Source organism: Photinus pyralis, unplaced genomic scaffold (assembly GCF_008802855.1).
Source record: "Photinus pyralis isolate 1611_PpyrPB1 unplaced genomic scaffold, Ppyr1.3 Ppyr1.4_LG7, whole genome shotgun sequence".
Lineage (NCBI taxonomy): Eukaryota > Metazoa > Arthropoda > Insecta > Coleoptera > Lampyridae > Photinus > Photinus pyralis.
In genome coordinates this window covers 5054559-5125032 of record NW_022170738.1, presented here as the reverse complement: position 1 = coordinate 5125032, position 70474 = coordinate 5054559, and the positions used below count along the sequence as shown (strand labels likewise).

General features: G+C 36.2%; 8 protein-coding genes across 15 annotated transcripts in view; 5 read left to right on the top strand and 3 right to left on the bottom strand.

Annotated features, from left to right (window-relative positions):
• Window positions 1-4641: 4641 nt before the first annotated feature.
• LOC116176757 (GATOR complex protein WDR24) lies at window positions 4642-8614 on the top strand. Its single transcript, XM_031495517.1, has 10 exons — window positions 4642-4997; window positions 5046-5162; window positions 5210-5432; window positions 5481-5694; window positions 6387-6635; window positions 6962-7119; window positions 7169-7367; window positions 7417-7753; window positions 7798-8228; window positions 8277-8614. The coding sequence occupies exons 1-10, from the start codon at window positions 4907-4909 to the stop codon at window positions 8565-8567; spliced, it is 2310 nt and encodes a 769-aa protein (XP_031351377.1). The 5' UTR covers window positions 4642-4906; the 3' UTR covers window positions 8568-8614.
• Window positions 8615-11070: 2456 nt separating this feature from the next.
• On the bottom strand, window positions 11071-19268 carry LOC116175706 (ras-related protein Ral-a). The gene is made up of 4 exons (XM_031493950.1): window positions 19085-19268; window positions 18645-18963; window positions 11461-11635; window positions 11071-11411 (listed from the first exon to the last, which is right to left on the bottom strand). Exons 2-4 carry the CDS (start codon window positions 18956-18958, stop codon window positions 11295-11297), a joined length of 606 nt encoding a protein of 201 aa, XP_031349810.1. The 5' UTR covers window positions 18959-18963; window positions 19085-19268; the 3' UTR covers window positions 11071-11294.
• A 54-nt stretch (window positions 19269-19322) lies between these two features.
• Window positions 19323-28209, top strand: LOC116175705 (GATOR complex protein MIOS-B). Of its 2 annotated transcripts, XM_031493949.1 has the most exons (11): window positions 19327-19570; window positions 19626-19823; window positions 25513-25830; window positions 25878-26452; window positions 26498-26736; window positions 26811-27165; window positions 27215-27353; window positions 27405-27540; window positions 27590-27800; window positions 27846-28036; window positions 28089-28209. In XM_031493949.1, the coding sequence occupies exons 1-11, from the start codon at window positions 19459-19461 to the stop codon at window positions 28168-28170; spliced, it is 2556 nt and encodes an 851-aa protein (XP_031349809.1). In that variant the 5' UTR covers window positions 19327-19458; the 3' UTR covers window positions 28171-28209. The 2 variants fall into 2 exon arrangements, with proteins under 2 accessions (XP_031349808.1, XP_031349809.1); XM_031493948.1 differs by having other exon boundaries at window positions 19323-19570; window positions 27590-28036.
• Window positions 28210-30380: 2171 nt separating this feature from the next.
• On the top strand, window positions 30381-31788 carry LOC116176992 (ubiquinone biosynthesis O-methyltransferase-like). The gene is made up of 4 exons (XM_031495846.1): window positions 30381-30439; window positions 30613-31029; window positions 31077-31493; window positions 31589-31788. Exons 2-4 carry the CDS (start codon window positions 30789-30791, stop codon window positions 31702-31704), a joined length of 774 nt encoding a protein of 257 aa, XP_031351706.1. The 5' UTR covers window positions 30381-30439; window positions 30613-30788; the 3' UTR covers window positions 31705-31788.
• Window positions 31789-33317: 1529 nt separating this feature from the next.
• On the top strand, window positions 33318-36711 carry LOC116176560 (ras-related protein M-Ras-like). Of its 2 annotated transcripts, none has more exons than XM_031495184.1 (5): window positions 33318-33473; window positions 33537-33811; window positions 33864-34017; window positions 34081-34243; window positions 35412-36711. In XM_031495184.1, the coding sequence occupies exons 2-5, from the start codon at window positions 33625-33627 to the stop codon at window positions 35502-35504; spliced, it is 597 nt and encodes a 198-aa protein (XP_031351044.1). In that variant the 5' UTR covers window positions 33318-33473; window positions 33537-33624; the 3' UTR covers window positions 35505-36711. The 2 variants fall into 2 exon arrangements, with proteins under 2 accessions (XP_031351044.1, XP_031351045.1); XM_031495185.1 differs by having other exon boundaries at window positions 33414-33473; window positions 33518-33811.
• A 2557-nt stretch (window positions 36712-39268) lies between these two features.
• Window positions 39269-56246, top strand: LOC116176665. 4 transcript variants are annotated; one of them, XM_031495388.1, is made up of 7 exons: window positions 39269-39526; window positions 39605-39643; window positions 46824-47037; window positions 47483-47674; window positions 50467-50589; window positions 50644-50955; window positions 52285-56246. In XM_031495388.1, the coding sequence occupies exons 3-7, from the start codon at window positions 46887-46889 to the stop codon at window positions 53850-53852; spliced, it is 2346 nt and encodes a 781-aa protein (XP_031351248.1). In that variant the 5' UTR covers window positions 39269-39526; window positions 39605-39643; window positions 46824-46886; the 3' UTR covers window positions 53853-56246. The 4 variants fall into 4 exon arrangements, with proteins under 4 accessions (XP_031351248.1, XP_031351250.1, XP_031351251.1 ...); XM_031495390.1 differs by lacking the exon at window positions 39605-39643; XM_031495391.1 differs by lacking the exons at window positions 39269-39526; window positions 39605-39643 and adding an exon at window positions 41898-42480.
• A 5016-nt stretch (window positions 56247-61262) lies between these two features.
• Window positions 61263-62911, bottom strand: LOC116176958. 2 transcript variants are annotated; one of them, XM_031495808.1, is made up of 3 exons: window positions 62622-62911; window positions 62167-62572; window positions 61263-62115 (listed from the first exon to the last, which is right to left on the bottom strand). In XM_031495808.1, exons 2-3 carry the CDS (start codon window positions 62569-62571, stop codon window positions 61417-61419), a joined length of 1104 nt encoding a protein of 367 aa, XP_031351668.1. In that variant the 5' UTR covers window position 62572; window positions 62622-62911; the 3' UTR covers window positions 61263-61416. The 2 variants fall into 2 exon arrangements, with proteins under 2 accessions (XP_031351668.1, XP_031351669.1); XM_031495809.1 differs by having other exon boundaries at window positions 62167-62911.
• A 5644-nt stretch (window positions 62912-68555) lies between these two features.
• The window catches only part of LOC116176630 (calcitonin gene-related peptide type 1 receptor-like), a gene marked incomplete at its 5' end in the record, with an annotated part of 7885 nt that continues 5966 nt past the window's right edge, over window positions 68556-70474 (bottom strand). The window contains 2 exon segments of one of the 2 annotated variants that reach the window (XM_031495282.1): window positions 68556-69051; window positions 69294-69383. In XM_031495282.1, coding sequence (XP_031351142.1) covers window positions 69004-69051; window positions 69294-69383 — 138 coding nt within the window. 2 annotated transcript variants of the gene reach the window in all.

Genomic DNA, 70474 nt, shown 5'->3' with positions numbered 1-70474 from the left:
TGCACATCCGGCAGCAAACTAAATCGTGCTGCACCTTCATTAGTCAAAACGGCCAACCGATGAGAGCGTAGCGTCCATGGCTGAAAACGTTTAAAAGCAAACCCCGAACACTGCAACGCAATTCCTGCTTCGACTGCGAATGGTTAAACGTAAAAAAAAATAGTTTTACTTTAAATGATAAAATACATGCAGGATATATATGTGACGCTTTACAAGCCTTAATTTTCAGTGGGCTCCAAAATGGCGGGCGAGCTTACGGACTAAGCTTACGGACGAGTCAGCATGGTATAACAATATATTAGCTATAGGTTGGCCTATAATGCAACTATTAAAATTCTGAATTATACGCCTACATTTTGACGTAGAGTGGTACCTCAGCTCTTATGCGAAATTTTTATAAGAAACCTATTTGTAGACCTACCTACGTTTTATTTCAAATTAAGTTATAAAGAAACCGATTTAATAATGCATATAGGTAAGCTTTAATTAAAAGTTGGATAGGACTAAGAAACAGCAATCTGTACTGCGTCATGCGAAGCCCACTCACCATTCCTTAATGCTCATAATAAACAGCTTGACCGTACCCTTTAATTAATATTCAAACTCTGTAAACTTTGGGATGAAAATTTAAGACATATTTAGTGGTAGGCATAGTGTCCGTTCATCGAGTTAGTGTATTCATATTGTTATGAGTAGGTATAGCATAAGTTCTCACCACACTGGTAGTTTCTTGAAAGTTAGTTGGAGTGGTTGAGAAACTATATTTTGGGACGGGCTATGAGACTTGTAAATTTATAAAGTGCTTTTGGTTGACTTGCACGCGTCGGTTATCATACTTCGTTTATGTAAATTCTTATTCCTAGTTTTGTTGAGAAGTAGGGACCTATACACATTTATTAGACCAACGTGCAAGTTTAATCAAACTTGAAAGCTGATATGTCGTCGTTTTTCAATACAGAAGGATATGAACTTACCAAAAAGTACACTCTTAGTACAAACTTTAGATGCATCTGTCGGCAGACAGAATATCATCTTTGAATTCATGCAAGCAACAAATATCTACGCCCGAACGCGGATTCGAACGAGAAACCCGTAATACCTCAGTCGAACTTCACCTATACTGACCAAATTATTACATACATTAAAAACTAAACACAGACAAACCAAAGTGCATTAACTGTGGAGGTGAACACGCAGCGAGCTACGGGGGATGCAGCCATCACATTGAGCTTCAACAAAAGCGCATGATAAACAGACCCATCTCAAACAACCCATATGTTAACCCAGCACAAACCTATGCCATAGAGTAAATAATACTCTATGCCTATGCTAATCGAACCTGAAACGTCCTAAACTCTAATTCCACTTCACCAAATCCAACAACCCATCCCACCGAACAAACCCAATCAGCAAGTCATATCAGTACTCTCCTAAACCTAATTACCCCCTTTCTTCCTCTAATCAAAGATTCAATTTTACCTTTATTGCAAAATGGACCTATACCTACATTAAAACCAATAGAAAAATTAACAATCCTTAATTGGAACGCTGATGGAATCATCAGACAACGCTCACTTTTCATAGCATTCCTGGCCAGATATAACATTGACGTAGCTTGTATCACCGAAATCCACTTAACTGAAAATGATGTTCTCAAAATATCAGGATATCATAATTACCGCAAAGATAGAAACGCAATTATTGCATCAGGGGGTGTTGCCATTATCGTCAAAAGAAAACTTGAACATACCAAACTTCCTGATCTACACAATATCAGTCTGGAAACCACCAGCATCAAACTACAACTCAGCAATCACAGCCATCTCACAATCCGGAGCACTTACAGACAACCTAACAAGAAACTTATCGAGGACGATCTAAAACAGCTACAAGAGAACAAACATTAATCATAGGAGACCTAAATTCAAAGCATAAACTATGGGGCTGCGGAGCAACCAATACGGAAGGCATCAAGCTAGAGCAATATTCTACTGAATAGACCTTCCAGATCATGCCTCCCGAAGAGTATACATATTATCCGTATCGTACCGATCACAAACCAGACATCCTGGATATTGTATTACAAACAAATTTCCCAAAACAACTAAGCCAAAGAGTAATACCCGAACTAAACTTGGACCACCTACCCGTCATAGTGTCCTTCCTAAGCATACCCCAACTAAGACAGCCTCCTCTTAAACTAATCAATGGGCCAATAAACTGGAAAGTTTTTCAAGATCAATTAGATGCAAATCTAAAGAAGCCTATAATAATCTAAACACTAACGAGGATATAAATTCTACGGTATCAGACATTACGAACTCAATAACTGAAACAGTAAAATCATCCATCTTAACCATCACCAGACGCTCATGGACGGACCACAATCGTCCTCCAAATTATATAATCAGTATGATTAAAGAGAAGAGCCAAGCAAGAAGACAATGGCAACGAACACGAAACCCTGAAATCAAGCGACAGCTAAACTATCTAACGCATCGTATTAAAAATGAACTGGACGCATACAAAATCGAATCATACAAAAAATACATCGCAGACATCGGCCCCGGAGATCCAGGGATGTGGAAAACCACTAAACGAATACTAAAACAGAACGACGAACTGCCAACCCTTACCTCTGGAACACACATACTTAGCACAGATGCCGAAAAATCCGAAGCGTTCGCTACTCACCTAGAAAAGGTATTCTCACCATTAAATATCTGCAACCTCACGCAAGCACTTCATATAACTAACCACATCGAAAGAAATCTTCCCATCCCCAAAAACATTGAACCCACATCACCCAAAGAAATAGTCCAACTCATAGCAGCTTTACCCAAACGAAAAGCACCTGGATATGACCTTATACCCAACATTGTACTTCAACACTTAACCAAGAAATGCCTAGCATATCTAGCCTCCCATGTTCAATAGATGTCTGCGAAAAGGCCAATTCCCCAGTAAATGGAAGCACGCACATATCCTCATGTTCACCAAGCCGGGCAAAAACAAACACGACATCAATAACTACAGACCTATAAGCCTACTAAACACTCTCTCCAAGGTCCTCGAAAAAATTATTTACACTCGATTATTGAAAGACATTGAAACACTACATTCCCTGCCACCTTCTCAATTTGGTTTTAGGAGAGGGCACTCAACATGTCACCAGCTCCAACGTGTCAGCGAAATTATATCAACTGGATTTGAAAATAAGTGTTACACCACAATGGTCCTTCTCGACGTAGCACAGGCCTTTGATAAAGTTTGGATCGAAGGTCTGAAGAAAAAGATCCTGGATCTGAGCATTCCTAGCTACCTGCAAACAATAATCTTCTCCTTCCTTGAACATCGAACATTTGCAGTTAAAGTAAATTCTTACACGTCACAAATCAAAGCAATTCACGCTGGCGTTCCACAAGGAATCATCTTTGGGGCGGGGGGCCACTTCTCTTTAATATCTTTACAGCAGACATACCAACAGTAACAGCATCCCTAGCCATATTTGCCGACGATACTGCCATCATTACACAGAGACCAATATTGGAAGAAGCAGTTCACGAATTACAGGATGCCGTAAATAAAATTATTAAGTGGTACAACAACTGAAACATCAGAATCAACCCAGCAAATTGCAAGGTAAGATATTCGCTCTGAGAAGAATTATTGACCCACCCAACATCGAAATAAGCGGAGTTATCATACCATGGAACCCAAAGGACAGTGCCGTCAAATATGTTGGAGTTCATTTAGATACACGTCTCACCTGGAGTTACCATATACTTAAACCAAAAACTCTCCCAAGGCAACAATCGACTAAGACAGCTTTATCCGTTAACAAATCGAAAGTTCTCACTCAAACCCGAATCCACTACGTTGCTATACAAGACCTTATTACGACCATTAATACTCTACGCTAGATCGATTTGGCTCAACACCTCCAAAACCAACATTCAGAAATTTCAGCGATTTCAAAACAAAATCCTTAGGACTGCTGTAAACGCCCCTTGGTACATTCGCAACAATCAGCTCCACTACGAATTCGAATGTGCAAAGAAGTGCAAGTGCGTGCGACGGTGCAGTGTTTATCAATCTTTGCCAAAAAAACTTATTCATTAGATTAAAACGAAAAATGCCGCAAGATCTTATAGCTTCCGAAGACGATAGTGATTAAGCCAATCCTTTAAATGTTATACATTCAATTTTTATAAATTCGCTAGATCCGTCAGAGACATTACAATAAGTCTTGTCATTATTCTCGTCATTTTCTGTCTTTACTGTCATAAATGTCATGTATAACACTTGTATGTTGATCTGACAATACACGATTTAATTTAAAAAAAAACATATTTAATACATGCAGAATGCTGTAGAATTCAATTGGAAGTGGCAGTAATAACCTCTGGAATACCTAAACACTCGTTAATAACAGAGGCGTTGAGGTCATAAGAGGCTTTGTCTATGGCTGAAGTAGTTTCTTTTAATATTTATTTAAAATGTTACTTTTTAATTGTCCAAAAAGTGAGCTAATATGGAAGGCCAGTGATTAGTTGAGCATAGGCAACCAACATATCACCAAAGTACATTGCGTCTTGCGATGCTTTGACTACTATTTTGCGTAAGAGTGTAACGTAGCATTTTATTTACGTGCTCTAATAATTCGCATGTTCGTATGGAAATAAATTACTTTTTCAAAATAAGTAACACTGGGGGCGGGCGACGTCTTTTTTCTCACCCTGTATTGAAATGGCAATTCACCGCGTATGTCAATAAGATATAACCTTACTTTCACTGTCATTGTGTTTGTAAACAATCAAGTTAAAAGCCTAAAAAATTTGATTATTTTTAATAAGGTCACTTTGCCCGTAAATATGTTGTCCGTAGATTGATAACATTTTGAAAAATGGCAACATTCAACGTTATACAAGAAGGTCCAGTAAACGCATTGGCCCTAAATCGAGATAATACGCAGGTTGCAATAGGAGGCAGAAATGGCAAGTATGCAAACAGGAGTACGTTGGTACTTACAATGCACTTTGCAGTTTTTAAAGTATACTCCATCGAAGAAGATCAGTTTAAGGAGATTTACAATTTACGGTCTTCTAAGCATCTGAACTTGAGCTTTTCGTGCAACGATATTTCCTGGAGCTCCACTGATGGTCGGCCTCTTGTATTATAGCAATCTGTAATTATTTGAAAGTTGTAGATAATTACTTAGCAACGGCAGCTACAAACGGTCATGTTTGTGTGTGGAATTTAACAAAAATGGGAAAGGCAATGCAAGAGCAAGACTACCAAGAGCATACGCGAACCGTTAACAAGGTCAATTTTCATTCATCTGAACCAAATCGGTTGATATCGGGCTCTCAAGATGGTACAATGAAGTACTTCGATATTCGTTGCAAGACGTCGGTCGCCACATTTGTAAGGTTTGGAGAAAGTCTTGGTTGTACGAAAATGCTTTGAGGTTCTTGTAGCAATACCGAAAGCGTAAGGGATGTTCAGTTTAGTCCTCATACGCCGCATACGTTTGCTGCCGTTTCAGAAAACGGTAGTATACAGTTGTGGGATATTCGTAGACCGGAGAAATGCCAACATCAATTTACTGCACACAGCGGGCCTGTTTTTGCATGTGATTGGCATCCAGAGATGACATGGTTGGCAACTGCAAGTCGGGATAAAACAATTAAGGTCGGTATTGAAATGTCCAGGTAGGTACATATAATTGAAGTCACGAAAGGTGGACACTGTGCTGACATGTAATAGAGAATAAAGAACTCGTTTGAAATTCATTGACAAACTAGTGATGTGGGGCTCCTCTTTCATGAATTCTACTGTAGTAGTCATTTTTGTGGTGTTTTGACTTGATTGTAAACTACAAATTATTATTATAATTACAATTATAATTTGACAAAATCAACAAATAACGCTGTAAAAAAGAAAGGCGCTCAGAACCTACAAAGTACCACGCACATGCGATCGATTGAAAGAAATTAAATTTAAAAGAAAATTCTAATTACCTTGAAGAGTTAATTAATCCTAACATCCGGTCATAACTGTAATTTTCTTTAACATACTGCAAAAACACAAACACCAACTAATGTTGCTTCTGAATCTTCATTTCTTCAATTTCCCTTGATTTAAACAAACTGTCTTTGTTGTAATTTCAAATGAATAGTGACCTTTTGGTGGTGGATAACTTCACTTTATAGGATACTTGGAAAAACCTTGAAGAAAGGTCCCACTTATGTGATTACTACTCAATAGACACTACTTCTCCGTATACATGACACTACGCTTGACCTGTTCCCATAACCTCTTACCAATATTTTGCGCAAAAAGTATGTGCAGTATAAAATTGTAAGTATTCATTTTCGCTTCAGGTATGGGATTTGGGCAGCAAACCAAGCCTAGAATCCACAATCCACACAATAGCGTCAATAGGGCATGTAAAATGGCGACCACAAAGAAAGTTTCATATAGCTAGTTGCGCTTTAGTTGTCGATTGTAGCATTAACGTGTGGGATATTCGAAGACCATTTATACCGTTTGCGTCTTTTAATGAGCATAAAGATGTAGCAACGGGCGTTGTTTGGCGAGGGGATCCAAAAGTATTTTTGAGCAGTAGTCGAGTAAGTGGTTATTAGCAGCTCTTTCCTTTTACTTCGGAAGCAAATACAAATTGCATTAGCTCTAAATACTAAAATTTACACTCGATATTGTTGTGGACTTATTATCAATAATGTTTGTATGATTTCTGTGTAATGAAACTTTGTACTTATATTCCAATATGCATTGTTTATTTGGTCACTTTGTTTGCTTTTCAATGCAGTTATGCGGAGATTTATTGTTTAAGAATTGGTTTGGGAAAATACCAGACTTGTTTCCGAAAAGTATATTGGAAAAACACAACTTTTATTTAATTGACTTAGTTTGACACTAATGAATAATAATCTAGGATTGTACAGTATTTCAACACGCGTTTAAAGACGCAAGCAGGCCGGCAAGTAAAGCCAACCCGCAAGGAATGTGTTTAAATAATAGTTCCGAAATTTTGTACGCGTGTCGAGTCAGTGCTAACGCGAATCTTATTTATAAAATGACAGGATTCATAAGGTTTTTGTCTACGTTTGGACGTACCGTATTATGTATTCAAATATTTTAGAAAGTCATCATCAACCAACTTGACCACTAGTGACCAGTTTCACCAGGCGTCTAGTACTGTGCATCAATTTAAAACTCATCTTACTCAGGAAACGAAATGCTTCTATTCGTTAGCTTCGAATTATATGATGAGTGGCAAAAGTGTGTCGGAAATGTGTGAGCATAACGCAACAGTTGCGCAAGAACACGGTAAAAATTATGTAAGCCACCAGGATCCAATTCTTGTTTGAGTCAAATCAACGGTTGTAGGTATCAACAGTGTGGCGCATTTTGAAAACAATTTACGGCGACGAATACAATCGCAACTCCAGCTTATATCTATCAAAAAATAACGACGATTCAATATCACACAATAATATAGTGTTAGATCCTAGTACTGATACGGATAAACAATCAAAAGGGGGCGACACTCCTGGTGCACAATTTAGTGGCGGAGACGACACTGAAGCCGAAGATCAAGTCGATCATTCAGCGCCATACGGTAGCGCTTTTACTTCGTACTCAAACTTTAGGCTAGGATTACCCAGAGGTGATTTCTTTTTCGGCGATAATGAGTTAGATGTGGAACTTGATGGACTCAATTCTAGTAAGTATATAAGCAAATCGGCCACAAAAGTAATCTTTGAAAAGTTCCAGATATACGAAATGGCATTCGCAGTACTCCTCAAATTATAGACCAACAAGACTGGACCTTGCCCAATGAGGCATTTAATATCAGACATGAAATTCAAAATCATTCTCCTCCACCGGAACAGTTCCCAAATCAAAATTCACCAGACACCAATGACGAAACACCACTACACGCCGAAGACGGAAGTGCAGCATTTTTAACCATTCCCAAAGCTCCAATGCGTTTTGAATGGAACCCTAGTAATATTTTAATATCTGCTCTTAAATACCATGCAACATTAGGCGATGTGCAGACAGCAGCTGTTATATTAATAGTTATGGGTGATCATAGAAGGCTTTTAAAGGATCTCGACGAAAGCACCCAAGAACACTGGTTATTGGGGTACATAGAATTGTTGGGTAGATATCGGTTATGGAATATTGCTGCACAGGTAAATTTGGATTTCAACCACAGCAGTCTGTACTTATGTGTATTTTAGGTTATCAAATTGTCATGGCTACCAAGTGTCACTCAGCTAAACCAACAGTCCACAAGAATCAATACTAACTGCGGAAATTGCAGCAAACCGCTGCAAAGGGCTGGATGGGTTTGCGATCGTTGTCACACTTCTGAATATGCCTTGTGTAGCATCTGTCATCAGGTTGTAAAGGGCCTATATGCTTGGTGTCAAGGTTGCTCCCATGGCGGCCATCTGGCTCATATACAACAGTGGATGAGTAAACATAAAGCTTGCCCTACAGGATGTGGGCATTTGTGTGAATATAGTTAAGGATGAATAATTATTTATTTTTTCCAATAAAGTGTTCCTATTGTGTATTTATTTATTTAGTGATTGATGACATGTAGAAATTCACCTGAACACCAATTTGAAGAATTTAAAATATTATTGTACCTGTTAAATTTTAGTATTTAAGCCAAAAGTGAAGGCAATCTTAATCGTTGTATACTCTCATAGGGAGTGAAAACATTGTATATAGCAATGTTCCTTTGGGAATGGAAAACCAACAATCTAGGTACCCATGTCAGTGACTGATATCGCAGATATACCATTGAGTAACTAACCCTTCACTCAACGGATATACCCAACAACAGGTTGCTAACCTTATGCATTTCCCGAGTAACGCATTTAGATACAGTTAAAAACGCCCTTTAGTGAGCAGTAGTGTAAACATGTACTGTTTAAAACTAAAATGACGCTTGTGGATTTATGCTTTAGATGTCGCTGCAAAAAATTAAAGCGAATGAATAGTTCCATTGTTCAATAAAACAATGGTGACTCATCTTACCACCTGTCCAACAATATCAATGTAATAATAATAATACGAGTACCAATAATAAGGAATTCGAATTGTGCTAACTTTTCACTTTAAATTTCTAACATCTAATGCATAAGTGTCATTTTATGGTTTACCAGTTTACCAATCAAATATTAGACACTGTTGTACCTATACCCTCAGATGGTATAATTATATTCCATTGATAGGTATAGCCACCTATTTACTTGCAATAAGGAGCATCTGAGCCAGCATACCTAACACAGCCAGATATATGTTTGGCACCGTAAGTAGAAGACTGCACATGCGCAATAGCATCCCAATGTAAACAGCTGAAACTATAGGCGGCGCAAAACAGGAGCACTTGATATAAATTTATGAAGCACATATTTTGTTAAGTTACCCATGGACTGAAATTGCATTTTTTGTACTACGTTCACCACAAATTAAACACAGCATGTGAATTGTTACTTTCGCAAACACTACTTGTATTTCTACTGTAATACCGTAAAGGAATAAGGAACCGCATGCAGCCCGACTTACCACTGTATATGTTTATTTTGCGTCCTGTGCAGGTTGCAGAACTTGCATCCTAGTAATACGAGAAATTAAGGGGCCCTCTAATTAACATTTCCTCTATATGTTTTTCTTGAGCGATAATAGACTCTCACATGAATCCTTGCTACTGGCATTCGCAAATATACTTTTTGAGGTAAATTAATTTATGTTAACCGAGATTGGAATAGGACAACGCCATTTTGATGTTTCTTATGTACATGCAATTTATTATTTTACGAGTTTTATCTCAATTGGTCGTACATGTATTTTAATGTGTTTTTATACTAAATTGATTTATCATGTTTTCCACTTGCATTTATATGGTGTCTTGTTTTTATGCCCTTTAACGTACGATTCTGGAAATTGTGGATCTTAACATGCACATGGAACAGATTCAATAAATTGATATTAATTTAAAGGTAAATCCTTAAAAGTTTGCCGTGTGTGAAGCACCTTGCAATCTGTTCAAGTCTGAGTTAACCCAAAAAGGCACCATTGTACAGTGAATTAGTCTTTACCTTGAAACTAACGGAAAGTTTCAAAAATTCCGTAAAAACTAGCTGATTCCATTTTATAATTTAGAAGATGGAAGTAACATCAACAGTTTTACATAGACCCAAGTGGTTTTGCAAAAGATTGTTTATTTATTTAGTATGAAGCTTTTATACAGATATTTTAAAATGCAAAAAATACAACTTTGAATTGCTTAACAATAACACAAAAATTTATGTCAAGACATTTCACATGACAAAAATGAGTAAAAATGTACGAGTATTTTGTACAAATTAAACGGTATTACATTTGAATGCAAGTTTTGTAACATAAAGTGCGTTAATAACTACTAATATCTAATTAAATTATATATCTCTACTACATAAATAAATATATTATCAACAAAGTACTTAAGTAATTTATTTCAGTACTGGAGGAAATGATACAAAATAGTGATGTACTAACAGAAACCAAATAAATCGGTACATATTTCATGTATGATAATTGTTACACTTCAACTCCATCGTCCTATATAAATGTCTCAATTATAATTGAATTTATCTTAACCGCAGTCAAATATTTTTAAAGTAATCTAATGATTTTAGATATGATGTATAAATACTAAGAAATGAAGATTCTTTGTGGTAAAGGCACTGGTTTTTTAATGAACACGTGCTAATTCTAGCGGTACCCAGTTTTCTTAATGAGAGTATGCATTTACCGATTTCTTTGGTTTCCTCGTTACGGTTCTACAAAATGCATCAACAATACATAAACACTACATTCACATCTCGGTTACCTACACGGTAAGTGCAACCACGATCATACAAAAAAAGCGTCAGTCATGGAAAAATAATTTAAATCCATAGCTCTTGATTTTTTATGTGGGTAAGTAGAAATTAAACAAAAACGTGGAAAAGCTTCACAAGCTAATTCACACCCTGACAATTTTTTGTAAAACGGTTTAAGCACTTTTGAGGAAAGTACAATTTCGACATTTACAAATAAAAGATAAAACATTTATGAAAATATAAGCTGTCCCGATCATACATTGGTGGACATCATGAACAATCGTGCCTCACAGGGTTATACATCAAGCACTATTGTTTCCCATTGACATAATTTTTGTTTAACTTATTTAAAGCAAAAAGGAAAATTGATTTAGCACTTAACTACAGAATTACACATTTTATTTTCTTCCGCTTATTTTTATCCTTTCCCCTGCCGTTGTTGGTTTTGTTCTCTTCCATCTTTCGAGCGCGAATTTCCCTCATTAAATCGAAAAATACCTAGCGAGTAATGTCATTAGAATCAAGATATTTCGTGTTTAAATCGTACTTTGTCAACATGTTCCCTGGTTTTCGCAGAAGTTTCGACGTATGTCACTCCCCACTGCTTGGCTCGATCGCTGGCTTCTTGGTAAGTTACTTTTCTACGTTCTTCGAGATCACATTTATTACCGACTAATAAAAATGGAATGTTTTCATCATTTTTTACTCTCAAAATTTGTTCCCTAAAATAAAAGACACGCAATTAAGTTTTTTTTATTTTACCCAGTAAGAGATTTATTTAATACTCAAATATGATGTAGATTGTAAATATGTGATTAAAATAAAATTAAAAAATTCTTTTATTTTTAATGTGTGGGTCGGGTTTCAGACGAAGGTACTTAACAACGCCACCCACTACACACTTAAATTTCAATTTGAACCTCGAAACTTCTTGATCATAGCTGAACTCCCACTCACTTCGCCAAGCTGACTGGCAACATTTTTATATATTTTGTACTATTTATTCAACAATGCAGTATAATAGCTCCATATAATGCAATGCAAACAGTATTCTAATAGGTAAACCATATTAGCCAGTAGATTCTGTTTATTTCACCCCTTGCTTGAGTGCGATGATTTCACCACATCATTTAATTAGGTAGGTACGTCTTCTTTACAAGTCAATGTTTCTTTTAAGAGGTATGTCCCCAAAGTTTCATCACTTCCTTAATTTTCTTCTCCAAAAACCACAAAATTTAGAAGCATGGAACAGCTTTGTCCACGTTCTTTGGTGTGCTCTAGACTTTATAAACATTTGTCCTAAATTCCCACATTCATATCGTGGGGCCACGATAAAAACCCCCATCTCAAAAAAATTAGGTATATCTGGGAATCCTTAAACATAAAACACTTGATTTCAATGACAAAATATGTATATGTTACCGGCAAACGGTAATCTGTACAATTCAAGTTGCCATACAATCACTTTCCCTCCTCCGAGAACTAAACCTTTCTACAAACCATCTCCAGAATATCACCCCTAATATTACCATCAAACCATCAAACTATGGCAGTCAAAACTCGTGAATATTGATCTATCCTTGAACAAATACAAGAAAAGTGACATTTTCCTAATATCTTAGCGTACATTATTTTCAAATCATTTGTTTTTTTTGTATATTGTTTGTTTCTACTGAGAATGTTTTTCTCTCTTTCTTTTTGTTCTCACTTTTAGCGTTTATTACTATTTTAGAATTAACCAACTTTTCTTTATGTATTTTTGCGTTTGTCCTGTAAATGGGTTTTCTGTTGGGCAAATAAAGCATTATTATTATAACTAATGTCTATCAACAATTATTTAATGAAAAACTGAGCACCGCATATTCAAATCACTCGCATATATACCTACACAGAGCGCTCCAAAAATGACCATTCTACATCAGCAGCCATTCTTCTAACTAATCAAGAACTCTTATACCAACTACACAAAGCAAACTCCATCTTCACAGCAGAAGCCGAGGAGCCTTTGCAATAGAGAAAGCACTTGATCACATAAATGAAACACATCAAAACACTGGTCAAAACTATCTAATTGTATCAGACTCCATGAGCGTGCTAAAAGCGGTCAGCAACCTAGGAAACAAAGCGCCCATTATAAGAACAATTCAGAAAGATCCTTATCAGCTGCAATAAAAAAGAACAAATATAACTCTAATGTGGGTACCATCGCACGTTGGTATTCTCGGCAATACACGGCCCATGAAGATGGCTTCAAAGTAGGTATTATAACAGGAACAGATTTCATAAGACATACAATCTTTGAAATGTTCCTTCAGCTCAATAACAATTTGAAACTTATAAACAATAACAAACTCTTAAGGATAAAACACGAATTCGTAGAATGGAGCACTTCAAACCAACGAAATCAAACGCATGAAATTGCAGTGAAACTTCATAGTGGACATACAAAGTTAATAAAGAAATTAGCATTGAAATCCCTATGGTGCGTAAACCGTTTTCTGTGGTACCCAAAATTACAAAATATTGCTACCAATCCACCTAATTTGTGGCCAGTGGCTACTTCTGCATGTGGTCAAGGGGAGCATTTTTTAAATTTGTTTTGAAAATACAGGGTATTTCCATGATTCTTGAACAAAATTTGATTCCCTACAACCATCCCCACAGGTAACGAGCTAGAGAAAAAGTTCTAGCGAAAACGAGAGTTTCTTGAAAATTGCTCAACTTCAAGAAACCGTGGCCCGTATGAATAAAAGTAAGCAAATGCTTATACTTACAAAATTCAAAGTAAATACAAATAAATGTACAAAAACAAAATTCTAGAAAACTTTATGAGCTTTCGATTTTGATGAGAAATTTTTTTCCTACGACCCCCCGTTTTCAGGATATAGCCGAAAAACTGCAAAACTATACCTTCAAACCCCAACCCCACTCTCCGGTGGCACCGAAATCGCTCGAGACTCTATTACACAATCATCAGAGGACCCTCAACCAAAAAAAAATTGGAACTACACAAATTATTTTTTCTATTTGCCGTTTTTGGCATAGAATGACTGGACTAATAAGTAATCTAATATGTAACACATTTAAATAATTAAATGTTTTTTTTTGTTGTTTTTTTTTAAACAATTTTATTTGTAATACATATTTTAATGTTGTAACCTTTTCTTAAATACATAATATTGTCTGTCATTTAAAAAAAAATAATAATTTAATATGAAACACAACTTGCAATTTAACATTTATTTTATCTATATTTATGAATTAGATCAAGTAGGAGAGGGAGGGGGAGAGGAGAGCTTGTCACCAGATGTCTTTATTCTGATTTTGATCCTCTAGTTCACAGTACACCCACCAGGATCCGCCAAAATACCATACAAACGTCATACAAATTTGTAACATTGCTGTTGCAATTTTGAGAAGGCGTTATTCTGGGGATTGACCAATATACATTGTCAAATTGTGACCGTATAATAGTAAATGTCCGTTTAATTTAAAGATTCGCGTACAAATCTACGGCGCAACGGTATAATAAGTATAAAATATAACGTACAACAGTATTCTAGGGTTAATCATTAAATTGAGTATGACATTTCAGTGTGTACCTACCGTCACTTTTTGTCTCGCGTCGCTTTTTCTCCCGTGACACTTTACTCCCTTATATGAATGAGAAAACACGTTGAGTTAATCAACGGAGTAAAATAAATATGTTTTTACCTGTGAGCTACTCTGATGAAATAGCGCGAACTATTCGTTACACTCGTTGGTTTACTGGCAATCAAAGACCAGAAAAGCAACTGCTAATTACTTAACCCACTCAGTAACTAATATACAGATGGATCTAAAACTGCAAACGGAGTTGGTAGCGTTGTAGTCACTGAGGGAATAGCACATCAATGGAGTTTAGACCCTAAGTCGTCGGCTACCTTTGCTGAGCAATACGCCATGCTGCAAGCGATGCTGTACTGTTACATGAGTGATACCAGAATGTTCTTAATCGTGACAGACTGTAACAATGTACTAAATGGTATATCTCAAATATACCCTTCAGATCCGATGAACATAAAATGCCAATCCGCATTAAATGTAGTACGCGAGGGAAGTCAATTAAATTTGTATGGGTCCCCAGCCATGTTGGCATTCCAGGAAATGAGCAGGCAGATCAAGCTGCATACCAAGCTACATTTAATGAGCAAATTGATGTCGAATTTGTGGTGGCAAGTGATATCACGAAATATCTGAAAGAGAGGTACACTATGGAATGGCAGGAAAAATGGGCACGCATCAATACACATCTTTCTCAAATAAAACCCGCAGTAAAGGATTTATTTACATTGCAACATCCATCAAGGGAGGAGAATGTAAAGATGCACCGCCTGAGGATAGGGCACACCAAAATAACTCACCAACATTTACTTAAAGGTAGACCTCCTCGGTACTGTAACCACTGCAACATAGCCCTTACAGTGATGCACATATAGCTATTTGCGAGGCTATTTGTGTATTAAGAGCGCAAAATGATATATTGTCGATTGAAAGAGACAGTTGACGCGCGACGAAGGAGCGCGGCAATCTCTTGAAATCGACAATCAATTTGCGCTCGAATTACACACAAGATTTTTTCTACAATCGAGCAGTTCACATATTTCCAGAAATTTAAATTTTTCACTCAAATCATATTAATCTTATGCCCAAATGAAAGATGTCATTTACTCGTTGTCATTGGATACTCTGAGCAATGCATATTTGATTTATAGTTAATAATTGGGAGAGCGAGCGTTTTTTTCTATTTTGTCGCTTATAAGCGAAAAAGATGACGTTTGCGTTGTCAAATACGAGCGCAAATGCCTACTTTGGATATCGATTGTAGAAAAATAAATGATTGCCCACTATATGTCGTTGAACGCGTACGTCATAACATTATGCCAAACTACGTTACAAACTTCAATTCACAAAATGCAAATAATACCCTCGCCTTCTTAAAAGGAATTGGTATATATATCGACATATAGCACTGTGCATATATGTACCTGTACTCTATAGCGTGCAATAAAGGGGATATGTCCTTGGCAGTCAAACCCTTAAAAAAAAAATAAAAAAAAAATAAAATAAAATAAAAGCAAGTTAAATAGTCATTATACAAAAATAATGACGAGAGCATATTTTCCTAGTAGTAGTAGTAGTACTACAATGTCAGTTTTTCATATAGTGTGTGTGGCGTAGTTCAGTTGAAACTGGCTGTGGTGCCGAGGGTCCCTGGTTCGAATCAGGGTTCGGGCATGGATATTTGTAAATGTATAGTGGGTTGGGTTGGTAGAGCAGCCTTGGATGAAGCCCCGCCCACTCAAAAATGAAGGCAAATAAATAAATAAAGTATCAACAAATACATTGTCAATTGTAAAATACCTTATTTTACTACATATAATATCCAGTTTTGAAATAGTTTTCTCAAACTTGAAATATTACCTAATAGTGGAACGCTCGGTGGAGCGTATACAAATATAAAAATTTTTCAAAACCCACTTATGGATGTTGCCGCGTAACACAACCGTAAATGATGATTAACGGTTAAGTATAGGCTATAGCAGTTAGAAGCCGATGGAACAGACAGACGAACAGACAACGGAAAATCGAGCACATAAGTGTTACTTCAACTTCGTTGTGTTACGCTAAAAAATTTGATTTAAATGCTTTCATAAATAAGAAACTTGGGAATACGCCCGCACAAAATCAAATTTTGAAAGTGGTGTTAGATTTACTTTTTTTCCAAGTGCCTATGTATCAAATTTCATTTAAATGCTTTTGTAGATGAGAGGGTTGACACTACGCAATACGCATGCGCAAAACAATATTTTGAAAACGTCGTTAATGCACTTATATTCGTAGTGTTTATATATAATAGTTATTTAGGTATTAACGGCATAAAAGTGATGTTTATATCCTCGAGGGCGACGAGTTAAAAAGCTCGAGGTCCGATAGGCCCAAGAGTTTTTTAGTCGCCCGAGTAGTTTACGCCTGTGGTACATACAAAATGGTATGTCTTACAAATAGTTTTCTTCGTCAAAGTAAATATTTGTTTACAAAACAATTCATTATGTTTGATCAAGTATGCGTGGTTCGAATTTGTTAATGTGATTGAAATCATCCAAACGTCAAACGTAATTTTAAATAATTCAATTCTTCATGAATGAGGAAGAACATCCAAAAACTATTCGAAATAAGGCCAATCTTGTGAGCTAGTAGGTATTGACATTTAATAATTGACGTTTCTAATCTTCAATGATCTGCAAATATTTGTTTGTTTTGTCATTAAGTATAAATAAGTTACTATGGTGATACTTTATGCCCGCGCATCACAGATATAAAATGTGCTATGATATGTTAGTAAGACATAAATTTCTACTTATTTATACAGGCGTTAAACCGAATTTTTGACACTGCGCATGCGCGAAACCAAAAATATCGGTACGCACGGAATCCTTGCACCAACCCCTTTCAAATGGGCCCCATATTGCCCAAATCGGTTCAGTCGTGTAGAAGGAGTGCGCGTGACAGACGGACGGACGACAAAGTGCAACTAATCAATCAATCAAATAGCAATTTTTCACTTTGAGGAAAATATGTACGCTAAAAAACAGTTTAACAGTTTTTAAGCACATGACAGTGTATTCGCAAAAGATTTATATACAATCAGATATTACGCCGCAATGTCAAGTTCCCAACCATATTTGTGCATCTATAATGACGTTGGCATCTAGTGGTCTGTGGTCATGAAAAATGGATTAAATTCACTTCTTCTCTTCGCCATAATGCGTAAGTGTGGTAATCAAAAATACACCAAATTCACTTTTTGGCTATTGAAACAATGAGTCTGATTGTTTCCCCAACAAGATCGATATATAAATAAAGATTTTGACATAGGAGCCAGTACCACTAGTGTTACACACTCGAAGTTTATATCTGGGAAGTTGTCGTAGTAAATGTCCACCCTTTTTTCCGCCGCCCGAGGAGTTGCTATAGGACCCAGAAAGTTGAAAGCGGAATGTTCACCTACAGGACAATATAAGCTGTTGTTTGAAACTTAGTATATGCCCCTTGTAGTAGACAAACAACACACTCTATGTTACAGACAGTTGGATAGACCGATTGAAATTTAGCGCATTTTCACCACCCGCACGTTAGTAACGGAAGTATTGCATTGGGGCAAAAAATGACGCCCCACTTTTTTGACGAAAGTACACGTTTTGAAGCACCAGGAATCCGTACGCTGCGCCCCTCCGCCCTTTCTACGATACGCCACTGCAAACTGGTGTTATTTGCTTTGGTGATGACACAACATTACTGTGATATGCTTGGCGCTTTAATCATGTGGATATATGATCTCATGTTAAGTGTATGACAAAATAAAATGTGCCGTCTAGCCTAAGTACACAAATAGATCTTACCTAATGCTAACATGCAAGCCAACGAATCAGCGGCATTATCATCCTATTAAGGATGAACTCGAGATTACTTTTTAACACACAGGAAAGATGATTTACTCTATGTGGTTATGCGGGGACTACCGCAATTGCAAACATAAAAATCTATTTTTAACAGAGATGAGTAAAAGGAAATTAACTTTTTAAATAATTGTAATTAAACTCTCGTCCTAGTTCCACCAACCTGCAGCTAGTTTATATAATAATGTGCAATTGTTACAATAACAGTTTGCTCTACATAATGTAATCTCACCTGAAATCTTGGGTTGCTTGAAAACTTTCATCTTCCGTTATAGAAAATATACACAAAAAACCCTCTCCACTTCTAAAGTAGTTATCCCTAATCGCAGCGTAATCTTCCTGACCGGCCGTATCTAATATATCAATTTGTACTTCTTCCCCGTCAAGTAAGATCTTCTTTCGATATGAATCGGCTTTGGTAGGTTCATAATCTTCGACAAATTCGTCATACATGAACTGTAGAGTCAGTGCCGACTTTCCTACACCACCGCTCCCTACCATAATCACCTTATGTAGAGCAGGCTGTGTTACTGGCTTTTTAGACATTTTTCCTGAAACACACAGCTGATTAGTATTGTGATTACAATTTACAACTACCTGTTCCCATACAAAACTAAAACAAGTCATTGACCTAAAACATACCGCACTGAATTCTGCTTGTGCAAAACTTACCCCTTTATTTTACGGCGGAATTGATAATTTAACTCGGGTTTTAAAGTCGACTCCAGAAGCAATCAGCCTCACCTTTATTTTCGAGAAATTTTGCCCTATACACTGCCGCAACTCTACACATTACTCACGCTTACGCTTACTCCCTCCGATCCGCTGTTATTCAAAATTTCGACTGAAAGTGTCTAGACAATTACACCTTCGCTCTTTCTTAGATCTACGAATTGACGCATACTCCTTCTCACTTTTCGTACATACGTTAAACGAATTTCATGCGATAGAGAGTTTGACAACAAAATCTCCACCTAACCTAACTTAATTTGGTATTTTCCTCTACTATTGTTTAAATAATTTCGAATCTACGAATATGTAAAGCCATGTCTTCAAAGCTTGAAATTCAGTGGACGCCGGCTGCCAATAAGTTTATAACGTGGGGTTCTGAATTGAACTTGTACGAGACTGTGTCGCTTCGAGATGGTTGTATACCAAGTACTGTACTTAGGCTTTAGATTCAAGTCTCAACTTAAATCTTCTTCATTTGTAGCTGTTAAACTATCGAATACAATTGGCGCCAACTTGTTAGCTACCAATTCTACACACCATTACGTGAAATGTATCGATATATATCCCAAGTGTGAAAGCGACTTGTTGCTAGCTATTGGTCAAGTCAATGGTAGAGTTACACTTCTGACGTTTGGTCCGTCTCAGTTTGACTCTTTGTCTTTGCCAGGGAAAGAGTTTGGTAAGTTTCATGTTGTGTTTGCACTGTTAAATGACAGTGGGTGTAAGTTGTAACATTTAACGCTAGAACACTGTTGCTATTTTGTACCGCATAATACTGTTGACACGTAAATTTTACGTACATGGGAAAATGATAGGAAAAAAAGGAGATGTAGTATTATTGGAACATAAGCGAGAATGTAAGGCAATAAAGGGGACACCGAAGGGGACACAATAGTATATTGAAAGACAAGTGTTACAATGCGACCTATTGTAATACGACTATCTTGTGGCACGAGTGGCGACGCGAAGCGTAGCCACGAGTGTCCGCAAGATAGGAGTATTACAATAAAGCATTGTAACACGCGTTTTTCATACTATTTTTTCTATTTCGGTGCTTTAATTTAATTAAAAAAATCATTATCAGAAACTATAGGGAACATTAGAACTAACATGTTTTATGTTGGGAACACTTTTTATGCCGTTAAGTTTTAGGTTGGCAGCGTAGTAAGACTGACATTTTGAAGTTCAAACATGGAAGTACCCTTAGACTATGAAAGAAAGGGGACTGACAATATCCTATCCAGCGCAATGCTGCGCGGTGAAACCTGGGGCGGCCATATTTTCGGAGCCAAAATTTGTTTAATTTTTCATTTTCGTGATTATGCGATCCTTAAGTCTCGAAATATGCGATTAAAAACATTATTGGACAATGGTACATTGTAGTGCACGGAAGTAATAGCCAAAAAACACACGAAAGTATTTCGTTTCACAGGTATAAATTTGAGGTTAGTTTTCGGTGGAATAACAAACAAATGTGGGCTACACTTTACGATCAATATTATCACTCCTCATTCTTTCCTTCTCTAAGGAAGTACCCAATGAAGTACCTGCTTGTACTAACTAGTAACTGCCAACTTAAGAGATGTGTTTCCAAAAAAAAACGACTATAATCACTGTCTTTGTACAACTAACAGTTGTACAAAATCATCATTGTGACACCGAAATAGAAAAATGACTTATTGGCATCGAATAGCATAAATAAACATCCAATTTTTAAATTTTAAAAACAGTAATTTTGTAAAACATTTGGGACACATTTTCAATTTTTAAATGTGTGTTCTCCATAAATTGTTTTTTTACATTTTGGGGCAGTATGTTTTTGTCATTCTTTTCTTTGCTGTGGGGCAAATATGGCAATATACACTTACTATTACTGGTGACACGTGAATCTGACGTGTTGAGCTCAACAAGAAAATGCCGTTTGACCTGCTAAACACCTGAACTTCGAGTAATTAGCGTAAGAGGTCTATACTTAATAGAGAGCACTGCTGGCTAATAGAATCGGGGGCTATTATAAACCATGACTTGGAATTCTTTGGAATACCAACATATTACCATAGGCAGAATCGAGGGCAGAATGATCACCAAATCACATTTCAGACATGCTATAGGTTTATACATTGAACATGGCCAGTGGCGGATTTAAATTTTTTGCGCCCTATACTGTATTCATTTTAAGAAGGTAGCGGTAAAAAGCATAGGGAAGCTTTGACCTTCACTGTGATTGGTTAAAACACGAGGTAGTATTACAATGAAACATAAATCGACTAGTCAATTTTGTAAGGTGGTAGTTTCTGTTGCCAACTAAACTGCCGAAGTGTCATTAGTTGTTATGGTCATAGATTTATTTATGTTCGCAGTGCTGAATATTTCTACTTTACAATAATTTGGTGCCGTTTTATATTTTTCCTGTGTGTTTGTCTTGAAACACAGCGCCATCTACTACCTTCTTATAATGAATGCAGTATAGTTAGAGAGAGAACGCATGATTTTTGCCTAAAAATGGCGGAAGTTACCAGATTCTAGTAACTTTAATGTTAGGGATTGTTCCACCTGTTTGGAGATATCTGTATATATGTTTATAAAACACATAAAACATGACAGTACTATGAAGTTAGGTTATAAAAAATTACAGCTATTCAGATTTTATTTGGCAATTTTTTTAAGTTGGCAGCAAATTTGCCCAAAAATGGCGGATGATTGCGGTACTTTCTATATCTAGTGACTTTAGGCACACCAAAAGGTATGCGCCCCAAAATAATCTTGCATTGTCGATTATCGTTGTTATAGTTACAGTTTGTTTAAACCTCGGTTTAAACTATCTACCAATTCCAATTTATTTCATAATTTTAATTAAAGATTTTTGTCATTTGTATCTTGTTAGGGGATTTATTTTAAAACTTAAAATGTTATCTAAAATAAATATACTTAGTGCAAAAAATGCCGCCCTCTAAAGCTGCCGCCCCTAGGCACGTGCCTATATGTAAATCCGCCACTGAACATGGCAGTATACTAACGGGGCTTCTTCAAAGTAGGCTCCCACAGAAGTGTGAGCCCACAGTTTAGGTGTTTGGTGAATCTGAGGGTGAATCTATTCTTATAAGACGGGTGAAAGTAAGTTCATATAGCTCTGGCGAGCCCACACTTTAGGTGTTTGGTGAATCTTTTATAATAAGTGGGCAACGAGGTGGGTAATATACCTACAGGGCCTTCAAACTTAAGTTGGCACTACCTATTACTAACTTCGTTATTATAAGAGATACGTCAGTTAAATGGAGAACTAGTGTGTTTTTTACACTAATTACAATGGTGGCAACAGATGAACAATTGACAGTCGCGTTCTCAAAATATTGACAAAAACGGACTTTTTTAATGCAACATTCCCTGTATCGCATAGTTCTAAATGTGTAAATGGCATTTTGTCTTAAAAATACAATTATTCTCTTTTTATTTTATTTATTTTATTTTGCCTTTATTTTTATTTTTGAGTGGGCGGGGTTTCAGCTAAGGCTGCTCTACCAACCCAACCCCACTATACATTTACAAATATCCATGCCCAAACCCGGATTCGAACCAGGGACTCTTAGGTCCACAGTCCAGCTTTAACTGATCTGTGCCACACGGGCGTCGAAGACGTAAAGAAACTACTATTTTCTATTTTCGCTTAGATCATATATGCATAAATAAAGCCCCTCATTTACTTTCAATAAAGAGCATACCCAACACAGGCAGAGATAGGTATATTTTGCACCGTAAGTAGAACACCGCACATGCGTAAGAGCATTTTAACATGAAACTACCAAGAATTTAATGTGTCCAGTTTGACTTATGCAAGGAAAGATAAATCTAATTATAAAACACATTTATTAACATATAAAGTTACCAACTTGGACACCAAGATAAAGTGTGTCCAGTGCGATTTCGTCACCAAACATAAATCCAGTCGTAAAGCACATCTTATCATCTAACGTCTGTTAAGACATGGAACTCCCAAGGATTTAAAATGTGACCAGTGTGATTTTATCTCGGATTTTAAAGCGAAATCTGTTACGGCTACAGATTACTTACTATAGTAAGTTCATTTTCTTTACCCTTTGATCGCCCTCCCCCCCCCCTTTCACCTACCTACCTGCTTGAATGAGATTGTTCCAGTAGACTAGGAGAACTTTCGCGTGGCTCGGTTGTTCAATGACTTATTAATACACAACTATAACATTCATTTTGCGTCGCGTTGATAATTAACTTTCCCCCTTAAATATTTTTTTAAATATTACTCCCAGCGAAAAAGTGTATAGAATTTTTTGTGTGGAGAGAAATAATTTCACTATGATAATTCTACGACCAGAAAAATTCTACTGTACGCATTTTTGCAAAAAAACTCGACAAACTTGAATTCAAAATAAAAGCTACTGTCACAGTACCCTCTTCTGTTTTTTGATACGCAGAAAACCTGATGAGATTTGAAAATCAACAAACAAACAGAAGCTCTGCCTAAACAAACAATTTTCAAAAAAACAAAAAAATGTTTTCGAACTCCTAACAGCATGTTTGGTACGAATTAATTTGATTTAATTCGCAAATTAATTCAAAGGACTTTTTAAAAAAAAGTCTTAAGAATTAATTCAATTTTTAGCTTCCTAGCATGTGCTAGGTAGCTATTGCGATAGCCGTTTTTTGAACATTTCAAAATTTCATCAAATGTCGACGTTTTAGACCATTTTAAGCAACTTTTAAAGAATAAAATTTTTTTCCGTCTGTATGTACGTACGTACGTTTGTTGGCAATTTTCTGAGAAAACGGCTCGACGGATTTTGTTGAAATTTTGTATATATGTTTTAGGCATACCGAACAGAAAAATAACGGGCCGGATTTTTGAAAAAAAATGTTGGAGCGCCGTAACGGCATCGAACTTTTTTTTTCAAATAGCAACCTAAAATTTTTATTCTATTATTTGGAAGACCTTATTTTCCTGTGTACAACCTACAAAAAATTGGGCCGGGTTATATTATCAAAAAACGTCAAAAAAAATTGTCAAAGTCAAAAAATTGTGTTGCATATGTGCAAAACGCAACGATCTTGTTTCTGAAGCAATTTAAACGAAATTTCTCTGGTAAGTCCCGTGCGTACATATGTTGGCAATTTTTGGTTTCAGCTAGGAAGCTATCCTGTCAAGAATTAGACACCTGGTTTCCAATGGGGCCAATTTGCATTATCTACCCCGAATTCAAATGTGAAATGGCGTTATGCCAACCGAAAGCCAGTACCAGCAACATGGGACAATCTAAAACACAATAGACTGCTTCGTGCGCCTGCGTTGGGGTCTGGGAGTCACAGCCTTGTGACTCACAGGAATGTCAAACAAAAATCCGAATACCGCCATTATTATTTAGATCATACAGTAGTGTAGTTTGCGTGTTATTGTGAAATTTTGTTCACCACGGTTTTGTCGATCCATTTATTTTTTTAAAAAACTTGTGACAAATAATAGCAAACACTGATTCAAAAGAAAGTTTAATCAGTTCTCTATTACTGAAAACAGAATTGGAAAATTCGAAACCGTACGTGAGTTATCAAGTCCAATTGACGAGTATTGACCAAAATTTAATCAGTTAATTCTTTGACCATTCTCTACCTATTACTGCGAAATCAGAATGAAAATGGAAAATTTTGAAATCGAAACCGTTCGCAAGTTATGTACACAGAAAGATGGCCAGAAAGACAAAGTCCATATGACCAAAAATTGCTGTAAGCAAGAGAGAAAGAAATTGCTTTTTACAACTTGCTTATATGTAAACGCTAGCGCAAGTTACTCTCGGAGAAGTACTATCGCAATTTACTATCCCATATAAACTACGTTTTAGGTCAACACTGGGTGAAAGGCTTGAACAAGGAAGGTCACAAATGTTTCACTGACAGTTAGTCAAAAAAACTTACTCTCTAGAGACAATTAAATAGACCATACAATGGCTCAAATATGTTGACCAATACTAGAAAATACCACGGAATAGCAGGATTACCATGCATGTACAAAAGAATATTCGGCTGTTGTATGACACAATGTCAGACGTTTTGAAAATTGATAGTCTAGCATTGTGTCTTTCCTTGAAATCTACTGCATAAAATTATTATCTCAAGGGATTGCTATAGTAGGGCCACTCTTCAATAATTCCGTTGTTGCCCACCCCTAACATTTTGGAAGATCCCTGGTAAATCAGTGCCATATGCCATTTCTCTCCATAGGTTATTCTCGGAAATGAAGGAATAAATAAATTTTTGAAAGAGGGTATCAACATTATATACCTACATTTTATGTTGTGAAAGATTTTGAAGTGCATTTTACTGTTAGCAAGAATTGTTTATAATTACAGTACCACGTCATCCACGGCAATGCAATGTGGTCGCCTGGAATCCGATAGAAGGAAACTTAATAGCGGCCGGTTTGGACAAGTATCGTTCGGATCATTCTCTACTGCTATGGGATATCATGAAATGTCCAACAGTGAGCGATATGAATGGCTCCGGAAAATTAGTGGTTAACACTATGGCCCCCGGTTTAGAATTGGCAAAACCGGTCGCCGAATTCGGAGTTTCTGAAATGACGCACAGTTTGGCGTGGTTCAATTCGAACAGTAAATGTGTCGCTGTCGGAATGAACCTTAAAAATATTAAATTAATCGATTTTAGAGGTGATGAAGTGTATATAAGTATTAAATCCATAATTATCCATTTGTAGATTCCAGTAAGGCTGTAAATTCGACCTTAACCAAAGCAGTTTATGGGCTATGTATTGACCCTCACAATGATAAGCACTTGGCATCATTTATTGATAACCAAGTATGCGTATGGGATACGAGAAATTTTGAAAAACCCATTGTCACGCTACCGCATAGTAAATCGGTGATTAAAATAGGCTGGTCTCCAACAAGACATAATTTGTTAACCTCGCTCCAAAGGGACAGTTCTGTGATAACTTTATATGATATTCAACACACATTTGTCGGTACCGAAGAAGTTGAACCGTCGGTTCTTGAAAGGGTTATTGTACCCGGTTCTCCACACAACATTACCTCATTTTCGTGGCATCATTCTTATGAAAATAGACTTCTGACTATTGCCTTGTCCGGTTCCGTCAACGATTTCACAGTATGTGACCGGATCACTCTGAACTGGGCGCCGAATTCTAATATGGTCTGGACTTTTGGTAGCAAAACAATGAAGTGCATAAACGATGACACGAGCTTGTACGGTACATTATGCGATATATCTCATAAAATAAAACAAAGAGCCATCGATGGTTACGGACTAAAAGTAAGTTCTAAAATAATCTTGCCGACTGCTTCATGTTGTATATAGGACGATTTTTTAAAAAATGGAGAGTTAATAGACGATGTTATGGTGTCAAAATGTTGGAATTGGCTTCAAATAAGTTCCCAGCTTGTCGAAGAAGGGATTTTAAGAGGATACAATTCAAAGCATCCGGGTGTGCGAGCTGTTTTGAAGATGGATGGAACAATTAATAAATCTGAACTTATATCTATGGCGTGGACTGATCTTGGGAATGTCAATTGTTACAGTTCAGCAAAAATTTATAAGTAAGTCATCTAATAGTACCCTGAGAGGGCACTTTATCTAGTTCCTTCCTATAACAACTCGCACCTTTTTTAAGGCACGAAGATAGAGACAAAGCGTTACATTTGTGCGGTTGGTACTTTGAAAGAGACGTCAGCTCCCTCAGCTTATTTTTGGAAAGACTGCAAAAGGAGCAGGCGTACTCACGCGCTGCGGCAATCTCCGTGTTCAATTTAAAAATCAAGATGGCTTTGGACATTTTAAATCAGGGCTCGGAAAATGGTTTACCGAACTTGAACGTCGTCGCCATGGCGCTCGCGGGCTTTTCAGATGATAAAACGAGCATGTGGCGGCAGTTGTGTTCGGCTACAAGAGCGCAACTCACAGATCCCTACTTGCGAGCGATGTTTGCGTTTCTAACCGCCGAAAATTACAGCTACGAAAATGTTTTGGTACACACCACGTGCTGTATTTCCCATTGTATACTGTCTTTGATTACAGAATGAAGATGGAATGTTGGTTTGTGATCGAATTGCTTTTGCGTGCACTTTTCTCTCCGATTCTAAGCTCCACGACTACCTTCGAAACTTAACGTCACAACTCATTGATGACGGTAATTTAGACGGTATTTTACTTACTGGTTAGTAAATGTCTGTGATTTTACTATTATTATGCGAACATAACTATTCAGGTAATAGTAATGATGGAATTCGTCTGTTACAAAAATATTTGGATACCACAGGCGATATTCAGTCGACTACTATCATTGGAGTAAAGGCTTTTTCGAATGATATGTTTGGAAATGCTGTAAAGGAATGGGTATCGAGGTATGTATTTTCAGCATTGCAATCGCAAACTTATATTAATCATTGACAGTTACCGAAACTTATTGGATACTTGGCAACTGTGGAACGAAAGAGCCTTGTTTGACATAATGCTTAGTTCTTATAGACCTACTGATAAACCGCCACAACAAGTGTATATTTCCTGTAATTTTTGTGGTAAAAGTATATCGGCTTTCATGCAGGGTTTAAATAGGGGTAGGGGTACCTTTTCTAGAATGGGAGGTACCCCAAACAAGTTAAAGGTGTGCCAAAGTTGTATGTTTAGCTTTCTAACTTTCACTTTTCAGATGTCTTCATGTCCAAATTGTCGCAAACCTTTACCACGTTGTGCCATTTGTTTAATGCACATGGGAACGACGACCGGGCTGCACAATAGTGATGATGGAGATAACCGTTTGGCAGAATTTTCACACTGGTTTACATGGTGTCAGACTTGTAGGCACGGGGGCCATGCCTCACACATGATACATTGGTTTAAGTAAGCTGCTCATTGTTTTGTTGTATTATGGTTTTAGAAATACTTTTTCTAGGGAACATTCCGAGTGTCCAGTGACCCCATGTACATGTCGTTGCTTTTCAGTTGACTCATTAAGTAATGAAATTAGTACGTAAGACCAAATTTTTAAATAAATAATAAAACACTATTTTATATGTAGTTACTTTTTAGCGCATTTTCCAACGAAGTTGGATGCGCTATTGCAGCCACTTCCTCTGTCCGTCCGTCGGTCCGAGGCCTTAACTACTCCTACAATTTTCAAGATATTTAGTTCGTTCTTTTTGCATTTGGTAGCGTATCGCTCTGGCACCCGAGTCAAGGAAAATCTTGACGATTGAACTGCGCAATGTTAACTTTTTTATTTGGTTGAAATTTTAATCACAGATACTTGCAGTAAAGGCAACTATATGGCATATAGTAATAATCAGATGTGCGCATGCGCGGACTGCGCAATGCCAACTTTCTTATTTATTGAGATATTTTTTTGAAATTTTAACCAAAGATGCTTATAGTAAAAGCAAACATATTGCGTATTGTAAATATCAGATTAATATGCGCATGCGCAGAACGCACAATATCAACTGCGCAGTAAGTGTAAACTTACTTATTTATGAAGATATTTCTTTAAAATTTTATCGATATATGCCTCTAATAATGAAAAACAGCGCACATAGGTATGGCCTTAGGGCAAAAATCTTTTTACTTGTTTAATTTAGTTCTCTGCATCAGTGGAGGATAGGTAGGTATTGAACTCAAAACGGTAAGGAACTAGAACGCAAAGAAAAGCAAAAACGTATCCTGGTCACGGTACCTCTTTATGATTACAATATTAAATAAACCCAGTTTAAATGGAAACCTAACCAAATGCGAATGCGAGATAAATTATTTTGTAAGAAATAACAACTATTATACAATTTCAATTGTGGCCACTTTGGTCTGACCTATAATAATTAATATTTATGAATCCGATGAACGATTCGTCTCGTTACCACAGTTTTACTTCCATTTTGAAGATTCATATATCTATAGGTACCTATGAACGATAGGTTCGAGTAGTAGAGTAAGGTAAATGTGTTCTTCTGAAAATGGTTCATCTGAACTTCTCCTAGCGGTTTAATCTTTAAGTTTTGTTTAATAATGTTGATGTATTGCTCTATTTTTAGTTATAAATAAGTTGTATATGTAATTAAAATTTTAATTATAATTGGGAGTTTTCTACAGGTTACGATTTCGAAATAATGCATACAACATTATCAGACTTTGTATCTGCACAAACACATTTATAATTAGTATAATTGACCCAAGGTCTGATGATGAAATTGTATTAATCAAGTTTCCTAAAAAGCGTGCAGCATCGTCCAGACCAAAGAGTATCTTTGTATACTCTTTGTCCAGACTGACGAATGTTGCGTTGTAGTTCAATAATGAGCGGTGGTGAATTATTGGTACCATAACAACTCGTTGGCGAAGACGATAAAGGCGATAATCTTCAATTTAGGTGTCTTCCGCCCCAACACGTTTAATCATAACGATCTTCGGTCACAATATCTTGCCTTTATTTCTTCGAATGAAAGGACTAGGTATAAAAGGAAGTTTTTACTAATCAAATGCAAAGACGGTTAATCCACCATATTGAAGACATTGAATTGAAAAATGTCTATTCAGGACCCCTGATGCTCCCCAAAGAAGAAATAAGATAGTGCCTAGGATGGTGCGATAAAAATTTGGCCAATAAAGAATATCATTAATTTTATAGAGATAAGTACTTAATAAACCTCTCGCCAGGAAGGATTGCCGGTCACAGAACACTTGATCCCGGTCTACAATCTATGTTTTTCTAAAGATGTGAGCGACTTCCGGGATAGTATCGTGTCAATGTTGAACAAAAAGACTTTTCGTTCAACATTGGCACGATCCTATTCCGGAAGTCACTCGCATCTTAAGAAAAACATAGATTGTAGATCGACACAAGGTGAGCTGTGACCGGCAATCTTTCCTGGCGAGAGTTATCTACCTCTGTTATACAAACAACTATTGAGGAATAACGAATAAGAAGTCGGTTCATAGATTCTTTTTTTAAATGACAGTATGAGTAGAAGTTGTTCAACATTACATTTTACAAGAAATATATGAATAATTTATGTTTCCAGAATCACGAAAGTCTTTTTACATCGTCAATAATTTTTTATGTTAATATCAAACGATGACTAATGCAATAGTTGCGATAGTGTTGCTTGAGCCAGTTTAAAAACAAACGAGATAAAAGCAGATCATGATACTATAATAATAATAATGATAATATAATAATAATGATTATTATAGTATCATGAAAGCAGATGGCAATACATTTTTGTCTATCCAAGACAAACGGACCTAAGTCACAAGGTATCTATACTTACTTTAGGTGTAGGTATTCATATTTTCAAATTGACAATATATTACTACTCGTTATATTATTTAACACTCTTAAGAAATATAATATAATCAGTACAATATATTCCATTCCATATACTGTAGCATATATGAACTCAACTCGCAATATTTAATCTTTGTTTTAGATACTCGTACGTTGCACTCATCAGGGTGCGATATGTACCTACATCAATGTTATAGAGGCACTTCTTTTTGTGATAAGTTGAATTATTTAGCAATGGATATAGTCGCATTTGTTTATTGTTGACTTTGCCAAAAGAGAGTTAAGATCAATAATTTTGGTTCGACTTTTGAGCAACAAATGGCCAATAAACTCGTTGTAGAATGTCCTAGTGCAGATCTAAAGGAGGCCGCTCACTTTAAAAAAATGAGCAGCGTGTGGTGGGACTTGAAGGGAGAGTATCATGGTCAGTACCTTTACGATTCAAACGTAGTACCATACATGGTGGAAGAGATCATTAACTCTGGATTGCTCGATATAAAATACGCTGAGAGTGAGAAACCATTTACAGGATTGAAGATTTTAGAAGTGGGCTGTGGAGGTAAGATTACCAACTGGTTAAAAAGTTAATACTTTTGTTATATTAAGGGGGAATTATGTGCGAAATGTTGTCAAAATATGGTGGTGATATCACAGGAATTGACATAAACAGCTATGTTCTGGAGGTTGCTAAAGAACACCTGAAAAGCGCCGATCCAAAGATTACGAACATAAACTACATTTTACAATCTGCAGAAGAGCACTGTTTAAGTAATGCCGAGAAATACGACTTGGTCGTATTAAACACTGTCATTCAACACGTGGTTGAGAAAGACGTACTGCTGAAAAGCTGCGTGCGCTGCCTAAAACCTGGCGGCTCAATATTCATAAGTGGGTTTAGCCAAACATGGATCGCCTGGTTTCTGCTTGAAATCTTAGCGGAATGGTGGGGTACTTTACCTAAGGGTAATTCCGAGTGGAGAAAATTTATTTCAATTGGAGATCTTGAAAACATGATGAAGTGGTGTAAGTGGAAACAAAGAGTATAGAACGTAACGTTATATACTCTTTGGTTGGTATGGAACTTTCTGGAAATCTTTTGCTCTTAATTCAAATTTTAGACAAGTGCAAATTAATCGCTTCCAAAGGCATATATCATAATCTCTTTACCGATACTTGGACCATGGGTAGATGCCACTCAATGTCTTATGCTGCGCGCTTCGTCAAACAAGAATGAAAAAATTATATATACTACCTAGGTACTCTCTAAGCACAATAATTAAGTGCAAAGTAATTAATTAATAAATAATATAGCGACATGTGTAGTCATTATATAGTGTTAGATAAGATGAACACACAGAAGCCGGATTCGGCTCCCAGTTCTGCCAGATATCTTGGACGTTATCTCAGCCTCTAAAATTAAGCAACAGTACCTATGTGACAGTATCTCCGGAATAGTACCTATAATTATAATAGACGGAGGGATAGAATCCTCGCCATAATCTCCGTGAAATTCCGTCCAGGTACGGCTGGGATAAGAGGTTATTTATTTATTATCCCTCTCTTGTTCTGGAATCTCAACAAGCTTTCGCAGTAGAGGGCAATAACCAACGAGAGAGTTGGCGAGTTGTGAAGTTGAACTAGTGCACTAGAAATTTAGTACATATTAATATGTGATCTTTATTTGTAATTAGAAAATTAATTGCGTGTTCAAGTCAGTTCAAGCATTGGTTCAAGACAGCCTCGAGTTCTTAAGAAAAATGCCTTTCAGGTAGGATAGGATTAAGGGGTTGTATGTTTTCACGTTTCGCAAACGGCAGGCTTAACTCAATTCACTTTCAAATTAGTACAATTTCCCTTAAAAACCTGCTAGAAATAACAAATAACCATGTGCTGTGACATATCTAGATAATCAATTGTAGCTAGATACAGTAGCTAGATACCTACTTTTATCGCTAGATATTTTCCGTGTATCTATTATAGATACCTACCTACATACCTATGTAGATATTTTTGAAAAACGATGTCGCTCTAACTAGATACATTTTTCATTGCATCTGGGCGTTTTAGATCCTTAAATAATTTTTTTTTGTGTATACATATATTGTTTGTCAAATATAAAAATTTAATACAATTATAGAGTTAATACATTACTTACTTACATAAAAGTACGCACGAAAAAACAAGCACCAAAAATATCCTACCAAGTCCGAGGTCTAGCATTAAATAAGTTTTGATTCGATGGCTCTAAGTGGACAATTCCACTTTGACATATACAATTGTCAAACTGAACTGATGCTTATATACGCACGCTTCAAAATTCAACAATAAATTCTGCCTAGCGAGTAGTGTTGTTATTGTAACGTAATTTGCGCCATTTTTCCACTTGCATTTCTCTTCCCTCTTATTATCCGATCACAAATGGGATTTATTATACATGAGTGGATCTCGGTCCTCGGTAAAATAGGTGAACGTTTGCAAATTTGAACTCTTAATTTGAATTTGAGTATTTATCTCCTTTTAGTTAGACGTTAATGTTTTTAAAATTCAATTCCAGGGCCTTCTAGACTTCTTTTTTCACTATTATGCTATCTAGATAAAAAATATATGTATCTGTGCCTAGATACCACTGAAGCAAATGTATCTATTAGATAAAATTTTCCGAGTGTATCTGTATCTAGATACCCAAATAAAAGTATCTGTCACAACACTGAGAATAGCCCAATGTTTACAAACCGCTCCCACCAATACACGCCATTTGTAAATGACATCAGCGCCTCTAGTGTTAATCTGAATCGCGAATGTACATTATTTCATTTACATGACTCGGTTTGGTGACGCGTGTTGTATATTTTTATCAAACGGAATCAGTATCATCTCATGAATTTGAAATAATGGGAATTTGATCTAACAAAATGACAAGTATAAAAATAGGAATGAGAAAATTAAATTAATAAATAATAAAATACATTGAACAGTGATCTTAAACGAAAAAACAATGAATGCGTAAGTTTCTTAGATTAATTGTTAGCTCTCCAACTTAAGTGTAGCCGTTTCTATTATTTTTAGAAAGCTGGACTGACCATTTTGTGATTTTTTTACCTCAAGCAAGATCACAATAGGTAGCAGAAGTAGAAAATTCAGTACGAGAGGCACAATGACTAGGCCTCCAAACGAGAATCTTCCAACAATCAAATTAGTTGTTGTTGGAGATGGCGGCGTTGGTAAAAGTGCAATTACGATACAGTTTTTCCAAAAAATGTTCGTTACCGATTACGATCCGACTATCGAGGATAGCTATCTGCAACATGTTGAGGTTGATGGACAGTGGTGTATTTTAGACGGTAAGATTTTCTCTTTTAAATGAGATGAATGTATTCAAACCGTTACTAACAGTTTTAGATACTGCAGGCCAAGAGGAGTTTAGTGCAATGAGAGAACAGTACATGAGAAAAGGAGACGGTTTTCTCTTAGTCTATTCTGTTACAGACAAAAACAGTTATGAAAATATTATTCATTTTCATACTCAAATTCTCCGCGTTAAAGATAGGTGAGCTATTTAAATTAGTAGTTTTGTTATTAAAGAAGAATCTTCACGTTTATTATTTTATAGAGATGTGTATCCTATGCTATTGGTTGCCAATAAGGTTGACTTAGTTCATTTGCGTAAAATAACCGAAGAGCAAGGGCGTGAATTAGCTCACAAATTAGGAATACCGTATATCGAAACAAGCGCCAAAGATCCGCCTCTCAACATTGATGCCACTTTTCATGAAGTGAGTTATCTTTTTGCAAAACATTTTTTTTTAAATTTTGTATTGTATCAAGCACTGTATACAGGGTGTCTAAGCTCAAATCAGATTGCACCTGTAAACTTGGTAAGTATTTTTTGAAGATGGAAATTTTTGAATTTTCTCCTGTATCTCTTAGGCAAGCCAAAAATGTGTAAATTTTGCTTTTACCATTTTAAGTTTGACCCAAACAGAACAAGTGACATCTATATATTTTTTTATTGACAATTACGGACAATTACGAAGATACCCTATAAGGGTCGAGAATGGGACAAAGTTGCCCCTTTTTCTGACTATAAAAACGCATTTCAAATTCAAAAATTTTTTTTAAATAACTAGATACCGAAAAACTGAAAATGTCTGTAGCTTAAACGGTTGGAATCTGAATCTCCATAATCACGCTAGATGCAGAAGGTACAGGTTACTACATATTTTCATATTTCCTTTGGGCGCCATATTGGATTTTTACGGAATGAGAGGACAAAAAAGAAATTCATTTGAATCGCATTCCCATCATCCAAAATTAGGAACAAGCTGGACCGCTCGTTAATAATCAAAGCAATCAATTGATAGTTGTACTTTTGGAGCGATTTAAGGGTTTAGTTTTGAAATGTCCCGCCATAAACTAATAACTACATAATTTTACTGAAAATATAGGTAATTGATTGCGTATTCGTTTGTTTGTACGTTATCTACCCTCACTGTTAAGTGATACTTTATCTACTCTTACTCTAGATATTTATAAAATAAATAAACGTGTTTGTCATAAAAGTATGATATACCTACAGTATTAGTATTTTGATGGGAAATTTCGATATTCGACTAGACCAAGATAATATGAAGAAAAGATTCGTGGGACCCATAAAGGCCAATGCGCACATACGCGCCTTAAGTACTACTAATCGCGTCATACGTTAAATTTATCTGACAGTTAATTTTTATGGAAAGGAATGTATTTTTAATCACATAAAAATCCAATACAGTTCCCATTTATGAAAATAGTTTTAAACAGAATTTAAATATGCAAAACATTGCCCATTGACCTTGATCTCCATCTTCATCTTGTTTTAGGACACCCTGTATATGCGTTTAGTCATGGTTATCAGAATGTTCTGTCCTCGGTTCTGTCTTAATAATTTATTATTATCCAAAGGTTGTGCGCATCATCAGAAATCAACCTCAGGCGGATTTAGAAAAGCGGAAGAAGAAAAAGCTGCAGGTTTTGAATAAATGTGTGTTACAATGATTGATTTCGGTTGTCCCGGAGACTTGGTTTAGGCTGTAAACAAACGGTCCTAATTTTTTGTCATTTTATGCACAATTTTAAAATGGTAAGGAGTTAATAGAATTTATACTGTTGTTGTCAGTTTTAAAGAAATTTTGGTCAATTTTTTGAACATATTTAATAATATGGCAAAGATGTGAATTTGTTAGTGTCTGGTTGTTTGCTGCTTTTAGTACCTACGTCTTCAGAGAAAGATGAAATTTGTGGCATTTTATGAGGCTGATTGCCTCTGTTAAAATTTTATGAAGACATTATTCGGGATTTAGATTAACAGAGACTTCTAGTGGCAGACATTGTAATTAATACAGGTGGGAGAAGGCCACTGTTTTAAATTGTCAATTATTAAAGCACGACACATCGAAAATACCGATTGTTGATTTTGTGGTCAGTGTAATTATCACATGAATAGTAACGCTGTTTTAAAGCATAATCGACGTAAGGGAGTGTCGGCGAGTTGCTGTTACAAGACAGCCTCGAGTTTTTAATAAAAAAGCCTTTCAGGTACGATAGGATTGAGAGGTTTGGTATATTTGCAAGTCTCAAAAACGGCGGTAGAAACTCAATTCACTTTAAAACTAGTACAATTCCACTTAAAAAGTGATAAAATAACCCTATGTTTTCAAACCGCCCCCACCTACAGTCGCCATTTGCAAATTACACCAGCGCCTCTAGTGTTAATCTGAATTGCGAATAAAGACGTTCAAAATTTTCAAATGAATCAAAGTAATAAAATTGCCAAAATAATTAAAATCTAGAATTATGCTCCTTTCCATTTTATCAGACGCCACTATGTACTTGATGTGCCAGTATTCTATTTCACTTTAAATAACAGTTAGCATTTACATTGGAATACTTTTATATACTAGAAAAGTTTTACAATTTGTGTTTTATTAACACAATGAGAAACTGAACTAAAATGCCAAAGATTAATTTTTTGTGATGAAAGTATAGTTGTAATAATAATTCCAGTGGTGTTCATATACTAAAATAACTGATACCAAAAAATGTTTTGTGTTAACTGTAAGCAGTGACCTAATAAGAGTAATTTTCTCCTATGCTTCTTACTATAGGTACTTTTATTAACTCACTGCGTGTAAACTTTTGCTATTGTTGCATACATAAATAAGGCTGTAAGTTTTGCTCATTGTTTAGTTGTAAACATTCACTTGAAACACAATGGCCAATAATTGTTTGCAACGACTATTCATTTCTATATCGCTTATTTACCTGTGATTTGTGTACCTAATTATAAGTACACATATTTTTTTCTTATTTAAATACCATTTTACCAAAGGTTTGTTGAACTATGCATATAAGATGCAAAGTTTTATATTGTCGTAATCACAATTTTTAGATACAAAAAATATTCATACATTGTTCCATTGTTAATCACTTTTTGTTAGCGAAATAAAAAATGTGAATTTTTAAATAAATATCGGTGTAGGTAGTTATATACATAAATTATTTATTTTGCATTAGTTTGTTAACAAATGCAGTTGTAAAAGTCAATTTCTATACATGTAATAAGAATAAATGTTTCAAAGATTTATTTTACATATTTGACGTGAACCTACATGGGAATTACTAAATATCTTTGTCCAACTAAAGTGAGTCTTAAAATCAGACGAGAGGTGAAGGCGAAAATTCTTCCAATTGGTTTACGCACGTTTTAAAATTGCCGCCAGATTCATTTGTATCAAATATCTGGATATTGTCCATTTCCAGCAAGTCCCCTTTTAATGCAAGGTTCTCTCCTTTTATTTTTTACTTGTAGATCTGGGTTGAAGTGTACAGAGTGGCGCATTTAAAGCGATACACCCATAATAAGTGGAAATGTGATATCGCAATGTGTGATTTTTAATTGGTTTCTTATGCTCTTGCTGCAAAGCCAATCATTTTGTGTGTTGAATTTTTTTTAGGCTTTTGGACCATAGTGGTGTATTTAAGACATACAAATTTTAAGGGACACCATATTGCGAATATTATCAGTCCATGGGTTGAAAGACGTATGGCCTCAAACCAATTAGCTAAGGGGGTGCATAGTTGGTGTGGCCGCGTAGATCGCAATAGCCATAGTGAAGTCAAAAAACCCCCATTTAACAAAAACAGAGAGCTCTTTATATCTTTACCATTTACAAAAAGAGCTTAGTAAAAAGGTTTTTATTAATTTTAAAATGAAGTTGGGTCTGTGATGTTTCATTAAATGAATAAACAATGTTAAAGTATTTGGCCATTTAAAATCTGAATTCGTAAGCTTCGCGGCAAGAAGAAAACATATCCAGTGCCGTAGCTTGAATTTTTCTCCCAAAATTAAATGCATAAAAGCGGGAACGATTCAAATTTAAAATTGCCAGATACTGTAGCAGCGCAGCTTACTTATTTAGTAAGCTGTGGTAGCAGCACAGAGAAGAGCTTCCAAAATTTTTGTATAACTAACGCTTTTCAAAAAAATTTGAGAAGACAATCAAGTTACAAATAACTTAATGTTCAACTCCGCTGAACTGGGATACGATTTTTTGTGAACAAAAAATAAAAAAAAGTTTTCATCCAAAGAATAGGACCTAAGCCCCCCGGACGCCAGCCGAGTGTACTTGACACTAGACCATTATGGCACACATTCAATCGTTATTAACTTAGTTCGCATTCCGAAACACTAAACTTGTGGGGAAAGGCGCTACGCTTGTTATCAATTAAAAACCTAACGCTTGCTCGTAGGCATACTTTCTGTTTACTGCAAATTAAACAAGCAAACACTCTCCTGTTGAAGATGCAATACAGGTGACGAGACGTCACGACATTATTTGTGACTGTCCCGCACTCGGACAAATAAGAGGGCCCATTTTTGGGAGATCCTAGCCGAAAATGACCAAGATTAGAGCTGTTTCTCCGGCGTATGCCCTCAAGCGTAGGGTGGTTTGAGAGACGGTGGGCACGGACGACTCTATAATCATGGAGGCGGTAGAGTCCAAAAGGTAGGCCTATGTGCGCGTTGACGTAAGTGCACCATCTAGAAATCCAAATCCAGGTCGCAGTGTAAATGCATTTAGATCTATCAATTTGAAAATATAAAGAAATAAAATGAGAAAGAACTGTTAAACCAGCTTTTGCCTTTTTCATCAATTTTTTGATAGGATCTTTTTTTGTATCGATAACTTTAGTTGATGCTATTAGGTAGGTATACATATACGTTTGTCATAATGTTTTTATTCCCATAAAGGAGAAATTGTGTCATGAAAACGTAGGTACGTGGAGGAAGAAATTATAAATTCAATTAATGGAAGGACCACACGTACGTATCTTTAGTTGTAGCTATACCTACGTCTCAATTTTTTACGTATTCTTTGTACATACCTACTATAGTTAAACGTCGATACGATTTTTAAAAATTCCTCCAATTTTATATGTGCAAACTGTGTCGACAGGAAAATAAGCTACACTACCTACATCCAAAAATGTTTCGTTTCTTTGGAACTTGGTCAAAAGATTAGTAAGTAAGCAGGCAGGTACAAATAAAATAGAAAATGAAGGTCTTCCGGTCCTCTACCTATACAGCTAGTACCTATATGCATGTAGCTCCCACTTCTTTAACATTGTTCATTGCACTTTAACCCGCGCATATGGCATTGGTAAACAATTTTAATTTATTCGAGACGGGCCAAGTCTTTTCCGGCTACTTGCGTTAGTGATACACATCGCTTCTTATGCGACAAGGACGCATCTGAATTCGGATAAAGCAAATAACAATCGCGTACGCGCTATATACGGTATTTTATGTTTCACACCCACCTTTCTGTTATCGTTATCAGTTAGAAATACATCAGAAGTAGTACAAAGCAAAGATTAGTATTTTATGTCAGTTGTATAGATGAAAGCGTTTGTTTAAAAGCAATGTGTTTGAAGAATGTGTAGGTACCTATACAAGGGTTAGCAACGGCGATTACCATTTTGTAACTGCCGACTTCTTGTAATCAAAGGATTCAAAGGTAAGTTTTAAAGTAGAGTATGGAATTTTGGAAGTTTCCACTCAACTTCTCATAAACTGTTATGTTGTGATTTGTAAGTTTTGAAGACCAACACAGAACAAATGAGTATTTGAGTAGGTAAGTACCTTTCACGTATACCTATCTCGTCACATACACCTAAATTCAAACATTTAATAATAAATACCTACAACATGTGAGAGCTTTGCTTGAGTTGTTCCATAACAATCCAAACGGAATTTGGGTAGCAGTTTGACAAAATTTTAGAACTAATGGACGAAAGGAGAAAATATAAAAAGAAAGGCATCAATTCATTATGGTATAGAGATAAATATAAAGAGTTAAGAAACAAGGGCGATAAAGAATGTAAGTTAGCAAAGGAACAGTTGCACCAGGAGAAATGCGAAGCAATAGAGGATGGACAAACAGGAAAATTAAGAGTAGTTTCAGTAAGAGGCAACGCTGAGTCTAGTGTTCTGCAAGATGAAGATTGAACAGAACTCATAGAACTTATATATAGTAAGGGACAGGGTAGAGAGGTGGGAAGAGTAGGCACGGGGAAAAACTATTTATAGGGCAGAAGAACCGTTAATAATAATAATAATAATTTTTTATTTCATGTGCAGGCAGTACAAAGACAGCTTACAATCGTCATACAATGGAAAATGAACACAACATATTTATACATTTATATTTCCACCGAGTCAGTAGCTCGGCAAACTACTCTGAATCATTTCTCGAAACAAAAGAAAATAGAGAATCCAGAGTGATCGACTTCGACACCGATGAGCATCTGGAGTAGGTACAACGATCCATTTACTACAGAGGAACTAGAAATCGCCATTCGGAGCACAAAGTCTTGTGCACCGAGTCTTGACGGCGTACATAACGAGATGCTTCGCCATTGTACTGATGACCTGAAAAAGAGTATTTTAAAATATTTTAACGTTTGCTGGCAAAAACATACTTACCCCCGAGAATGGAAGAAAGCCATCATAGTCCCGATACCGAAACCGGGGAAGGACCCTCTACTCCCAAAGCACTATCGCCCAATCAACTTAACTTCCTGCCTGGGAAAGTTACTAGAAAAACTAGTGAATGTGCGTCTCCAATCGTTTTTGGAGAGTAGTGGAGTACTGGTACACCGTATCAGGCCGGGTTCCGTAGAGGGCGATCGACGATCGACCATCTTGTCGGGCTCGGCGATGAAATCCTGCGGGCACTAGACCAGCGCAAACACCTTGTGGCGGTATTTTTCGACATTAGAGGAGCATAAGACATGACGTGGAGACAAGGCATTGTAGAAAAAATGTACAACTACAATCTACGCGGAAACTTACCCAAGTTTGTACAATCGTTCCTCGAGAGACGAACATTTGCCGTCAGGATTGGTGATGTCCATTCTGGAGACCGCGTGCTGGAGAAGGGTGTCCCGCAGGGTTCCACGTTGAGCTGCTCACTTTTCGCTATAGCGATAAACGAGATTGCCCGAGGAGTTACGAGAGATATCGACAAACGCCTTTACGTCGACGATCTCATGATAAGTTGTCCGAACGAGACGGTCGGTGGTGCGACGCGAAAACTTCAGGTCGCCATTGAGCGTATATATAGAAACGCGAGCGAAGTTGGATTCGTGCTCTCGGAAGAGAAGACGAAGGCACTGCATTTTTGCCGGCTCCGTAGGCCGCACTATGATCCCGTACTGTTCATGAACGGCCGAATCATTGAAGTGTCTCGGGAAATTAAATTTTTAGGCCTGGTTTTTGACAGTGAGCTTAGGTGGACTAGTCACGTTGAAAGCCTATTAACATCATGTCGAAAACTCTTAAATATCATGAGGGTACTCGCCCATCACAGGTGGGGAGCTGATCCCAAGACACTTATCGATATATATAAGGCACTGATACTTTCGAAACTAGACTACGGATGTAACGTCTACTCCACCTGTAACAACACTTTGCTAGGACAACTCGATAAAGTCCAGAACCTCGCACTGAGGTATTCACTCGGAGCCTTTCCGACGAGTCCGATCGACGCCCTTCACGTCGAGGTAAACGTTCTTCCGCTGTCCCTGCGTAGAAAGCAAATCTCCGCGCTGTATTATTTAAATGTGTTGTTAAACGACAACCACCCGAACCACCGAATACTCGTGAATCAATCGGGAACTGCGCGATTGAATAACTGTAGATCTCTGGGCATGCGAGCGAAAGAAGTTCTGGAAGAATTAGATTTAGATGTGGTAGATTTCACGGACTCGACCAAAAAATCGCGGCGGATGATTGCTGGGGGTCAAGTGAAAAACAAATGGGAGGGAATGTGGACAGAGGCAGAAAGGAAACTGAAGAAGATTAAACCAAACCCAGGACCATTACTGCATGTAAAGTTGGGAAGATACGCTCTAACGAAACTATACAGATTGCGGATAGGGCACACCGCCCTTACGCATAGTTTCTTGCTGATGGGAGAGAACGCTCCCGAATGTGAGACATGCGACGTTGCCTTGTCGGCGGAGCATATACTATGTGATTGCACACAATACGACGCACAACGCGTTACCTTTAATATTAAAAGGAATTGGGAAGACAACCTGAAAGGAAGAGATGAATGTGTAAACACAATAAATTTCATGAGAAGCATCGGTATATTGAATAGGCTATAACCTTCAAAATATGCCAATTCGAAAAGTGAAGTAAGGCTAATGGCCACAGAAGCCGATGCTTATTAAAAAAAAAAAAAAGATATAGCGGAATTTAGATACTCATCTACACTGTAAAACGCCCACTTTACTAAATACCTACCGTTAGCGAAAGTAGAGCGACCAAAAACCACATAGGAAGAACTATAAGATTTAGGATACTTAGGTCAGAGTTCGACAAAGCTATAAAGGGCTTAAAGTAAGGAAAGCAACAGGAGCAGATGCAGTATCGGCAGAATTAATCAAACATTTGGCAACAAAGGTAAAGGATAGAGTCTTTAAACTATAACGACAGCAGGGGCGCCGGAAGAAAATGCGCTAGGGAGGGGCCCTTACATTTTTAGAATAGAAAATGTGACCTAGGTAAATATTTTTAAATTAGCCACTCAATAGGATACGCAGCTAAATCCTATATCCAATAAAAACCATTGGTGTAATAGTGTAACAGGTCATATTAGACACAAAACAAAACAAGAACAAAAGTAACAAGTTACAGTAGTTCACTGAAAAAAAAAAATGAAATTAATAGCACTATATTATAAAATTTGCTCAGCCGTTAAGTAATGAGGGTTTAACACACTTGCGCAATTCTCCCCGAAAGCTTTTCAGCTCTTCCTTTTATATCTAAGAATATTGTTGAGATATTTGAAAATGCCTGCTTTCCTTAACACCTTGATTTAGTTTTAATTATTGTAAAAATAGGTAGTAATGAAAGAGTTTTTAGTTGCCATGAATAGTTAGTTGTAGTAATACAAAATCGCTGATTGAATCTGTTTCATTTTGGTCATTACTTTTTCATATTTTTGCTCACTTGTGTTTATTAAAGTGTTTTCTACTTTCTTTGACTTTCGCTTCTTAAAAGAACACCAAAAAATATGTGTACCAAATTTGGTTACTATAAGAGTACAGACAGACCGACATCATCAAAATTTTGTTGGATTCCGATTCCGGTGCGTCAAAACGTGTATTTCCGTAAAACAAGTGGGGGATCATTTTTTACCCCAATGCAATACCTCCCTTCCTAACGTGCGCGGTGCGGGTGATAAAAATTACAGTGCGTAAGACAAATTCGAGGACAAACATTAAACTGTTTCTGCATAATTTTTCTACTCAAAAGTATAACAAATTACCAACCATATCGTTATTGATTACAATGTTGAATGTAGAGTAGGGTAAAACAATTTAATTATTTCGAACGAATAAAAATTCCTCTTACGTGATAGTTTTGTACGTCTGCCTGTCCGTCTGTTCCTCGTATTACATGAGAACGAAAAGACACAGCGATGTCAAACCTTCGCCAATCGATTTCTACGAGTTCAAGGATCAGTGCTATGGAATATGAGTCGGATTAAAAGTCTGATTTCCCAATACGAGCTGAATAACAAAAAATTCCCCTACTGAATCGTAGGTACTTATGCGATTCTTCGTATATTCATCAGCATCACTTTATGTGCATATCTATTCCATAACAAGTTAAAAACGTGGTCACTCGCGACCGACGAAAGCGCATTTTCCCCGCACAGAATCAGTAATTGCTCGGGAAGGAAGTGACTAATCCAAAAAGTCTTTTGTCGTTCTGGTCTCGAGGCTGTGCTACATCATATAAGAAACAAACCACAACGAAAAAGCCTAAAGTGGAGGACTAGTAATGGTAAAGACGGACAAAGTGCTGACAATAGCGTTCGTTTTCCTTTTGGAAAATGCGCTAAAAAGCGGCGAATGTAAGTGACAAGATTGTCATTGATGTTTTTCCAAAACACACAGCCACCCTGCGGTCTTTGGTTAATTTAATCTCTATAGTCTATACAATATGGGAACTTTATGGACATTGAGGTAACTCAATAAGGTTATAAAAGGTTTACCTACTTTTGCTTTGTCACCGAACAGCGATGGGACAGAAAAAGGTGGCTGGTGTTCTGGTCACAATAAATGTGAGCTTTCAACATTTTCAGTTTTCTAAGATCGATTAAGTGATTTCTCACATCCCAAGGAGGCCCTTTAGTAGCGGCGCCCACGTTCGACAGGGTTAATTTGGGATAATGAAGGTAGCAGAAATCGTATACGAGTCTAAAGATAGGAGGGTAATGTTCAACCTATATAAAAAACAGAGAGCGGTGATTAACGTAAAGGGTAAGGTCGCAGAGGGGGGTTAGAGAGGGCTGCGCTTTGTCACCGGTAACATTTAACCTTTACATAGAGGAAGCCATAAATATAGTAAAGCAGAATCTAATTTAGGGGTCAAAGTGCAGGGCGAAACAATAGGTATATACCTACGCTGCGATATACGGATGATTTTAGCATAAAGGAAGTGTAGAAACAGGATTAATGATACAGACTACAGCATGAAAATTAACTACGAAAAGCAAAAATAGTGAACTGCGCGAAAAGAGATGACAGGAAAAAGATAAAGGTCACACTTTAAAGCAGGGGTACTCAAACTTGAACTGCTGATGATCTACCTCAATGTTGTTAGACTCCGATCGATCGACTTTGAGAGGCTGCAATTATGTGTGAATCAGGATAGCTGTTTACGTAGTTAGTATAAAATAATATATAAATGTGGAAAATGGCACAGAGAAGATGGGGTAGAATGATAGCGCACGCGCTCAGGCACGAGCGATTAGTATAGCTAGCTATAGAAGTTAGGTGAAAGGGTAAGACAGGTGTAGGACTCCAGAAGCTTAGGTACATAGACCGAATAGTTGGGGACGTAGGCAAAGGTAGTACCTAGTTATGTAGGAATGAAATGATTAGCATAGGATAAGAAAGGGTAGAGGACTACGTCCTACCATTCCTCTGAGTGCGAACCCCGAGAAGAAGAAGAAGGGTGTGATAAAAGATTACCACCACCAAAGAAAAGCTAAAACGCAGTGTTGAGCGGAAAAATTGATATCAATGATGTTTTGGGATTGTGGGGGATTCTATTGAAGAGTATATGAAAAAGCGCATTATAATTAACGGAGATTTTTATAAAGCGTCTACTAAAACCTGAAAGCTACAAAGAAAAGACTTTAAAATATATGGCCTATAAGACCGTACTGGTACGCCACAAGGTACAGGGTGCACAACGCTCAAAAACATCGATGAATGTCACGTCCCGGAATTAAGATCTCTCTTTCGTCCGAATTTAACATCTTGTGACTACTATTTTTCCCTAAATTCAAAAAAACACTTGCATTGCTGTTAGTGACCATTTTGATGAGTTACCAAATGAATTGTTTTGAAAGTATCTGTGTATTTCAGAAAGGGCGAAATAAGTGTGTTGAGGTTGAGGATACATATGTGCCTTAAATTTCTTTTGCTTCATATCTAGGTAGATTACATGAAAATGTCCCCTCGTAACTGCACCAAGGAGAGCGGCTCTGAATTAATCGAAAACATCCCCAACATGCTTTCATGTCCCAGGTCCAATCAATTTATTATAATTTGCATTTCCATTTGGCCGGCAACTTCAACTAGTGCAGTGTAAGACATTTACCTACTAGATGAAAACATGCTTATAGCAGGACGTATTCTTGTAATGCACGCAGCAGATTGTAATCATTGTTCACAGTTTATGTATCTAAAGAAAACCATCACTTATCATATTATACTTTCAGTTACGAATTTTGACAGAATTCTCTAGGTAGTGCCGTTGAGTGAAAAGTAATTTTCACTCAACGGTAGTGCGCAATGTTGCGGAAATAGGCATAATCAATCCATCAAAGCTTCTACACACTTCATCGATTACTTTGATTGTGCCAATATTTCATTGTCGCGTGTGCAGGTATAAACTACCTACTGTAAGTCGGAAAATGAGTTGCGCTCTTAATCCATCGTCAGACCGCGATAAATGATCTTTGAGGGACTGAGAGCATCGTTCAAAAATGAAACGAGTCTATAGCATTACATTTACATTCGAATTTTTCATCACGAAACAGTATTAGTAGCATACATTTGTTAGGAAGTTTGATAATAAAGACCCCGCATAGCTTTTAGGGTCATTAAAATTCTAACGAATTACGGACCCTTGCGAACTTTAAATGAAGTTTACACGGTGTTTAGTACGAAAACTTGCATGCTATAACACTGCGCCTGGCCGATCAAACAGAAAAATTAAATTTCTCCTTCAAATTTTGTGCGAGCGTCGTTGCTAGGGAATTCAAAATTCGTGGGGCGGTTTGTGTATGGCGCAGGGGTTGCCGCCAAATCAATATACCACGCGCGGCGAATTTTATAATGCTAATTGCGCATGTGTGAAGCATTTTTTTCGTGGAACAAGGGTATGAATGGAATGACATGCGCCTTTCCATGGTACATCGCAGATATTTTCATGACTCTCATTCAATTTCCAATATTTGTTAGACACGTGCTATGAGTTATTTATACCTACCGCAGTTTGAAAGCACACGTGGAAAATTTAAATTTACTTGTCGAAGTGGATACATTCAATTAAAATGGGCGTCGCGGTTTTTAGAGCGTCTTGGCCCTGGCCTCATTGTTGACAAGTGAATTGGGCTGTTAAATTTAATATGTCAACAGCATTATGATGGATGAAATTCGTGTCATGTTTTAGTAAATTTGTGAACAGAAAAACTGTGAGGTGATTATCATGTTACATTTCAGTGGATGCGATGGTATGGTGTTGTGAACCTTGAAAGAAGGTGAGAGTGATCTGTTAAAAAAACTATGTGGAGCGCCGTGGCGCCATGCGATGTGGAGAGTCCGGCACCATCAGCTCGTTCAAAGCACAGCGCTACCCTTGTTGGCCAACATTTATACTTGCTAGGTGGACGAAATGGCAACTTGCCGCTGAAAGATTTTTGGAAATACAATTTAGGTATGATTTACTCATTAAAAAATAAACTTAGCGGGTAAGCTAAAATTATCCCAAACCACCAGTTGAATTCCAATCACCTTTCCATTCATTAACCGTAGGTGGTGCGTGACAATACTGAAAATTGGTACCTACGATTGGTAATTGTGACTTTCTCTGTAAATAGACGATCTTCTCTTAGACTTCTCTGAAGGGAAAAGCGTCAATCGATCAATTACTAGCATATTGTTTTTATCAAATTTGGTTTTCCCTCGGGCACCCCACGACGTAGTAATTTACTTTACATTCCCCTGTTAGCCAAATGATGTATTGTATCATGTACCGATTACCACATAAATAGATTGCTTTTTCATCATTCGCTCCCCCTTTGTTAGACTGTAGCAAATGGGAAATTGTCAGCACGTTTTAGGGTGCTACACACGTACTCATGAAGCGTACTGTGTTTTAGTGACTGGGAAATGGCAGCAGCTAAAACCGTCAGGTGATAAGTTACCTTGTCTGCAGGAACACTCCGCCGTAGTGCACAAGGATAATATTTACGTTTTTGGGGGAGAGGTTGGATTTTCGGCGGGATCCGAGACCCCTCTTTGGATGTATGACATAAAAAATAACAACTGGAAAAAAATAAGGACGCACAAGGGTGAGTAAGTTAGTTTCAGTTTCAAATAATCGTTACTACCTAAGGTATCTCGAACACAACGTCAAATGCAGGGAATTAATTAGTTTTGAGTCGTCGAAGAGAGCTCATTGCGAATAACAAAAAGGTACCTAATTGGTTTTGAGCCGTCGAAGAGAGCTTATTGCGTGTAACAAAACATTAATTCGTTGTGTGGGTTGTCACAGAGCTCAAGTATAAGAAAGAATTTAGAAATCAGTGCAAAACCGTCCATCAGTCCCACAAATTTTAAGCGTTTTGTAGTTAATCAAATTTAAAAAAATGTAAAATCATTTGTACGAAAGTGTTGAGGATTGAATTGTGAATTTTTAAAATAAATTAATAAATAATAAATTAGCGAAGGCAGGCTTTTCGTGAGAAGGTCAATTAACTGGACGGCTCGTTGGATAAACATTCAGGAAGAGATTAACGGGAAAATGTAGTGAACATAAACCGGTGTGCGGTAGATTTCGTATCAAGAACTGTAGAAAAATTATGAAGGTACGAGTGGATTTTTCTCGCGCATAACGTTAGAGTTACTGGTCGATCAGTAAAATTTCCAGTTCGAAAGCGTAAGTTTTAAAAGAAACAAATTAACCCAGTTTCAACGAGTAACAATGAACTTGTTTGGCCTTATAGTGCGTTAATAATAACTCAAATTGCGAAAGCGGAAAGTTACTTGTATGATGCTCTAAATAGAAAGCTCATTGCTGTATCATTTGTCTACGGAAAAGTAGTCGTAGAAAATGTCTAGAAAACTTCAACAATATTTCTTCAGGAGATACAAGTTTCATTCTATATTGTCCTCCAGCTTTAAGACACAATCTCTTCGAGAAAGGCCGTATTGTTTTGTGCCATAGGGAAACCATCGATTCCAGAAACCGCTTTAATTAAGGCAATTGTATTACCTACATTTCTTTCACTACTAGCGTCTGATGACACGATTATTAACCTTTTTTCAACTTGTAAAGTAGGTTTTTTCGGCAATTATTCAATTTTAATCAAACAAAAGCAAAATTTTGTTTGATAACCAATCGTCAGTACAAATTGATTGATAGAAAAAACGTAAACGTGACGTTAACTTTAAGGAAAGTCCTTTACGATGCACAAATATTTAAATTTCCAACAACAACAATGAGCTGCTAATTGTAGGTCTCGGTAACTTTAATAACTAATTTACAAAGCTTGCGAAGGACTTTGTCCACCACAACAGGCCGCTTTAAAAAAATAAACGGTGAATTTAGTGCAACATAAATTAGCTTCAATTAAATGAATACAACTCAATTTTAACGGAAACGATGACCGCGGCGTTGGTGTTACGGAAACTCTGGCGCCACCAAGAGATGCAAACTTTCCCTTGGACAAGTATTCGGCGGTAGGAATGGGTTCTTGCCTGATGTGGTGATTACAATGGCGTCCAGGGAACGAGCTATCGGTGGTGAGCGGAGAAAACTAGCAGAAAAACTAAAGTACACGAAACGGCAACGATTTCTCGAAGAACGACAATGCAAAGTAATTAACGGTTGTTAAGGAAGGTGAACAGCGGGGAATAAAACATAACGAATCCCTCACACACAACTCTAGAAATTAAATCAGTTATCCTTAGCATCTATCGTCAACTCCCAGAACCAACACAAATACTTTCTCCACGACACTTTCCGAAACAAAACGCTTGTAGGTACCGGGTGTTCAGCAGAGCTGGTCGACTCCACAAATATACAGTGTGGTTATAACTTCGGGTCTGAAACTTCAAGGTGGAAAATAGGTGCTTCATTACAAGCACGGGTAACTAAATATCTTCGTATACCAAACTAATCTGAAAGATAAAATCTAATCAAACTAACATAAAAAATCTTCGTATCGACAAAAGTAACATAGACAAAATCGAAATATCGAAAGATATTTTCTTCGAAACGACAAGTACGTAGAATTAGAAGGATCGAGGCAATTTACAAGAGATATAATCTTGCACCCTTCTTTAAATACCTTCCACCTAGAAAGCTTCGTTAAGTTAACTTACCAAGTAATGGGCTTAACGAATGATCAAAAGACTGTGTAAATGCAAAATTGCGCCGAGAATTTACATTTGAATGTATCGATTAATTTTTAAATTTTTTTGATTGTTTTATTGTTTACTGTCACTTTAGGTTCTTGATTTACCTTTAATCTCTTCGGGGAAAATGACACTTTAATTCACAAATGGCTGACAAACCACGTTAATTTAGCACACGGCATACAAAATCCATTCTTATAATCCTAATTGGGGTCACATAAACTATAATGGGACGATTTACACGGATTGTCATAGGCTATATGCTTAAAAAAAAGGCTGTAATGGTTGATTCAAACTCTGGAACGCCAATAAAATAGAAGCAAGGATTATTCTTTCATATTTCAGCTCACAAGCGATCGATATCTATAAGTTTGAGTATGGGATTAAAGAATCTAGAGTTTCATATTAAGCTTATCATATCCATACGAAGTCTAAAACCTAGCAAAATTACTCAATTTTAGTAATCGCCTGATCTACAAATATTTATAGCTAGATATGCAATAAATTTCAATAGAGGCGGAACTTTTAGGTATTCGTACATAAAACATATGAAACTAACTCCATAGGGGGGTACGCCAAATACATGTAAATAAGCACTTATGGTATTACGTTTTCGTATCTCGCCCTAAACACATCCAATCGAAATTTGATCAACCAATACGAGCTCGACGGGTAGCATGCAAATATAGTTCTGTGAGATGAAATGAGTATTAACAAATTGCAGGAGCGGTTACACCTAAGGGCAGAAGAGGACATTCAGCTTTGGTTCACAAAGGAACAATGTTAATTTACGGCGGCTATCAAGATCTGAGAGGTTCGTGCAGCGAGCTTTGGGGATATCACTTTGGTAGTCGATAAAGCGTGATCATCGAGACGATATGTAAATGTTTAAACATTTTAGATTCCGGATCGTGGCATCTGATCTCGTCGACAACAAAATCAAATCCCGATCTATGCCCGCCGCCACGTCACAAGCATTCGGCGATACTTCACGAGGATGCGATGTGGGTATACGGAGGAATGACCGATTTGCAAGAGCGTTCCGATTTATGGAAGTGGGATACGGTTTCGAGTACGTGGACGAATTTTAAAGCTAAACAGCATCCGGGACCTCTTCATAGTCACGCTGCCTGCCATTTACCGTCATCCATGATTATTTTTGGGGGAGAAAGAGAAGGCCACTCGACTAATGATTTATGGAGGTTTAGTTTCAGTAAGTATTTTTATGCGAGGCACGCATCTGTATCGTGTTGTATAGCATTCTATAATTTGAACACTTCGCCTTTTATTCTTGCTAACTCTAACAAAAATACTCATCCACAAACAGGAGGTGCCATGCAAGACATGAAACACAAGCTATTGCTATTTTTCCTACTTTCGTTTTCATAACTTAATTTACTTTTGTGTGACGTCTACACCATGATAAATTGGTCGATTCCACAAGATAGAATTTTGGGTTAAATGACATGTAGAATATTCGTGACACATTTATCCCCCAAGCGTATTTTGCATGTCTTGTTTTAACGTCAAATATAAAGTAGTACTCATTGTTCTTATAATCAATAACCGCTCATTTAAAATAGGTCACTCCAATTGAGAGTTTTGTCATTCCTAATGAATTTAGTAAAATTACCTAACGCATGTCTTCGTCAAGCGCAATGCATTTAATGGGTTTTTTACTGTAAATATTCAGGCGTTCCATCATTATTTGAATTAATCACGATTCAAGATACTAATACAATTTACGTAATTGAAATTGTGCAGTAATGGAATCTGCAGTGCAACACTCACCTACTTTTTTGTAATTATTTATTGAAAGTTTTAAGTTTCACGTCAGCGCTTCTATTACCCCCAGTTTTCAAGCGGTTTGTACATAACATTTTGCTTGCTAAAGTTGATCCAATCGGTTAAGATTAAATGAAATTGTTAGTCTTGATCGCTTCAGTTCAACGTGCAGAGGACTATAATGCTAAATAACTAAAATTACATTTATAACTTTGCACCATGACTTTGCCATACAGGTTAGTGTGATCAATATATACAAAATCAAGCACTGGGCATAAATCTGCATTAAAACTAAATGTGATTATTCTTGCTTGATGTTTAATTACGTACTATCTTTTTATTTCTTTGAGTATTAATCTATTAAGAAACGGTCTTTTCTTTGCAATAGCTGCCATACAAAAAAAAATTACCCTAGTACGCAAACTGCACGGTAAGGTTTGCCTATATGAGAGAGGATTTTAAAAGTTTTCTGAAATCCAATATAAAGAGAACACCATCCTAGTGGTCTTACGTAAAGTATAATTCCACATACAAACATGAGTACTTGTTTATGTTTGCTTAAAACCACATACGTAGTCATCCCATTTGAGCTTTTATACATCAAGGACTAGAGTGCAACCCCTAAACCTACATGACAAGTGGCAATAGCGAGGGGTGGCGTTATTGCGAGGGGGTTTCGGCGCTTGCATCTTTTCTGTATGTGCTTTAACCCTTGTTCATTTAGGTAAAACGCAAACTTAAATTATGCATTTTTTAGCTACCGAGATGTGGGAGAAAATCGTAGTCAACGGCGTCAAGCCTCAACCACGGGCGGAGACGGTAGCGCTAACAGTTTCGCAACTGCTCTTGAAAGAGACCTTATTTCAATCGCTAGAAGCAGGTGCAGCAAGAACGAGGGCGCGCACTTGCAATTCCGCCGATAGGGGAGGCAGGCATTCATCTTACCTTCCGACTAACCGCGTATCTCCCTTCGAAAAAACCTACGTATTTAAGGCTTCCACGAATAATTACATTGATGGAAGCGAAACTCCAGCCCAACAGCAGTGCGAAAATGGAAATGGAAATAATAAAGGTGGATTTTTGCAGGAAATATCAAAGCTCTCCAATTTAAATATCTCTCGCTTGAATAATAAATGCAGCTACACCGTTTTAGCTGGATGCACTACGGATAGCACGGAAAGCCTTTTAAGACAATATGCTTCTCCTCAAGGGATCGATAACGATTTAGTAGATAATGAAATTGCGACACCGACAAGGGGGACTTTAGTTAAATCAAAATCAGCATACGTAATCAAAAGGAGGGACATGCGAGATGTTTCACCAATTGCAGATAGTGAGAAAACAAAAGATGTTTCACAAAAAAATCAGCGACACGTCGAGTTTGTGGACGGCATCAAAAAGATTCCCAGAGAACCAATTTCGGTACCAAATTTTAGTGTGATAACCTTACCTACCCCAGTTTTAACACCAGTAGAAGCAGCTCGATTGGTGTTTCTAGATTCTGACGAGGAAACTGACGCCGATGATATTTTTATACCCCCCGCCATTAATAACATAACTCAAGTCAAGACTAATAACTCCAAAGATTTTACTATTTATTCCAACTTTAAAGTAGTAAAACGTGGCGATAGCTACAACTCGCATATAGGCTACGCGGATAATCCTTTATACCAACATATTGTTGGCTGCAACACCTTTCAGGACACATCAGAAGTTGCCGAAGCATCAAATGAGAATATTTCGTCGACTTCAGACTATGCCAGTATAGAGACTGTGAACAGGTTGTCGTCTGCCAGTAGTTACAGTGCAAAGGTGACACCTCAGGAGGAGTTCTACGTGCCCAAAAATGGAGAAGGACCCTTTGGTTTTTGCAACCCAAATTATTTAGGGCCCGACATTAACGCTCTAATTGCGGAGGATTGCATGCGAAAAAAAAACTTCTCCAAACTTTTAAACACGCCCGACAGCGTCTTGGACGACAGTGGTAACGGCGGGAAAAACATAAACGACTGCGTGGAGTTGCAAAGTTATGGAACTATTGACAGGAACACAAAAGTTCGCTACTCCAATTCCACTCGTAATGCACCACCAACAAGTTTAGTTTTGGATAGAAGCAGTAACCGAACAAAGCAGATGAAATATAGAGCAAGTAGTGCCAGTCGTGCAGAAAAGAACTGTAACAAAACAGAACCAACGCATTACGAAGATCCTGGCCCAATAAACGATTACGTTCCTCTATATGTATTTGTAATTGGTGGCAAGGAACAGGGACAGGTAACCGTATTTAAAAGGCCATTATCGATCTGGCGATTGAAATTGTTTTAAACAATTATGTTTAACGAGCTGAAATCCGTCTAAAAGAAATCAATAACAAAATTGTGCCAAAGAAAATTTTATTAAGATAACTTTGTATTGTAGTATTTCCGGTTTAGTACCCCATTAGTGTTTTCCGTACCATTGTAGGTAGTTTTAAAAGTGGCTGTAATAAAACAAAATCACGCAATCATCGCAAAATCAAAAAAAACGCCATAATTTGTCTAGGGTAGCGATATACAAAATTTATTTAAATATAAGAAATGTTGCCTTAGAAGTACTGACCCAAATTCATTTCTTCTAAACTTGATGGGAACATGATCATTTAACCAAGCTGATGCATCTCATATATTAAATTGTTCACATAGTGGCCTTTGATCGCAGTGTATTTTAGGGTTGCTATTGTTTATTCAGTACTTAAAAGTGCAACAACTTTATTTATTGACCAAATTCTTACTTCCACGGGGTCTTCAAATGAATTTATGGCAATAAGTTAAATTTTTCGAACTTATTTGCTGCGTTCCTGGAAAAAACTCTTAGTCATTAAATTTAAAGCAAAATCACGTGACTACTGTACAAGGTGGTCCAAATTGAACTTTTTCTTATGGCAAATCCCTTATTTTACGGAAATATTTTAGGAAAAAATGTACCTAGGTGCCTGGAACCTAATCTAAAAGAAAAAATCACTGTTCAAATAGAATTTAGCTATCACTAATCATTTGCCCTTTACCTAGAGGGCGTTTCTGGAATTTAGCCGATTTCCTTAATGCTCCATATATATCATACTTATTATTAAAGATAATTGATTTTGGCAAAATCTTTCTTTGAGCACTTTTTTATGTAGAATCCATTGCGATACACAGTTTTTATAGAAGGTGCCTGGTTTTTCTTATACGATCCTAAACTATATTTTTTCATCTGGACCACCCTATATATTTTGGAGTTTTTGGAAAGAGCGTAAAATTTCCTAAATTTTAATGTATCACTTATTACATTTATATTAAATATTATTTGCAATATTGTATTTTATACATTAACATGTTTTTATTGTAGGCGTCTAGGTTTCCATGGCGAACAAAAGATGGCGGGATTGTTTGAAACAGCAATTCCTTGGTTACCTGTATTATTTATTTATATATTACATGACTTATTTGTTTCATTCAGATGTGTTTTCACGTTCTTTGTTTGCAATAAAAACATTTTAATGTATAAAATGCAATATTGCAAATAATATTTAATATAATTTTGTATAATTTTACGCTCTTTCAAAAACCCCAAAATATATATAGGGTGCTCCATATGAAAAACTGTAGTTTAGAGTCATATAAACCAAACACTCTGTATAAAAACTTACTGGTATCGCAATGGATTAAACCGACTAAATTCCAGAAACGCCCTCTGTCGGCCAAACGATTAGTAATAGAGCTCAATTCAGTTTGCGCCAGTAATTTTCTGTTTAAAATTGGGACCTTGGTCTATTTCTTTCTTGTATCTTAAAATAAAAGAGTGTTTCCTTTCCATAAGAAAGTTCGTCCAATTTGGACCACCCTGTACATTACAATGCACGTTATATTTATATTTATGATATTTTTGTGTTTTAAGAGTTTCGGACCTATTTCATAATCCTGTGTGGATAAACAAGTATTAATGTTAAACGACGAAAGCTTGCTTAAACCTGCTTTTTCAGTTAGGGGATTACTTTGAACCGCCTTAATCCTGTAGTAACTAATCAAAAATGTTTAATTTTCTTTGGTCTGTGCATTTAATATGATATGTAGACGATCCATAATATTTACTTATCTTGCAATACGCAACTATTTATTTTAATAGGATCTACCACGTACAGACTGCGTTTTTATTAAATTATTGAATTTCCCCTACCTACTAGAAAAATGGAATGTGCTGGGTTTTGTGATATCAATTTATCTGGAATAACTTTATATAGGCATAATGGTAGAGTACAAGAAAAACAAGAAATAATTAGGTTTGTTAAATGCTTCAAAGCATTTACTTGCAATTTGAGTCCTTACTTTGTTAAAATATCTTCCATGGCTAGTATTAAGTTGTAAGGGCGCGTGTGAAGGTTAGTGATAAATTAGTCCGTTAAAATGTACCTATAGGTAAATAGTGCAATTGGAAAATCCAAGTGAAAGGGAATGAAAATATATTTATAAAGAAGGTAGATTTTGTAAACTTTTTATTCGGCTTTATAGCTACGTAGTGCTGCCATATTACGTTTTTTTTTAAAAACCAAGCTGATGTCTTCACACATTTATTATTATCACACTATCACTAGCGTCTCTCAAGAAACAAAACATTTTGCCATTAAATGTCAAAAATGAACATTTAGTTAAAGCTGTCTTGTGAAGTTCATTACGTACCTATTCAATGTAATGTTCACTTACTTTTGTTTATAATTATTAACCATATTAATTGGTTGTTTCAAATTTAAGTGTAGACTATAGAATAATTTCTATGAGATGTAGTTTGTATATAGATATTGTTAATAAACTTTAGTTTATTAATTTGCTTTTTCTGTTTTTAATTTATTTTATTGTTGTGATCAACTCTAATTTAATCAAAATGGTAGGGTTCCATGGGATGGTTATAACTTTATTCGTAACAGTTGTATTGTTTACATGTGTCCACCAACCATATACGTCCGACACCTTGACGTTTCCACATAATTGCCATGACTTATACTGATGTAGCAAGTCACACTCATCCAATCTTGTGGGTTTTATCCCACCATATCTTTGAAGTGATATCCAAGAAAAAAATCAATTTAACCAAAGGTGTTCCAAAGATTAGCTGGTCACCCCTCTATTATTTATTATTATTTGTTTATTTTTATGTAATGCTTTTAATTTATAGCGGATGGAATGTTAGATGATAGTTACTCTTCTTACGCAATGCTCTACACAAATACAGGCATGCCTTACCTGGGATTTGAACCTATAGCCCCTTGTATACACTGTCATAGTACCAAATAAAGGCAACTAACTGAGTTACGCAGATTGTGTATCTGTAAATTAAAAAGGTTTTGTACATTTATTGATTTTGGAACAATTACATTTATGGCAATTGGTTCGATGCGTTATACCATTGACTTAAAGTCAATTGTAAATTGTAATTGTAATTGGGACCTTGGTGCAGAGAGGCTCGTAATTTTGTAGAGTGTTTAGGAAAACGTATTGCCAGAGTATTACTGGAGAACCCCGAGCTACCAGTTACTTAAGACAAAAAATAAGTATTGCTATACAACGTGGCAATTCGAAACATAAACAATCAACTGATTGGGCCGCGTAATAACTCGCGAGGCCTACCACAAGGATCAGTATTAAGCCCTTTACTTTTTAACATGTACACAGCTGATATGCATAATAACATTGCTATTGAAAATATTCTGTTTAACACTGTTCAATATGCAGATGATCTTTGCGTTTACACCGAAACAAATCAGTATGAACTTGGGATAAATCATTTAGAAAAAATTCATAAATAGTATATTAAGTATGGAGAACGGTAAGGGATTTTTACCGTTCGAAGACAATTGTTTGGAGGAGGAGCGAAGCGACGACTCCAATTATTGTCTGAGAGAACGGTAACCCTTAACGTTCGACGTGCTTATAACATTTTTTGCGCGATCGAAATTAAAATTATGCAACCAATATAAATATGCACTAAGAAATTAACGAGCAGAATAAATCGAAATGATCGAAGTGGTATGGTGTCAATCTCTAGGTAACCAGTTTATTTGTCAAAATTGAAATTAATAATTTCATAAAATGGTGCATGTGTCTGATGTAGTTTACTAGCTTTGTACTTCCTTTATGACTTTATGAGCGTCTTGCTATAGGAAACAACAGCACAAATTGTACGTTTAATGTACCTAACAATAATTAAAGATTAAATCTCGGATTAAATGTAATGTAAGACTGTTGATTTTTAAAAAGGCGTCGGTAAGTATTTTTGCTGTTCTGTTTTTAGATCGGTAAGTAATTTTGACGTCGTCGTAATCATAGCAACTGGTAAATTCTACCTACTGTCATGGAAACACCCATGGTAAATAGTCAGAAATGACCGATCGCGCAAAAAAGTTTCTTACATGGTTCCAAGAGAATGGATTGGATATGTCATCCAATAAATCTAGCATTTGTGTGTTTACTCGACACAATACACCTAATATTAACATCTTACATTTTAATAATCAACAATTTTCTTTTTGCAAATCAATAAAATATTTAGGAATGGTCCTTGACAAGAAGTTAACTTGGAAACTACATATTGAATATATGTTAAACAGGTGCAATAAAGGACTAAATTTCATGAAATCTATCTGGTGGGAGCAGATGTCGCCAGCTCTTTATTATTTTATCGATCTTACATTAGATCAATCTTAGATTATGGATGCATACTTTATGGGTCGGCAAGTAAACACCTGTTGAATAAAATTAAAATTTTTGTAAGCACTGTTCTCCGAATTTGTTTAGGTGCAATGAAATCCACCCCTATCACACCACTGTATGTTGAGGCCCTCGAACCACAACTAGATTTTAGAAGAGAATATCTAAGCTCGAAATTTCTTATTAAAATTCAATGTCAAAACCCTACATTGTACAATAGTATTTGTTTCCTTAATGAACAAGATTTATCAAACAAATTTTGGGTACATAAGAACTCTCCACCGCTTTGCTCGGCTTTTCGTTCTATTAATGAGGAAGGTATTTCGGTAAACCACACAAATACCTGGGAACTGGGAGACTATTTCTCCTTATTCAAAAATGTTAACGTTACTGAACCCAATTATTCTGATAACCCTAAAATAAGCGAAAACATTTTAAAATCCATTCTAGAGAATTGGCCTGTATCTATTATCATATATACAGACGGATCCAAAGACGAGTTAGGGACTGGCTGTGCTTTCTATATCCCGACTTCACAGACGGAGAAATCTTTTCAGCTCCCTAGTAACTTTTCCATTTTTAGCGCAGAGGCAATAGCTATATATGAAGGATTGAAATATTTTCAAACCCTAGATGAAAGGTCAGCTGTCATAGCATCCGACTCTCTATCTGTGCTAAATAGCGTACAAAGTACAAGTCTTCTTTGTAACAACTCTAATGAGTACATATTCCAAATAAAAAGAATGATAAATGATTTATTTAATGTGAAGAAAGAAATACATTTCTTATGGGTTAAAGCCCATATAGGACTTAAAGATAACGAACATGTAGATCAACTAGCAAAAAAAGCTATTACGCAAGGTTCCAAAACGGACTTTAAACTTTGTATTCCCGATGTTTACGCATACTTAAAAAAGAAAAATAAGGAGCACTGTAAAAGTTCCTGGAATAACTTCCGTGCCACTTCCAGTACGCAATATTCCATAATACAACCTGATGTCCCAAACGAGTACTGGTTCAAAAATATACAGGTTCCACGGAAGTATATAACGACTATTATTAGAATGAGGTTTGGGCATGCGTGCTACCCAGCCCACTTACACAAAATACATGTCCTGGATTCCAGTCTGTGTCAACTTTGTAGAGAAACAAGTGATCTAAACCATATCTTTTTTAACTGTACAAAATATAGACAACAATCCGAAAACTTAATCGAAAAATTAATTAAAGAAAATCTCTTCCCTCCTCATAATATATGCTCCTTATTAGCGCTAAATAGAAAATGTGTTTATGAATGCTTGTTTGAATTTATTTGTGAAACGAAAGTATTCCTGTGAGTTCCCTTAGTCTTGTACCTCTGTTACTATCCTACTTGTGGTAAGCCTTACCGTGGCCTGTTCTTGTTTGTAACAAAAAAAAATGTCTTGAAGGGTCCCTTGACGAGAAGCGTGTGACCTCGTTCATTATCCTTTTTCTCCAATTAAATTATTACATATATATTGAAGCTGGCTGAATATGCTTTGCATCAAGCCATAAAAAACCAAAAAAAAAAAAAAAAAAAAAAAAACGTGGCAATGCGGCAAGTGTAATGGGGACGCTTCCAACTGCGATCCCCATGGAAGAAATTTATTATTTATTATGAATGTTTGATCTTTAGAAATTTTTAATTTTTCATTTGTTTAAATAAAATTTATATAATTGTAACACATCGAATAAAATCAACGTCTTAAAGTCAATGGTTATACACATTTTGCTTTGGAAACAGTACTTGATTATTCAATGTCAAATTACGGTTAGGTACCTATTAGTCTTTATTTTTATTATTAGCATACAATTGTAATTGTTGAACACAAAGATGTATAGCGAAGACGATAAGGTTGAAATATTAAGACAGTGGGAAGGTGGTAACAGTTTAAAAACTGTAAAAATTGAAACAGCATTTGTGCGCTAAAGAAGAATTATTCAAAAATAAAAATATGGCCGTCAGGCAGCTATCGATTGATTTGTTCAGAGGTATCCTTCCTATGAGTGTCCATCCTAATAATGTCTCCACTGCCACCAGACCACTGGAAAGCATTTGACTTTTTCCTGTGTACAGCTTCCCAGCCACATTCTAACAATTAGTATTCCTACGGGCGCAGTTTCACCTTGATTCGATAAATGTATATTCAGTACCTTTAATTCATCGACCCATGGCCCTTCGAAGATTGGCACAACATCTGCACAAATCGTAAATTTCCTTTCGCTTTTACGAACAAAAATGGACAACTCATGATTTTGGTTGTCGCAAAATACACACCTGGCCACATCACCTTTCAGCTACGAATTGACTGATTCAGCTGCAGTAGGTGGAGTTTTTTCTGTATTTTGACTATGTTTTGGTCTCCAGAGTTGGTTTCACAAAGTCCAAACCTTTCAGTTACCAAAGTAATTCTTGGTCGCTCTCCACTCTCCTTTCTGAAATTCCATAAGGTCGTTTAATCGGGTCACAGAAGACGAAGGTGTGTCCAGCCATTCTGATGAACTGGAACTATCCTTTTCAGTGGTACAATTTGTCACTATTGCTAAGGGCGATCTCTGCCATACCCCCAACAATTCTTCTGGCAAACATGATTCTATTACAGAGAATAACATAGACACACATTCTTTTGGCGCCACTCCCAAAGTGCCTTACGCCATCAACTGAGTTGAAATACCATCATAAAAGATGGAGATTTAATTCTCTACCAGAAACCGCGTTATTAATAATAATTAATTTCAAGAGCTCACGAACATATATTTTGATCTGTAAATCCTCTCTAACGAAATCTGCTTTGTTATTGTCGAGTTCCCTTTTCTTGGACTTAATTTTAAATACAGAAGGGAGAACATTTTGGTATATTGATCGCTTGTTTCCAACTCCCTTTCCAATTCTTCTTCTGTAACACTATCGTCTTCAAGGAGAATGTCATACATTTTCTCGTTCAACACTTTAAAACCGTCTGATTGATTGTGTGCTTAATAAATATTTTTTTCTTCAAACGTCAAAATATTAGGCCATTGTTCGACTGAGTAGTAGGCGCCAAAGTTTGACATTATCGTTAGAGCAGTTTTTACTTTTCCTTTTCCTGTCGCCGGAGGGAAAAGTGTTGTTATGGAAACACAACAATTTCATTTATTTATTCAAAAAATTATGATATATTTTCAGACTTATTCATTAATGTAATATTAAATGTACAATTGGTAAGTGTTGCATTCTGAAAATTGAAGCCGTGCAACGATGAACTAGACCCTGTTAAAGTATTTACTCTCGATTTAGGCGATGACCTCGGCGAAGACGACGTTATTAGATTTCCTGATGCGCCTGTTTCAGTTACCGCAGTTTCGTTTAAATTTAATATTCGGCTAGCATTTTCTTTTTTGTTGCGAATCGACTCTTCTATGTACCCTTCTGCTACGGAAGTCGACCTCCAACCCCCGTGGCGCTTCAACGACTCCATAGTTCCTCCACCATCGATGAGTAATGTAGCCGAAGTACGCCTTAAACAGTGACCCGTATATTCTTGGACATTGCCTAATTTTAGAAATTCGGCGACTTTTCTGGGTACAGCACTAATCGTATGAATCCCCATAACATTTTTATAGCACTTCCCATTCTGATATTTCAAAAAAAACCTTCTCTCTTGCATATCTCTCGGTCTTAATGAAGCGTACTTGTGGTAAATATTCATGAACATTTCTCCGATGATGGTAAACGAGCGCACTTTTTTCGTTTTGCTATCGGGAATTTTTATTAGGATTAAATTTTCCATATCTTCAATGTCGCCTATATTCATTTTCATCATTTCGTCGCATCTGCATGCCCCGGTTACTCCGATTAATAAAACAATCTGAATCATAATAATATTACATTGGGAGAATTAAAACTGATTTAAATTCACCTTTATTCCTAAATATACATCATCTGGTGCGTCCATTAGAAAACCTTCAAACTGCTCTTTAGTAAATATTCTGGACTTTTTTGCAGAATACCCTTCATTGGCCTTTTTCAAAAAACATCGTAGCTTTAAATATTGACTTATATTTATTCCATGCTTGATAATTAATTCGGATTTGATCATGGAATAACGAGACCACATTGTCGAAGATTTCCATTTTTTATCTTTTTGCATCTGATTAAAATACGCAAGAAGTACATTTTCTGAATAGATGATCACATTCTTTCCATTACACCATTGAATGAAGTGTTGATATGCAGCTAAATACTTTTCACCGGATTTCGAAGGTCCGAGGCACGATACTGCTTCATTCGCCTCAACGGTAATTTCGGGCGGCGTGCATTGCATTCTAAAACTAACTAATTTACACTATCTTTTTAGTGATTTAATTAACTTACTTCTTTCTTATCGAGAAATCTTTCTTATTCAAAATTACGAACTGACATGTAATTTTTTCACTCAATAAAATTATTTACTGCGTAACCAAGGAAACAGCACATATGCACTCATGTAAAGGAAAACAAACTTACCTACTTGACAATGACGTTTAATTTAACGAAAGCGATTAATATCCCTTAAAAACCTGGTGTTTTGGATAAATTTGCGGAAGTTTGAAGAAAAAATAGCATATTTTATTTGGAGGAGAAGTTACTTTTCATGGCTTGCCTTCTATTAGCCGCCTCACTCCGTTCGGCGGCTAAACACAGGCGCGCCATGAAAAGTAATACTTCTCCTCCACATAAAATAATGTACTATTTCCATTAACATGACGGAAAAGTATTGATTGACACACTCGTTTTTTTTATAACTTCTTATGTGTAAAAACAGAACAATTTGTTGCTTAACAAGGACTGTGGTTGATAGAAATTAATTCTTTTCGCGGTGATCTTTCGTTAGAGTACGGAACACGGAACACCTTGTATATTGTAGTAATTTACAATTCTGCGATACATACTTATCCTATTACGAAGGTTTTAAAGATGTAACGCAAATAGACCAATGAAGCATGCGGCAAGGAATACGGCTTATTGGTCCACAAATCTAGGAAAATGTGCAAATGTAAGAAATTTATGAACTTGTGAATTTCCTTTTTCTTATAAGGTCTGTGAATTGGTGTAATGTTTTCAGGATCCCTTGAGAATTCAATCCAATTGAAATTCGATGTGTAGGAAAGGATAAACGGGTAGCTTTGTAAAAATCACATTTAAATCTTCTGAAAAAAAATTTATTCTTAGACATAATTATTTGTTTCTCAACATTGGAAGTTATAACAATTCTTACATTATGCTTTAAAGTAAGCGGATTAGAAATTTTAAGGGTTTTCAAATATTAATTTATTCTAACAAGAATGGAAATAATGGGATATAACTATAAGTCGTAACAAAAAGCTCGCTCTCTTGTAATTAAAAATTTATTAATTGTGCAAAGTCTTTATAATTAAATCCAAAAATGATTATTTATATTTGAATGGACGAAGAATATAATAAACATATTTTAGAAAAGTAAGTCTGTATAAAATGAGTCTATTATTTTTGTTACTAGATTCTAGTGACATTTCCAGTGTAAATCAGGTTTTTAAATCCGTCTTCCTAGTTAAAAAACAGAGTATAGTACGTACCTATTTCTTGTTACATATGATACGTAAGTATACCTATTGTAGTTCGCCATTATAAGTTTCGACAAAATCTTACTCGCAGTTTCCCTTGTGGCCCCAATTTACGTTATAATGGTAATCGATTAATTTTCATAAATAGGACGTCAACTGCAGGTGATAGGTGCTTCATAAATTCTGTTACCCTCAAGATCTATTATCATACTCCCAAAGTGGGGATAATGATTGATTTATGGAGATTAACCAACCGGACCTTTCAAAATTGTTTAAATTGCTCACGTCTATATTCTAATTGCACTACTAGCATGAAGGAAACAAGAGGATGCTTATAGTGGAATTCTGCATCCTCTAGAGACATTAATTAACGGTTTCTATGTTATTTTGATAAATAAAAATTTACTAGTATTGGTTTATGCCTACAAAACAAAATGAATTTAATTAGCAATTAATTGAACAAAATCTTAATAATTCACACTGTAAATCCTCTGGCAAATTCAGCTGGGAGATGGCTAAACGAAGAGTCAATATGATATAATTTATATAGCACACGTGAAGGTAGGTTATTGATGTTGCATGTTTTGAGTTAAACTTATCTGATGATAACATTTTATGTGAATACATTTGTTCCCCGGGAAATTAATTGTTAGATTTATCTGTGTCATGAAAAATCTTTCCGATGTATCAAAATTACGACTGACTATCCCGTGGTGAACAAGGAATGATTATCAATATAAACCGATTATATGGGTCTGTAGTACCAAAGAGTATACAACTACTCTTTGGTAGTACCTATATTATTACTTATTTATTTGACCCCTTTGGACGAAACATTATGCAAACATCGGAATATCTGCATATATCGTACAAAAACAATAATTCCATCCTCTAGCTTATATTCCTTATACTTATATTTTTGGAAAAACTACAGTATTATATTCGTTATGGCTGGATGGCTGTCCGGCTGAGATCTCAGTGGCTTCTGAGGGACGGGGAAACTCTAGGGAAAACTTATACGGACCAAGAATTTGTGTGTACATACACATTTTTAATTTATACAAAAAGAAAAAAATATATCGGGCGATCAAAAATGAGTCACTGTCGAATCACCTCGAGTCACCTAAACAAAAATTCCAAAGGTGACTCCAATGTCAAATTTATGTGTTTAAAGCTTTAATAGGACTGATAAGAGGCTCCACTGTTATGGGGGATGCTTATACGAAAAGTATTTAAAATGATTAAATATGGTTTGCCGTAAAATAATTTAGGTAGGTATACGACTATTTACGATAATGATTTTGATTGTGATGATTTTGAGTATAGAACGTATACCCTCAAATACAGCACTCCCTTTCCCCATCCAAACTTTCATCATCTCGGAATTTTAAATATTAAGCCCGACTTATTTTTTCACGGTGATTTTCCATTTATTCCATCATTTCATTAATATGATTCTTTCTGTTGCCATTATTACTGTATCGCTTGCGTATAGGAGGGTCCATTATATCTACCTTCTTCGTACTACATCTCCCCCCACTTCGACCCTGCTTAATATTCTTCGATATCACTTGTAAGTATATTAGGTACGATAAATAGTGTTTGAGTGGACATTCCTGATTAAGCTCTTTTAGGAATACCTCTCTGCCTCCTGATCACTTACTCCCTACTTGTTGTCTATTCGTATATCTCATTTATTCTGTTTTTTAATTTATGCCTATTTTTCTCTTTTTCAGCATTTTTCGAGCATTTTTCCCATTCTACCCTATCAAAAGCCGCCTTTGAATCCGTGCTATTTCTCTCCTAATATTTTGTAGTTCTTTTTCCGCCAGTCCACAGTGTATTGTTTTTGTCCAATAGCCTCTGTTTTCACTTTCCTTTTTGATAGTCATCCTTCTTTCAATATGTGATATGTCTCGTTCCTCAGATCATCCTTCTCAACCGCCTGCCCTCTCTTGTCTGTCCATTTCTACTCTCTCTTTCTTCTCACATTCTCCTTGATATCTCTCTTCTTCCCCATCACTTCCTCTTTCTTTTGCTTCCCTGTATCAACTTAAAATCTCTTCATCTAATTAGCTTCCAGATATCTGTGTTGATTCCTTTTATTTACTTTTTACATTCTTTTTTAATGCATATTTTCTCTACACTTTCATTGCATAATTAAACTGGGTGAATCAAAACAGTTCCGTTTTCAAGGAGAAACGAATTTCTTGCTCGACACGCACGTTTTCAGGTCGGATAGTACCCAGGGCTTATGGAAGAGTTCGTGGGAATCACACAACTTCGAACTTCGGCAGTTCGCACGCAATTGATGAGCTTTTAAAATTAAACGGCGTAATTAGTTAAATTAAATTTAATTAAGTATATAGAAAGTATCCATTCACAATTAAATTAAGTATAAATTTAATCACTTCAAATTCGAACGGAATCTGACGGACGGACGGACTCGAGCGCCCCCAAGAAATGAGGACTTGCTCCTGGACAAGATTTCGGAACGGCTGGCAGCGACTATCGGATCTGAAAGCAGAATTACGGACACAGTAGCGATTGTCCTACCGGAACCGCAAGCACAAATTAATTAACGGTAGATAGGTACGGGAAATCAAAGTCAAGAAGAAAGCGAAACGATATCCCCATTTATAACTGATGGAACATAGGTAAAGCAGCAAAAAGCGTACCCTGAAATTATAGCGGTAGAAATTTCTGTGAAAAAAGTAAATAATCCAATATAATCCAAAATAAATTGACAGAAAGCATCCACAATTAATACGGCATCGGCAGTACAAATGTCACTACCAAAACACCGAAGGCAAAAGATCTTACGTTTCGATTAAAATCTGTAATTAGTTTTAATATTTAAATTAAGAGCGCCTCTTTTGAGACCCCTCGAAAATTAATCGGATGCTGTTTTCTGCATCTCATTTAATCAGCTACTGTTAATTATACTCATTTAAACAGGCGAGATCAAATTTCCAAATTAAGTAATCCAATTCATAATTGGAACGTTGGGATTAGCCGGCGGGGTCGGCAATATAAAACTGATAAATATGTAGACCGTACGGCCTCGACTGCTTTTAAGCTTTTTTTTTATAATGACTTAACTCCTACGACAAACGCTTTTAGACGTAACAAAGGTATATCTTGACGGGAGCGGCTGCAAACGGCGAACTAAGTACAGTTTTTGTTTACAGTAACGGAGCTGTATATGACTATTTGGATCAAAAATGGTTAATCGGGTTTTATTAGTAAAATAAATAAAATGACATACAAGGCAACTTTCTTTTTAATTACCTACATGAGAAAGTGACAGGTGCAACTAGCTGGTGATGCGATTCCGTCCTACCTACTTCCTCCAGTCTTTTTTTCATTTACAATGATTTACTGTATTACCATGTGTATTGTTATCCTGTTTCCGTTCACCGTTCTCCTTTTTTTGGCAGTTGTAATATAAACTATCGTTATTTGTCACATTCTTTACCTCTTGTTGTTTCCGCTTGTTTCCATTTTCCATACACATTTTTTAATTTCCTACCCTCTACCATTACTATTCTACTTTACCTTCGTCTAATCCTTCCTCTTATTTTTATCACTTATAATTGCACAAGAGGTTTGTATTTTACCGAGTAAATTTGGAATGAAAATCTGTTGCCTAGCAATTAGACGAGAAAAACTGTCAACTAATAAAAATGCGACACCGCAGGTGGAGCATCTTTAGGTTGACAGTTTTTCGAGTTCAATTACTAAAAGGAAACAGATTTGAATTGCAACAACCCACATTTACTCGGTTTAAATACAAACCTCCAGTGTAAATCGGCAGGACAATTTAACGAACAAGAAATTAACCAAGCTAATCAATTATTGACAGACGTCAAACTAGTCATATGGGAAAGAATAATGCGATAATTGGTTCGAAAATGAATAAGTGAAAAAACCACTAGTGCATTTGTCGCTGGAAAAGTTTCAGGTAACTTTTGCCGCTGTCAAAGTGACAATTGCACTGCGGCTTATGCGATTTTTTGTACATGAGTTGAATTGTCCCTGTGATTATATAGCACCTTTTTATCCCTTTTTATTCCTCTTTACGAATTGGTTCTTCCATCTGAACTTTTTTTGGCAAAATATTTTTTTATTTTATCGCGGTTTTTTCTTCTATTAGGTACTATCTTCTACAAATCCATTACCGTCATGTTGTGACAGACTTGCAAAGTGCACTCAATTGAATATATCAAAGGTGAATCAAAAGGTGAAAGGTCATTTACCTGCACATCTTGAAAAAATGCTTTTTTAGTCACCACGAAAAAAGTGGTTGAGTTGCCCTCGCTCGTGCCGAAGATACCTCGGAAGTGGAGGTAGAAAGGAGTGAGCGAGAAAGGGAGACGAGAGTAGCGGATTTTTGATTATTTATATACCTAGTCTTTTATATTACAATATTTTTTAAAAATAAAAATAAAAATAATAAAATCCATACAAAAAATTCCCTAGTTTTGGACTGGCAAATTTTAATCAGTAGGGATTGTTTTCTAAGGGTTGATAAAATAAATACTTCAAATCATGAAAAGGTTGTTTTATACTTTGAACTAAAAAAGATATAAAGAAAGACTCTACCCAAAAATCAAAGCAAAACCTTTAGTTCCATTCTTTTGTGGTTATGGCTGCATAAACAAAGAAAGAAGAAAGATTAAAGAAATGAAATACAATTTAAACATTATAAGTTGAAATAAATACATCCTTATATAAATATTTATTAGGACACATTTTATAACGCTCATTAAAATTAAACATGTTAACAAATAACAAAGATGCGACGTGTTAAACAAATAATTTTTACAAAACTCCTCCGTTACCAAAATAGCAAACTTAGGCATATACTCAGTGGATTTTTTCTTACAACAGGTACATGCAGTTCATGAGGATTTATAGTTAAGCGGTACGTACAACCTTACAATGTTACTTGGTCTTTTAAGCGTCTATATGTACAATTAATACATTAGGATAATTTTTTTACAGTTGACATATCCTTAAAGGATTACATTCGATGAAACACGAATAATTTGACGTTCGATTTTTACTCAAACAGTTTGCGCTGGGGGTATACCGTTGCTGCCTACAGGTACGGCGTTAGAAGTTCGTCTGCTGGCAATCCATTGCGAAGCCCTACGGCCTATCGATCCTAGTCATACTTTTTCTTCAGTTCCTCCTGGATACCCAGACGTGCGAACAAACTATTGAAGAAGTTAGAAGTTATTAACACACTTAACAAGTTTCGAAACTTGTAAACTCCTTTCAGATTGCACGACAGAATCAAGTCTGTGTCTAATTTAAATTTAAAATGGATTTTAAATGTAAAAGTTTTAAAAAGGTAGCACGGACTATGTACCTATATGTGCACTACTAAGTAATTTACTCGAAAGCATCTCGCTACATTTAACATGCATTATATATAAATGTACAAGGGGGTATCTACCTTACGTACCGAGACGGTGGTTACTGTACACGAATTTGCTCTGGTGCGAAATGTCGCTATTTGCCATTTTCGCCTCATTTGCGCTAAAACCTGAAACAATTACAGTATTAATAAAATTCCATACGCATATACGAGTAGGTACCTACAGTGTGAAAACGTAATTGGAAATGCGGACGCTATCGTTGCTAAAGGGAACGAGTTACGTGCATTGGTTCAAAAAGGTACAAGACGGAACGTGGTATCGCAACATTGAAGGTGTTTATAGCATTTAGTATTTTGTTCTTCATAAAATTTTTTAGAGGCAATTGCCCCCCGATATTATTAAAATTACTAATTGCAGTGTGTTCTCGAATGAAATTTATAAAGTAGCAGAAAATCTCATTTCTGCACATAGACATATACCGTCTATTTTAATTTATTTCGCGATTTTCAAAATATTTCAGTGCAAAGCGAAATGAGATGAAAGGATATTGGCTAGGATATTGGCGCTAGATTCACTACGACGTCAAAATTTATATTTATAGTGATAGACATTGTAAGATGATAAAAGTAGAGGTGTTTTATTGTGTGGAATCCGATAACCTTTAGCTTTATTTTCATATAAATTTAGCAGGCGCGTATAAAAGAAAATGGTCCTGGAAAGGATAATGATTGTTAATTTTTGTTTGTCATTATTTTCTGTTTAACAATTGGTCTAGATAAGAAAATATAATTGACAACTTCATATGATAAAACATGTGACTGTGGAAAAGGTGTGGGTTTGAAGAAAGATGAATTTGTTGTGGGCAGATTTAATTTTTTAATTTCAGAGATTTCAGACGTTGGTAATTTTTTTTACTTGGTGTGCGTGCTTACGAACCCAGTAAATTTAGAGTCTTGCGTAATTTGGGCAAGCTGAGTGTGTAGTTTAAACATTGTTTATGAAAATAAATGCAATTAAATGTTGTTTGCACAACTAGTTTGAAATTGTTTATGTTTCTGGTGTAAATTGTTGATTAGTTTATGTTCTGATTACATGATCTTGGTTCCTTCAATTTATATATTTAATCATTCGTGTAAATTTGTAGAAGTTATCGAATTGTTTGATGACGGATTTGTAGTTTGTAAACTAACATTTTCGCGGTGAATGAGGCGGTTTCGGGAGTGACAAATAACTGAAACCACATTAGTTACGATACCCA

Bases quoted from the DNA above. Each gene is read 5' to 3' on its own strand.
- LOC116176757 (XM_031495517.1), top strand. From the start codon at position 4,907: ATGGCAACATTCAACGTTATACAAGAAGGTCCAGTAAACGCATTGGCC. The intron at 5,163-5,209 runs GTCGGCCTCTTG...TGAAAGTTGTAG, and splicing joins TTCCTGGAGCTCCACTGATG to ATAATTACTTAGCAACGGCA. The intron at 5,433-5,480 runs GTTTGGAGAAAG...AGGTTCTTGTAG, and splicing joins TCGGTCGCCACATTTGTAAG to CAATACCGAAAGCGTAAGGG.
- LOC116175706 (XM_031493950.1), bottom strand. From the start codon at position 18,958: ATGTCTAAAAAGCCAGTAACACAGCCTGCTCTACATAAGGTGATTATG. The intron at 11,636-18,644 runs GTGAGATTACAT...CTTTTATTTTAG, and splicing joins CAAGCAACCCAAGATTTCAG to GGAACAAATTTTGAGAGTAA. The intron at 11,412-11,460 runs GTACGATTTAAA...ATTACTCGCTAG, and splicing joins CCAGGGAACATGTTGACAAA to GTATTTTTCGATTTAATGAG.
- LOC116175705 (XM_031493948.1), top strand. From the start codon at position 19,459: ATGTCTTCAAAGCTTGAAATTCAGTGGACGCCGGCTGCCAATAAGTTT. The intron at 27,354-27,404 runs GTTAGTAAATGT...ATAACTATTCAG, and splicing joins AGACGGTATTTTACTTACTG to GTAATAGTAATGATGGAATT. The intron at 28,037-28,088 runs GTAAGCTGCTCA...TACTTTTTCTAG, and splicing joins CACATGATACATTGGTTTAA to GGAACATTCCGAGTGTCCAG.
- LOC116176992 (XM_031495846.1), top strand. From the start codon at position 30,789: ATGGCCAATAAACTCGTTGTAGAATGTCCTAGTGCAGATCTAAAGGAG. The intron at 31,030-31,076 runs GTAAGATTACCA...TGTTATATTAAG, and splicing joins TTTAGAAGTGGGCTGTGGAG to GGGGAATTATGTGCGAAATG. The intron at 31,494-31,588 runs GTAAGTGGAAAC...TTCAAATTTTAG, and splicing joins TGAAAACATGATGAAGTGGT to ACAAGTGCAAATTAATCGCT.
- LOC116176560 (XM_031495184.1), top strand. From the start codon at position 33,625: ATGACTAGGCCTCCAAACGAGAATCTTCCAACAATCAAATTAGTTGTT. The intron at 33,812-33,863 runs GTAAGATTTTCT...CGTTACTAACAG, and splicing joins ACAGTGGTGTATTTTAGACG to TTTTAGATACTGCAGGCCAA. The intron at 34,244-35,411 runs GTGAGTTATCTT...TATTATCCAAAG, and splicing joins TTGATGCCACTTTTCATGAA to GTTGTGCGCATCATCAGAAA.
- LOC116176665 (XM_031495390.1), top strand. From the start codon at position 46,887: ATGTGGAGCGCCGTGGCGCCATGCGATGTGGAGAGTCCGGCACCATCA. The intron at 47,038-47,482 runs GTATGATTTACT...ACTGTGTTTTAG, and splicing joins TTTTTGGAAATACAATTTAG to TGACTGGGAAATGGCAGCAG. The intron at 47,675-50,466 runs GTGAGTAAGTTA...AACAAATTGCAG, and splicing joins AAAAATAAGGACGCACAAGG to GAGCGGTTACACCTAAGGGC.
- LOC116176958 (XM_031495809.1), bottom strand. From the start codon at position 62,571: ATGCAATGCACGCCGCCCGAAATTACCGTTGAGGCGAATGAAGCAGTA. The intron at 62,116-62,166 runs GTGAATTTAAAT...ATTATGATTCAG, and splicing joins ATGTATATTTAGGAATAAAG to ATTGTTTTATTAATCGGAGT.